The sequence below is a fragment of the Calonectris borealis genome, chromosome 3, assembly GCF_964195595.1.
Source record: "Calonectris borealis chromosome 3, bCalBor7.hap1.2, whole genome shotgun sequence".
Taxonomy (NCBI): Eukaryota; Metazoa; Chordata; class Aves; order Procellariiformes; family Procellariidae; genus Calonectris; species Calonectris borealis.
The window spans coordinates 84,162,980-84,235,068 of NC_134314.1; the positions used below are offsets into that span (position 1 = coordinate 84,162,980).

Consider the following 72,089-nt stretch of genomic DNA (forward strand, 5'->3'; position numbering starts at 1 on the left):
GACGAGACTTTCAAAGTCAAGGGACGGAACCACTTCTTTGGTTTCAGTGGGTGTTGTCCCAGGCTGTTTTCAGAATAAGTTTCTTTTCAATTTTTCCACCTTTGAGTAATCTCTGTAAACCTCTCTTGGCTGCTTCCTGTCCTTTGCATTTTCTTTGTTCATCTATTTTTAAATAACCAGACAGACACACTATTATAGTTCAATTTGTTCTTCAATATTGATTTTTTAAGCTGACATATGATTTGCTCCCATGGCTGTTTGCAATGACAGATCTTTGGAGCCAGGAGTTCTTGATAAAAGAAATTGTGTTGTTTCATCCAGCCGCATTGTCTGGAAGCCAGGAGGGCCAGGCAGGCTGGGTCACCCGAGCTGCTCGCGCTGGAAATGATGGCTCTACTTACATGACAATTTAGTGAAAGTCCACTGTACATGTCCTAATTAGATTTGAAATATCTGAACTCACCATTGTATGGTACAAAATGTGCTAAAATGGGAGATGCTGCCTTACCTACCTCATGTCAAAAATGACAATGTTCTTTTTTCTTTTTACGCCAGAGTTTGAAGTTAACAGTTTAATTAGGTTAAAGTTTCAAGTACAGTCAGAATTCATTTGGGCTGAGGTGTGATTTCTACAGTTCATTCCTTGGCTAACAAGGGGAAGTATTTCTTCTGAAAATCAGAGGTCCTGAAGGGAAAATATTTTCACTGCATTATATTTCAATTGGTTTAAACACAAATCCAGCAGTGGCTGAACACCTGAGAACGAGCAGTACCTGGCACAAGGGGAGGTGCAGCTCTGCTCTTCTCAGGGATGGAGGCACCCACATCTAAAATGCAGGTGGGATGAGCCATCTACATTGCTCTTGTTTACTCTGAACAATGCTGGCTAACGATCTGACCTTGTGCATCTCTACTCGCCATTCCCTCCACTCCCTGTCACTGCTCAGAGACGAATTTGGGGGCATATCTGAGCTGGTCAAATGTTAGAAGTGGACTGGAAGATGAGGAGGAAAGGATCACGGAGGCTTCCCAGCGCTGTGGCTGCTACTACAGGACATCACCAGGACACATGGCAGAGAGCCGAGGCGGCCAGAGGAGCTCCTCGTGTCCCTCCCCTCTCCCTGGCTATCCACCCTGTTCACACACTACGTGCTGCAGGTGTACCCAGGAGGCATTAAAGCACAGCAGTGTCTCGATAACTAGATGAAATATCAATATGATGTCAACAGTTTCTTTAGGAGTCACTTTATACTCTTCAGTTTCTTTTTCAAAAAACAAGCCTCAGTTTGGAAACAGCCATCACAAGTGGACGAGTAGAAAACCTAACCTTATAAGTGATGGCATTATTGTGGTATTACAGACAATGAAAAAACCCAACAACATCTGGTCGGTTAGCATCTTTTCTGCAAAAGCACAGCCATATAAATACCTTTCATACTACTACTTTTTTCTTTATTTATATAGTAAGACCACAGAACGAAAGAAAATATTACAATTGCTGAAATTCCACTACTGTTTATACGGAGTAAATAGCACTTCATATATAGAAGCAACACTTGTAAAATATGACATAGAGACATTTATTGTAAAATTCTGTACTATCCTTAGCTACAGAAGAATCATTTTCCTCCCAAACTTACAGCATGCAACAATACATAGAGAAAAGCAAATGGTAACAAATTATGCTACAGGAATGAGAGGAAACGAGTCAACAATTGCATCAACTATTAGATTATCTTTTACAGCTAATGTAAAGACATGCTCTCCTGAAAGCATGCCACGGGGTCGCAATTTTCATAAGAGGAAGGCTATACTCTGAAACCATATACTTCATAAGAACTACAGTCTGCAGAAATGCTAAAATGCACTGAAAGGAGTGACATTTAAATCTAATTATAGACAGATTTCCAAACTCAGCAGACAATGTAATTTCCTCTGTAGTTTGGTGAAGCTATATTTAAAATAGTTTTCTTGATTATTCTACTTTCATAACCAAAGCCATTTCAATATAAAATGATGAGGTAAAAATTCAGTTTTCTGCTTTAACATCAAACAGAAGAAATATATCTTAGGGAGTTCATTTGGGGGGCTGGAGGGGAGAGCTTTTCCTGCTGCAAAGCATTGTGCCATTTGTCAACAACTTAAGATATAAAAGAAGTACCTTGGGAGCAAAGTCACAAAAGTATATTGCACAATTGTACGTAAAATGCTGTGATATATATTTTTCATAAATATTTAATGCTTTAGGATGGTTACACCCAGCTCTTCTTTCAGTCTGAACTTTCCAGAAGACAGGCAGGATTTATACGGTCCTGTGGTAATAGTACATTTTGTTCTCCCAAAATAACGTCTGTCTATCTATCACACAAAATGAATGGGAATGTCTAAGCAGACAGAAGCCTGTGCCTAAAAATTTCGGCGTGCCTACCTTCAAGTTTCTGAATTGGTGTTTAGGAAACTAACCACAAGCCGCTTGGCTTCCCTGAGGTGCCATGCTGTTACAGGTCCTTCTGCGTAGCGCTCCTTCGGGTCCGTTGGCCCCTTTGCCTGGGGAAGTAGTCATACACGGGCCACATACTGCCGTACGGGAGGAGGCAGCATGCCAGCAGCTGGGGTGCCCCAGCATATGTCGCACATCTCCACCACAGCCTGGACGCCACAATAAATCGCTAAGGCCAGCTCTCCCAGAAGTGTTATGCTGGAAGGTAAGAGCTGCACACCAAAAGGATTTTTCATCTGTTGATACTTACACTGAAAATAAGCGCTATTTCGTAGTGGGGGATAATGGTGGGAGACTGGGGGCTCAGGCGCCACGCTGCGTCATTAGCAAGGAGGGTGTCACGTAGAAAGGGACAATAATACCATATAATAACTTAGATAAATTTGGTGGCTGAATAGATTTGATAATAGCATGAGGATATAATTATGCAATAACATACTGAGGAGAAAGTTCTTTGCAACCCCGAACCTAATTGCTATGGTTTTGTGTAGTAGGAATAACCATCATCATTTTCATCATCAATGTAATCCCTTCCGACCTCAGCCATTCTATGATTCTTGTTGTTATTATTAGCTGACAAGTAGTACTTCTCTTCTAGGTGCCTTAAAAAGATTAAGGCAACTCCACAAGATTCTTTCACTGGTTTTGCATAGGGGAGACTTGTCTTTACTGGTATTCTGACAAGAGAAAATTCAGCCTGTAGCTGCTGGATGTATATTCTTCTTATCTTCTCATGCTTGTTTCCTCTGTGCGACTGGACTGAAAATCCGTTGAGGACCAAGGGGGCTGTTCAGCACTAACCTAAATGCTTAATATCAGTGAAGCTTAATGTTTAATATATATCACCATGCATCATTCTTACAAAAATCTTGCTGAAACTTTCTTTTATTACAGTCTGATTCTTCTCTGTTTTGGCTCCTTGGAACATACTGTGCCTTATGTTTCATTAGTTGTAATCAAAATTCGAATTAACTAAAGAAGAGCATATAGCCCATGAGCTGCTACTTCTATAAACAATACCTTCCCTTTCAATTCAATAATGGATTTTGGATGTACTGAATTTCATCAGCGGATTAACTTTTGCTCACCAACGTTGGTTTGCACCGTCACAGGTAAATTGTACTCTACTGATACAGCTTTTTCAAAAGAAACATTTCATGTGGTGTGGTAGCCACACAGCATATGAAACCCTTTGTATTTTATCGTCAAGCTAGACATGTAGTGAAATAGAAGACATCCGTACAACGTGAAAACAATTTATTTGTCCCTATTGACCAGTAATATTAAAAGTTATTCTATTACCCAGTAATATTAGGGTTTTTTTCTTCCTGTTTCCTTCTCTGTGCACTGCCTAGAAAAATACTTCCCTTTACTTAGTAATAAGAGTAATTGTCCTTGTGGCAATAAATCTGATTAATATTAATTATAACTTTAATATTAATTATTACTATTTTGAGGGTTTTTTAATGTTGCTGAGAGATCTGATGTTGACTTAAAGAGAAAACCAAGGTTCACCTAAAGCATGAAGCCTGTCAGGAAGATTGTTCCTAACACTAAGTTGTATATCTGCTGTCCCGGAATTAATTTCACGCCAAATCAATTTCACTGGAAAACACATGCTAATGGTCAATTCTGCAGCCTGGTTTAAGATTTAATCATTAGTTATTTGCACAGAGGAAATGTTAGGACTTCATTAACAAAAGGACAGCTTGAAAAATGTGCATAGTGTTAATTTTATTTCATTTTCCTATTTATGAAAATATAGTCCTAAATTCACTTTGTGGGGTGTGTAGGAGAAGAGGGCTTTAACTAGGAGTGAGAATGGGCACAGGTACCATTAGTTTAAACAAAGAAATGGGGGAAGTAGAGAAAATCATAATGCAGCCTAAAATCAGAATACATAGTTGGCAATGTTCAAAAGGGTTGCAAATGTTAGTTCCCAGCCTTGTCTTCTCAAAGTATTTTGTAGCTCTGTCTTAAAATCAGGTGTGAGAGATCAGAAGAGAAACAGTGGCACTGTAAAAAATGTGGTTTTTTCCTGGAAATTGTTTTTTTCCGTCTTTTATTCTTTATTCCTGGCAAGGTTAAAGACTTGTTTGAAGGATAGCAGGCTGGATTCTGGGAAAGAGATTTCAAGAGGAAGAAAGGAATGATCTTCTTCTAGCATATGTTGCAATTGTTTCCCATATATGTCTCATGAGCCAGACAGAATAGGATCAGGTCACCGACACTTGTTTTGCTATAACAGTAAGAAAAAACACATTTTGGGGGGGTAGGGTGGAGGGGTTGGGGGTGTTGTTTTTTAATCACTTTACGCATTTCTGAAAGTATGGGGGGAAAAAAACTGTCAGGTTTTTAACTGAGGTTTTTCTGCATAAACTTACATTTTAAGCCATTTCTTTAACAGACTGTAGGCCAGACAGTTTTTATATTTCTTTCTCAGCAAACATGCCCTCATGAACATGTGGTAAAAGTTATGAGAGTGCACAGTGCACTCTGACAGAAGTGGATAAAACGATGATACTATTGTATTCTATTAAAAATTAATCCACCCAATAGCATTAAATCCCCTCATATTAAAGTTTTCTTACTTCACAGAACTTTTTCTATTGTCCTGTGATGTTCTTTCTATCCAAATGTATCTTTTCAGGGGAAAGTGTAGAATTTGGTCTTGCTGAAACTCTAATTTTCTTAAAGCTTAAAATATCTCACCACTTAAGATTTGCAAAGGTATCTTGGGCTGAGTGACAAAATTGTCCTTTTGTACCTCTGATGGGTTTGTTAGGTTGATTGAGAGTCAGTGGGTGAAAATAGGACTCAAATTCAGTTTTGATTGATGAGTCAGATGACACAGTTGAGGAAAAGTAGGACACTGCAGCTTGTGTTCCCTCTAAGTGGATAAAAATAAAGGACTAAATTTTCAAAAGATTCAGGTCACTGAAGTAGGCTTTGGTATTCATTACAGCAGGTGCATGTGGCAATAGTACCCATGGGCTGTTCCAGACGTTGGTTCAGCAAGGCAATGAATTGGCACTTATTAAAATTTAACTCTGCTGAGGCAGAAGGGTTGCCTGGAAAACGAACCTGTCCAAATAGCCTGGCTAGGTGGGAGTATCACAGATTAGATGGTTTTGCTTGTATTTCCTTATCTGTGAATAGTAACTCCTGCTTACTTCATTGTAGTAATGTGGGCCTTCAGCAATGAGGAATAAACGCCATGGCTGAGGGTTTCTGGTACGGTGTGTTGTTTTGTGCTGCACTCCCAGTGCAGAGGTATTAGACCTCAGAGATATCAGGACAGACCACTGGAAGAGATGGATTTGCTCTGCAGGAATGACAAGGGAAGGGTGCCTGCCTCAACACTCACCCCCACCATGTGCGTCTGCAAAGTGTGTGCCTAGGGAAGAGGGTTGCCTGGGTTCTCCATCCCGCTAGGACAGTTGTAGGAAAATATTGGAGCTTGTGCCAGCCTACAGATAAACATGAAGCTCCTTCAGGTTGTAGGATCCATCCAGCTCAGGAAATATCCAAGGTCAGACACAAGGGTTGCTCTCAGGCATAGCTGAGGATCTGGGTTAGAGCGTGTTTTATGTATTAGAGACTGGCAACGATCTGTAAGCTGGGTCTCTCTTTAGAATTTAAATTCTCTAGGAGTCTAGAAAGCCAAGTTGCTGTAGCCAAGCCTGAAAGGCCGAGTTGCTGTACATCCTAGCTATCAGCTATGGCTGCAGCAGGAAAGAGGGATCCTTTCCCAGACCTGCCACCCTACTCCTTCCAGGGTCCCTTACTTCTTGGGCTGCATATAGACAGCATCTGAAAGTCAGTAAGAACCTGCCTTGTGGCCCCTGTATGATCCACACACAGGCAGCCACATCCATTCCCTACTTCAGCAAAGTAACTTGGCCTGGAGGTGATGTGTAGTTACAACAAGGTCTCATAGGAGCCAGGGTGGTTGCAGGCATCCAGAAGTTCACTGTCACAAACAACAACAGCTTCAAAAACCTCTCCAGCCACCTGGGCCCAACTGCCCAACACAGAGTCAAAGAGCGCTTAGTGTCAGGACCAGGCTTCAGCACGCTGACTCCAGTGCATGAAGAAGTCCGAGTGCGCACACTGTTCAGCCTGAGCTAATTACCCAGGTCAGGGGGGCCTTGGAGAGCAGTGCTGTGCTGTGTACACACGCTGGGGCCCGGGAAAACAGAGTCAAATGGAGCTGAAGCTGAAAGCTATTTTGGCAAGTTGATGTGACCTTTCCATGAATGGGCGAGAGGGTGTGTTACTTGTCAGTGAAAATGTCACCACTCCTGGGCCCAGGTTTACTTCTACACATCCCGCTGTAACACAAGTCCAACTCAGCCTGTTGCACAAAATTGATTATACGAGTACACAAACTCTAAGGCAATGCAGACTGGATTAAAACAGGTAAAAGGACCTACCAATACTCCCCAGTGGCAGCACTAAACTAAGAGACTGGGACTGGGCCTCAATTAACCAAAACCAGAAATTGTGGAAATACGGCCTAACTACTACTAAAAAAGTAATTACAGGCAGGCCATTTAGTGCGTAACCCTTTCTGGGGCTGTGTGTTTTGAAAGTGACCGAGAGAAAGCTGTTGGGCTTTGCTGGCACCATCACTTCCTGGGTGCCCAAGAACCAGCACAACATCTCTGAGACAAAACCAAGATCGCTCCTGGAGGCGATAAAATCAGGAGGGAGGCTTGGACACCCACGGCTGTTTGAGTCCACCTCAGCTTCTGCATTCTTTTGTTTCCCTCCATAACCATCTTTAACACCAGGCTGCCAAGAAGAGGGAAGAAGTACTAAAAATTCTACAGAGTAGAAGGAAGAGAAATAAAAGTATTTTCAGTACAAAGCATTAAGTACCTTAACTGGTTTTCCTCTTTTCAGCATCTTGAACAAGAGGTTAAAAAGACTGATTCTGCTGGCTGACTGCCACAGGACTTGGGAGGGCAAGGTCACTTTGTTTAAAACACTGGATTTTATTTAATGTAATGCTCTAATAAGGTCATGTTGACATCCTGAACTCTCTCCTGAGCTATTACATTCCTTCAGCATTAACACAATCTTACAAATCACGGGTAATTACCTTTCTACCAAGATATGGCACAACTTAGAAATTCTAACAGTGAAAAGTTGAGGAAGCACACACTATATATAATTATATACAAACATATATGTATATATATGAATGCATGTATTTATGCACATATATGCAGCCCTCATCCCCATTGGACCTATAACTCTTAGAGTGACCAAGTTCCTTTTTGGATAATGCCATTGGGTAAACCTGATAGCAAATGTACACAAAATAATTACTCTTTTTGTGACATAAAATGGTTATCTTATTAAAACCGTTATCTATCAGTTATTCCATTTGGATAACGAGATCATTGGCTAAATATGAATACTTATTGCAACTCTAAGGAAAATTACTTTTACACTGAACAAGGCATGACTCACTTGAGAAAGCAATTGTGCCTGACCATGCATATAAACTTTCTTGATTCTAAATACTACTACTCCATGACGTAAACCTTCCCCTAAATATAGCTACCAAACCAGGCACTTTCATTCTTTTGCTATCACAGATCAGTGGTCTTAACCTTTGTGGACAGTGTTGTACCATTAAGTTAACGGCATAAAATGATTTTTTTTGAGGAAGCCAGTAAATCTCAAGCCTTCTCCTCTCCCTCTCAAGTAGAATGCAGCCAGGCAGGATATTGGAAATGGCACGGACACAGACTTCGCTGACTCTTTTTCTTCCACGGCAATATTTCTACTGTCACCAGCTTGCTTGGTGATAAATTTTAAAGACCTAAATATGTCTGTACTCTCCCATCGCATCTCCATCGTCCTGCCACATTCAGATGGGAATGAATCCCCTCTTCAAAGACTACTTTTTCCTATAAAGTCAGGCTGTGTTGTTTCAATTTTTATAAGATTCACATGATTTGACCCAAATCTAGATTATTCCCTTCAGCCAAAATAGAACACCTTACCCATCCGAAACAGAACACATGGCAACCCGTCTGACTGCTTCTCAACTTACCTACGTTTGTGTTGGTGCCTCTAAGATGTGATTCTTGTAACTCCACATCCTGCCTGCCCATGGGGGCATGACATTCAGTCAGAGCCACTAGACAACCTCGTATTAACTTTTGCAAAAGCCCACAAATTGTGTGTTCAGAAACAATTGTTCAGATATATTTTCTTCTACAACAGGAAATGTATTATATTCCGGCCTTCATTTAGCAGCAAATTATGAAGGATTCTACTTCTTCTCAGTTTCATTAAAAAAAATATTCATGGGAACAGTTAAATGTGGCACAATCCTTAATGCAAGTGAATTCGTCTTACATTTATGGCTATCTTTCTTCATGTACGCGTAATTTAGGACAGATCGGTCAGACTTTAGACTTGCTATAACTTATAGACTTGCTATGAACTTATACTCATGCCAAATTTGAAGAAAAACCCTGAAGGACAAATCGGTTCCCTATTGCTATTCAGTATTCAGCTGTCAGGGTGACACAGCTTTGATACTATTTCATGTTCTCCGCACGTAACTGTTTACTGGCTCCCAAACTGTCCTGGTTCATCCCACTCTTCCCCACTACCACCACCTCCTCTGTTCACTGTACTGTGAGCTTATGCTATAGGTATGCCAGAGCAGAACAGGTTTGGTAGGACGAGTATTACCTAGTAACTGATTTTACTTAGCCTGCTTCTCAGGACTTAAGGTTCTTCAGTGTGATTATTTATACTTTCTTGAGAGGAAGGACATTTTCTTCTAAGACTGATGTCAAAATGGAGGATTTTGTTTGTGATTTTGCCATGAGACTAGCTCTTTTGAAAAAAAATACCTTTCAGTTAACTTGAAACTCTGTGTATTTGAGTGACCTTCAATTATTTCTTTTTGGTGATGAAAATATTTTGTAGTCTTGATATCAGTAACAGTGCCAGATATGGGTGTTTCCCTTTGTTCAGACTCGTCCCCCTCAGGGCCTAGAGCTCAGTGATCAGAGCAGCAGAGCCCCAGCATCAAATCTCCTCTTTCCCATATGCTGTTCAGTATGGGCCAGTCTCTGGGCACTGGAGCATTCTTGGGAACTATTCTTGCTTTTCACCAAAACTAGTATTTCTGTCTAATATCACAAATTACATTCACTGGACAAGAGACTAGAGTACAGCGGTCCCCTGCTCTGATCATGTCTGCCACCAGGCTGTCATCTCCCTCCAGCCTGCCACCATCTCCTTGTCTTCCAGTGTTCGGAGCACTTCAGCATTTCACTGGAAATGTATCAGTAATGAAAGATTTTTTTAGTTAACCAAACCGCTCAGATAAAAATAGGCTACCATTAACACAAAACATCTTTATTTCCATTTCACCTCTCCTAATAGAAAATGTGATTCACACAGCTCTGAGAGGGCCTTATATTTCTTACGCACGAGAGACGAGTTTCTCAGCCTCTGGACAACGCCAGAGAAGCTGCTAACCCAGTGATGTGATAGAGTTGTCATACCTCCCCAAGCAGCAGAGGTAAACTTTCTGTATGGTTTTCTAGCACCCCAGGACACAAACATGATTTCTATCTCAGTTCTGTGGGTGAATTAGAGTGTCTGTCTTCTCTTCTACCCTTGTAGACAGGCAGCTTGTACTTGCATTTTCTGTACCTCAGAGGGGAGTTTGGTGCGATAGAGAGTGCCAGTATCTACCAATAGTGGGTTTTTTGTCCCTGCTAGCAGCAGGAGACCAGTCATCGCTGAGCATAGCTAGTGGATGAGTGATGTGATGATGTGGTACGCTTTATTAACGGGATTCATGTTTTATTAAGAGGGATGATCACAGTAGAATGAAACTTCTGCTGGAAAAGGACTGTTCAGCCTACTCCTGAATTTCAGTCACTCCTTGCTGAAGCATATTGTGACTTTGTTATAGAGTACATAACACTGAATCTGTGACTAGCTTGATCCTTGACTAGCAAAGCCATGTGAAAATGGACATAGCATACTCTGGAATGAAACTGGAATGAAATAATTGCACTCACATACAGTATTATCATGGTAAATATGATCACTTGAAGTCAGAAAACTGAACATTATGACACCTTTCTGCACATCTATCCCAATTAAATCTGTAATTAAATTATCAGGTATATTAAGGACTTTGAGTTAAAACAATGGTGGCTAAAACTCAGACTGTCCAGATGTTTGCTTTGGAAGCAAGAACGTGAATGCTTCGGTGACACAGCTGTGCTGCTCTGCTGTTGTTTCCCCCGGCCCATGCCTCCGAAAACCTGTGGGTGAAAAATCGAGTTATATGAGCAGTGCAGGTTCTGTTCAGCAGAGTCCTCCTTTTCTCTCGAGCCCAGCAAGCCTCCAAGTGTGAGAGACTTCTAAAAATAGAGAATGAGTGATTCATAAAAATGGAAAACTGAAGGAGGCCAGTAAATAAAACTGTTCAGCTACCCAGCCACAGTTTCCTATCACCACTGAAGAGAGGTGTGTTCTTAGGAAAACATTTTCTAACCTTTAAACAAATATTTGGCTTGAAGGTTGGGAAAATATTGTTTTATAGCGAAGACATGCCCATTCCCTATCACGAATGCAACTGTACCTACCAGATGTTGCCATAAATTAGATCATATTATGAAACCTATTGTATCTGGCAAACCAAGTACACTTGATCAAAATGGAGCCCAGTATGTCACACATATTGTTTTAAATGGCTTTTCTATTATAGATGGAGATACTCAGTCATTTGGAATTTGAGGGGACAAGTGATTAAGTAATTGGATGGAGTTAGCCAAGCATACCAAATTGGTCAATGAGGTTCCTTGACCTCTTTTGCTGTAACGATGCTTAAATGCTTGCTGTCTTAGTGCAATGCAATAAAACATTTGTTTGGAATAGTCCCTTCGAAAGCTTGTCTGCTTTACATCTTTCAGACAGTATCCATTATTAATTGTCATTGCTATTGATTTAGATTGCCTTTTTCCAACACGTCACTGGTTTACAGCAAAAAAATACATTTTAAAGATACACTGATGCTGATGAAAGGTGCTGAAGTGGCAGTGTAGGGACGTGACATCTCTGCCTTTGTCTGTCCGTCAATTAACTTATGGATAGACAGCATAGATTTTCTTCAGTTGCTCATTTCAAACCCCTCCCCTAATTTAATTATGCCGCACCTCTGTCCAGCGCTACAATTTATATATATGAAGAAGGCACTTTGGAAGCATTTACCTTGCAACAGTTCAGGAGTTCAGCCGCGGGGGAAAAGTTTATCTTCCTACCAAAATGCCCAAGTATCCACGGTACCCCCTCCCCGGTCGTATGATCGAACGTGCATGCAAAAGGTGCACATGCACGCACATGACAGACGCACATTTGTAGGCCAGAACACGTGTGCGCTCCTGGCATGGCATCAAGAGTCTGCTTGCGGGGCCTGTCAGGTATGTACCTATCACATCCCCCAAGTGCGCTATTTGACCATGCGTCCAAGCAGCTGCTTTTTGCATGCATGAACACATTTACATTTTGATCATCCAACAAGGAGAGGGGTGTGTTTAAGCCCATGGGACAACTCAGCTGTAGCTGGCAGTGGGAATGGGCCAGGAGCTGGATGAGCCGTTCTGCCAGGCCAGATTCATCCCACAGCCCAGTGTAGCTTTTGTATAAAAGGAAATGTTGACACATCGTTTTAAGTTTCTAGCATGAAAAATTGTTTCGTGCCTTTCATTTTTGTATTCTTTTCCCATTTTACAGCTTAGAGGGGTACCTGCCGGCTCAAGATATGTTGCCGGGTTTGGTATACTCTGTCCGAACTCACTGGCTCAAATCCAGTAAGTTTCTAATTTACAAGCTACAACTTTGTTTCTGTGACTGTACAAGTTTCCATCAGCTGAGACGTGAAAGGGAAGTGGCAGAGCCCTGCAGGATGCAACCAGGGGATCAAACTTCTCTCTCTGGTTTACCAGAAGCTGCCTTTAGTCACCTTAAGGGACACTTTGGGAACCTACAATTGTCACTGCTCCTTTTCATGTGGTGGGGAACTTCTTTGCGGGTTAACTGTATGATTGCTGGCCTGAGTTTGAGATGGATGAAGAAGGAAGCGTTTGAAGTAAAACTTGAGAAGATCACTCGTTCAGACCACACAGAGGGCTGGCTGGACAGTGCATTTGTATTCATCGTCGACACTGCTCTGAGCACTGGCCGCGTACTTCGTATCATTAAAAAGTAAGTATCTCCAGGAGTGCAGCACAGAAGACAAGACTCATTTAGCTTGGATGGGGCTTCTGGAGGTTACCTGGTTCAAACTGCACCCCTGCTGGCCCCATTTTGAAGTTAAGTCCCCGTGGACCTGAGGGAGGACATTAACGCTGCCATCAGGGTTCCTTCTTGAACACACCGCATCCCCGAACCGAAATTCTGCCTCCTGCTTCACACTGCTCCCTCTCTGGCATCACCTTCTTCAGCTTTACCCAGGCCTTTTGAAATACCAAAAAAAAAAAAAACCAACAGTGGAAAGAATTGCTGTTTTGGGGGTTTCTCACTGTAGGGGGCGGGGAGGGGGGGGTGCGCAGCGAGGCGAGGAAACGTCCAGGCACTTTTGTGTGAAAAGGGGAAGGAATCTCGGCGAGGCGCCCGCCGCACGCCGCCCCGCCACAGAGCAGGGGGGGCTCTCGGGGGGCTTCACTGGGCGTTAGCTGTGGCCCCTCGCGCTGGCACGCATTACTCCGTGACGAGGAAGAGAAAGAGCGAAAACGCCGTTTTAACCGGCGGCAGAGGCGTGAAGTGGGCGAGGCGGCGGGGCCGGGCCGGGCCGGGCCGGGCGCGCGGGCGGGCGGTTGGCGGCAGCAGGCCGTCCCTCAGCCGCGGTACCTGCGCCGCGCGGCCACGTGAGCGCCACATCACCGCCGCTCCGCGCCTTCAAAGCCAGCGGCCACAGAGAGGGCAGGCGGCGGCCCCAGCGGTCGCGCTCCCCCGCCTCCCTTCCCCTCAACCCCCGCTCCCCCTCGGCGGCCCGGTCCGGGGCGCAGCCGGCCCCGGCTCGGGAAGATGCTGCAGTCGCTGGCGGGCAGCTCCTGCGTGCGGCTGGTGGAGCAGCACCGCTCCGCTTGGTGCTTCGCCCTGCTGGTGCTGGGTTACCTGCTCTACCTGGTGTTCGGCGCCGTGGTCTTCTCCTCGGTGGAGCTGCCCTACGAGGACCTGCTGCGGCAGGAGCTGAGCAAGCTGAAGCAGCGCTTCCTGGAGGAGCACGCCTGCCTCTCGGAGCAGCAGCTGGAGCAGTTCCTGATGCGGGTGCTGGAGGCCAGCAACTACGGCGTCTCGGTGCTCAGCAACGCCTCGGGCAACTGGAACTGGGACTTCACCTCCTCCCTCTTCTTCGCCAGCACCGTCCTCTCCACCACGGGTAAGGGAACGGCGGCCCACCCGCCTCGGGAGGCCTTCCGGGGAGGCCCGGACCCCCTCAGGGCCGCCCCGGAGGTGGAGGGGTTGGTGTGGGGCCGCCCTTCCCCGCGGCGTGGGGGCAGCCGGGTCTGTGGGCCGGGGGGCCGGGGCCTGCCGCCCCCCCTCCCCCTCCCCCCCTGCCCCCCCCGCGCCCAGGGCCGCGGGGCCGGCCCCGCACCAGCCCGGCGGCCCTGGGCGCGGGGGGGCGGGGGGTGGCGGCGGCGGTTGGGCTCCGGAGTGATCGTTACTTGCCAAACTCTCTTGTCTGAGAGGAATGTTTTATGTAAGATGCAGCACCCATGTTTTAAACCCACCCTGTTTAGCATTAAGAGCCAGATGGCCAACTCACTCCCTCCCCCCTTGAAAATTTTGGTGCTTTTGAAAATCCGGCCAGGTGCCCATCTCTTTCTTTGAACTTTTAAATGCTTTTAGGGGTCTCTCCTTGAGCTCTTGGTCTCCTTTCTTTTAGTCTGAATTGGGGGGGGGGGGGGAGGAGGGAAGCTGCTAACCTGGGTATAATAACGAGATTAAATTTCAGTTTCATATTTTACCATCAATTTCGGTTTAATATTTGCATGTAAAAGACTAAAAGATAATGCTTACTTGCTTTCCAGTAGCAATTTTCATTGGTATTTTGAAAAGCTCAAGGAAAAATTCCTTTGGCCATAGTTTTTATAAGCACTTATTTTTACAACAGTCGTGTTTCACATAAGATTGTAGTGGACATCCTTGTTAAAGGATGAGTGCAGGCATTTGTGCTGGGAAGCTGGGCTGTGGTGATTTGAATGTGGCTCACTGAAATAAATAACAAATCTCGAATTCTCGAATAAGAAAAGCTTAAAAAAAAATCACCCTAAAATTAGTTCTACCAGAGGACTTGGAGTCTTGGCAGTACATTGATACTACTATAAAAGATGCAGTCATTTTCTTCTTTTTTTTTCTTTTTTCCCTTCTCCAAGTGAGCACTCTTTCTATTATGGGAAATATAATCAGCGGATATCAATAATGACATTTAATAATTTACTTACTTGATCTTATTTTGGTGCTTCCTGACTGATTTCAAACAGGCAACGCTTGTCCTAAAAATAGTTGTCATTGAATATACAGATCAGGTTGTCTGCTTGTTATAAGGAGGCTGTTTTGGTTTTTTTCTTTTTCAAAAAGGTAAAACAGGGCTATGGGTGTCCCTGTAACACTTTCTCCCCCCATCTTAATAACTAGAGTTACAGTTTGTAAGAAGAGAGAAAGTGACATGCTTGTGACAATGAAATGCTTTCGGTGAATAAACTTCTAAGTGTTAATCAATGTATAGTAACACTGTTGGTGAGAAAAGCATGGAATTGTGATAGTACTTCAGCACTTAAATTTTTTTTTTTTTTTCCTTTCAATAAAACCATAAAGCACTTTAAATTTAAGGTGGCGAATTGACCTTATGATGCCTGTTTCCATTCCTAATCAATTTCACTTTCTGGTGCTATGAAATGTAAATTATTTTGTCCAAAAGCTATTTTTGTATTCAAATATTCAAATTATTTTTTCTATAAAATAATAACTCACATTTTTAAGAAAAGGATATTAAAAAAAGTCCTACTTTTCTATTTGTTCTTATACAGTGTAATGTATGTAACTTCTCTTTTTTTTTTGATTCAGACAAAAATCTAATCAACAATCCCTGCAGTTTATTACTTTTAAATCTGGTGATACTGATTTCAGAGATGAATCAATCAAAAAATGTTTGCAGTCAGGACAGTGGGGATGGGACTGAGTTGGTAACACTTTAGTACTGCCTGCTAAGACGTAGCTACAGGATGTTTGGATTCGGTAGTACAGTTCAGGCAGAGATATCTCTTTCCCACTGCACATCTGCTTAAGGGCAAGGCATAACCTGGCCCTGCATGTTTAGCTGATTTGATCATACAAGGAAAGTATTGAAAACACAAGGTACCATTGTCCAAATTGAAAACCTTTTAGAAAACTCCACTTAAATGGCATACGCTTAACAAACACAGAAGTCTGAAATCCATGTGTTATCATTATTTCTGTGAATTTCAGAAACTGAAGTTCATCTAGTCCTCATTGATGTAATAGACCAGGCATCAAATGGTGGTACTTCCTACTATGTCCAGTAGTCCTTTGGTTTGGGCTCCTTTTAACAAAATCCATCTGTTCCTTGTTTTATGCAGTGGCCTTTAGCTTCACTTGTTTCCTATTTAATATAAATAAGAACTTTTACAAGTAGACAAGTATAAATCCAGACCAATATAGTATGTCCAACACTTGCTCAAATTCTTCCCAGAGTGCACAGATTTCTGGTGAGGTGCATTTCCCCCCCCCCCACTTGTGCAAGAAATCTTTCAAGTCTTTTGAAATGATTATTAAAATGAAAGACAAGCAAGAAGCAGAACCTGCCTGGTCATCTCAAACGGCTGTTCGGAAGTGTTTGAACATTCAAAAAATGCTGTATTATTACAAACTGTACACCTGAAACGCCCTCTCTTTGCCAAGTACAGTAAGGACAAATGCAGAAAAGAGAACCCTGGTACTGATGGTACGAGCTGAGGGTTGCTTCTGTGCATAAGTGAGACTGCAGGGAGCACTGGGATGTTCCTTATGTTCAGCTGACTGAATTTGTCATTCATCATGTAAATAAATGCACACCTACCCTGTGTACAGAGGACAAGACTTATTTCACAGCCTTTTAGTTTTCTATATAAAGCATGTAGGGAAAGTGTTTAATTTTAGCATCCCCAACTCCACTTCTTGTTTCCTCCCATCTTTATTATATTCTTTGGCTTCTTACTCACTACAGAAAATCCCTGAAGAAAATTATAAAACCAGTTAAGAATTTGGAAAAATTCTTAAATTGACGGAGTTTGCAAAATAAACACACTAAGGCAAATTGTTACTTGAAAGCAATTTATATTGCTGCACACATGGACTGTTACAGGACTGTCACAAGCTGCCTGAAGGAAGGGCAAACGAAGGGCAGTGAAATGGATTGGGGGGTGAGGCTTCAGCAGATTATAGCAGTGACTGGCAGCAGGTTTCTCTTCTAACAACTTTATTCCTCCCTATGCAACTTAAGCAGTCATGCAGAATGCCATATGAGCAGTGTGCAAGAGGAAGCAATTTGGTCATTAATCATTAACAACATAAACACTAAGCATCTGTCTTGGAAACTCTGTAATTATGACCTTATGCACATCTATGGTCATCGCTTGTCTCCGTGCTAGATGTCATGAATGATCTTGCTGAAGCAGTTGTTTCTGGTTGGCTTTGTTGTGGGGCCATCTGTATGAATCTGTTTATTCCTAACAATAAAAATGAAGTAATTATTTGCGCTTGCTCTCCCAGGTAGTGTGTTTTCACTTGGCACGCTGTTAGGCTCTAAGATCTTATCCTTTATTGGTGCAATATGGGAATACTGCACTACATGAATTGTAAACAGAATGGAGTAAAAAAAGAAATTCATAGTGGTTGTGTTGCAAGATACAAAGAGTAAAGTGGCTTCTGTTTGTTGAAGGAAAACAGGGAAGGAAAGGAGATGCCAATTTAGGAACTTAGGACCTGTATTTTTACTTTTATTTTTGGAAAGGGTCTTCTCAGTGTAACGATATTCCACAGCACTTTATGCAAAAGGACCGTAAGTCTTACTTTGACTGTCCAGCTTTGAGCATTTTTTGCCTCCATCACAAACATGACTGTAGGTTTAATTTAAAATTTGGATGCCAAAAGAATGCTGAGAAAGAACTTCTTTGGATCCTTCTCTGTTGTGATGGAGTTGGGAAGGTACACGCTACAAGGAAGCTAGGATAGCCTTATCCTGATCTAGGGATTTGCAGAGGAAGAATGAAGAGAAGTTGCATCTTCTATGATGGCAATGCAAATTTTTTTTTTTTGGTTAGTATCAGGCTGGATTCTCATCTGAGCCACAGGAGTCAAGACGGTAAGGAAAAGAAGGAGAGGGCTGTTAGTATTCAACTGCTTCTGAAGCCTGTGATGTCGTTGTCTGCAAGGTGGTTGGTGCATATCAGCATCTTCTCCAGAACTGAGGCTGTACCGGTTTCAATGTTGGTGCTGAGGATGGGTGTATTATGCTACGTTGCAAGGAATGACACCGAAAATCCATGACGTACTGAATTCGGGTTTTTGCTTGCTGTATTCTGAAGAGAGCAAGGAGTGCAGTAGTTGTAGCTAAATGATAACAGCGGCTGTTACCTTGAAGCTGCTTGGTTGAAGGACTAGTAAAGAAACAGTATGGCTTTCAGGGAAAGTTTTGCATTCAAGTTAAATAGCTTATATGAGTCTTACTGGAAAGCAGTATGAGGAGTTAATATTAATGCATATATCATTTGATTCGTAAGGGCGTTAAGTCTAAGTTTCAAAAGCATTGCTACTTGATGATTTGCAAGAGAAACCAATCTATGCCTTTATGAAAGATAACAGACTGGGAGATTGCGCTGGAGTCAGTGGATGTACTGCAAAAGAAGGTGCAGTCCATATGAAGAGACCAGGGAGAGAAACCTGTCAGTCTCCATCATTTTCTCCACGGTCTTCTGTCAAGAAGTGGTCTTTCTTGCTTTTCTTCCCCCTCAGGGGAACAGACCCTACATCCAGTGCATATTTAGTGTGCAGTACAGATCTTAACAAATCCATGGAAGATTAGGGAATGCCATGAAAGTATCATCATGTCTTCTTTGTAACGCTCCATTGTAAAATTCATAGGCTCTTACAGTAGTGGAAGATGTGAATTTAACTTAATTAGAAAGAGGCTTTAGGGAAGGCAGAATTTTTTTGTCCCATACTTGAATTTAATGTAAAATGCACGTTTTATTTTGCTGGCATCAGAATATGTGGTCTGTATCCCTGAAGATGCCTGTATTAGCTCATTAATACACACCGAATAAATACATCTCATAATTCTTTCCAGATGTATGTCTAGAGACTTGTGATAAGATTCTCTATTGCCTCTTGTATGAAAACATACAAATTTTGTGATGGTTTTAACTCAAATCAGTCTCACTAGTAGTCGCCTCTGACTCCAGCAAAAAACTGAAGTTTCATTGTACTACTGCTCTGACTCATGGATCACTTAAATATGTGTAATAAATTGCAGCTATTCACCAGGGTGGGTATGCCAAACTTTGGGAAGGAACTTTGTTTCTCTTGTAAGAATTGTTTGTTATTTAGCAACGACATCTACAGGAAAAGGTAATTTGCTGGGGATGGTCTAGGAGACAAAGCGAAATTGTGCTGTGCTCTGCAACAGCGTGGTTTTTGTCCTGGAGTGCTTCTAAGAAAAGCAAAGGAAATGAAGAGGTAGGTTGAGAAAGATGCCAGAGGAGAAGGATTACATTCAATAGGCTAACCGTTTGGGCACTGACTTAGGATGTGAGAAACCACATTCTTTTCCCTCCTTTGCTTGGAGGGATTTGAATCCATGCCCCAGAAGAGTGGTTGAATGCTACGGGGTGTTCTGGCACAGGGTAGTCATAGCTACTGTCCCCAGGCCTGTCCCCATCCAGATAGATCAGTAGACTGTCCTGGAACCAGATGTCCCACCTCTCGGATTAAGTAGTAAAAACACAAAGTTAAAGAGTCATTCTGTCTGCCTGTGTGTCTGCTTTCCTCTCACGGAAAATTTCTGTATTTTATACACCATAGAACAGCTCCAAACTTGCTGCTGTCATATTCTAGTCTGGCTCTAGGATTAAGATGCTGTCTCCTGGAACATGGGAGGTTTCAGTTGAGTTCTGCTTAATGCCATTCTCAGGACAAGGATTTGAACTGAGGTTTTCTAGCTGTCTTTAGGAAGAGGAGACAAAAAGACTACCATCTAGGGAAGCTGTAGCAGGAGGTAAGATGAAGATGTATAGACTAGTACTGAGAAAGTAGATCGGATGCGTCTGGTCTCCCTGTCTTACAACACAGAAACATGAGAACATTCAACGTAATTAAAAAAAAAAGTAAATCAAATTTAAAAGAAAAGAAGGGACTTAACAAGTTTTTAAAAAAAAAAAAACAAACAAAACACAAACCAAAAATCTCTTCAATAAATATCTCCAAAATACCTGTATTTGTCAAAATTTATTATCATTAACTTTTTGGGAAGGATATTAGGCTCCGTACTTCAGGATGCAAGCAACTCTTTAGTTACCAGAGATAAAAGTCTCAGCCAACAGACCGCTCACATTATCTCTTGTGTGTCCAGGACAAAAGGACAAAGTTCTTGTTTTCCCTACTGAAGTAGGCAGTAGTGGAGAGGAAATCTGGGTCTGTCCTGTCTTGTGTTCCAGGCAGGGTGGCAGTTCCTGGTTTCTTATGTGAGTACAGTGGTCAACTGTGGCAAACTCCTGCTTGTGCTTGCTGAAACAAAGGGTGGCAAGAGTAGCTCTGATCCAATGTTTATGCTTTACAGGCCAATGAGTAATAAAAACCATCTCCTGGCAGAAATTGGAGAAGCCATGGAGTAGCATGACTCTATTATTGTTTGGAGCGGTGCTGGCTGTTGACGATGGAGTGTCTCTCTTACAAGCTCTGTCCTTGCTTCTGTCTCCTGCTGTTCCACATGCTTTGCTAAATTCCCAGTAATGAGGAGCCAGCCCGGCAGCTCTCCACAGGTGAAGGATTGTAAGTGCTGCCTCCGTAGTCCTTCTATGTCAGGTCTAGGATCATTCTTCCTCTGCTGGGGGGGGAAAAAAAAAAAAAAAAAAAAAAAAAATCACAAAACCAGTCCATTGAACTTAGTATGATACACAGAGTGTAACTGGGGTCAGGACTGAGTTAATGGTGTTCTGCCCTGGGCTTATTAATTGAGTCATTTTTTTTGTAAGTGTTAACTTTGTTATTTCTCTGTTTTTTCCTAATTGACCCACTTCTTGTAAGTGTTAACTTTGCTATTTCTCTGGTTTTTCCTAATTTAGCTATGTTAAAATTATTTGCTGTTTGTCATAGACAGATTACATGGCCTTATGTTACTCTATTATTATTTCTAATTATTAGTCTGTTTGGCTTTATTTTGTTTTGTGGTATTTACGTCTTTATTGAAAGGAAGAGAGTAATCTCTCAAAAAATTGCCTTTCATTAAAAAGTTCCTATTTGTAATCCTTTTGCAAAACTGGAATTTTTATTACCGTTCTATTGACATGTCCAAATCAAATCCTATGTACACTTTCAGAGCAGGACTTCTAAAACTTAATATCAAATCCCACAGTTCCTGACCATTGCTGAGTAAGATTTTCACTTTTATGTGAATATAATTTAAAATAAGTCGTCTTTCAAATCTGTGGTTTCTCCTGTTTTCACTTATTTGTTGGCTGTTTTTTGTTCTTTCTTTGTTTCACTTTGGCCCACTGCATCGTCTTTTTAATAATCTATGGGTTTTTTGGATAGAAGAACATAATAATCTATGGAGAAATGTCTACTTTAGCCACTGCTCCAGGTTAATTATAAAGTAGGCCACAAGCTGCTAAACCATATGAAGACCAGGATATCTCTTGACGTGTGCAGAAGTGGAATTTTAGCAATTTGAAAAAAATTAGGATACCTACAAAAGTTTGATGCCTTCAGGATTAAAGAATAGCAAGAAAAATTTTTTGGGGAATAGCTACCTAAATTCCTACTGTTTCTCTGGATCTGACCCCAGCTGCTTGAAGGTTATGATATTTGTACAAAATTCAACCGAAGTCCCAGAGTAGTTACTGATGGTGACCTAGAAGACCCCAGGAGAAATGTGTCAGTTCACTTCTTCACTTAAGAACCCAGCTGAAACCTTAAACAGTTTCTTATGAGGACAAGAGTGATGTGGTCCTGGTTAAGACCAGGACTGAAAGGAATGAATGGAGCAAAGTGGCTGTGCTTCAGAAAAGTATCAGAGTGGCTTTTGCAAGAACATATGGGTTTTCTCTCCCCTGGAAAGAAGAAGATACACATTCCTCTCTGCAAATGAGTATGAAAACTTCTTTGCAGGAAAAGCACATATGAATCGAAGCGGTGCACCAGCTGTCGTCAGACCCCAGACATTTACTAACTGATCTTCCTAGATATTACTGTAGTCTGTACTCTAAACTGATTCTGTGCCAGTAGCTTAAGCAGCTTCATAAGGTATCACAGCATTTTTGAGAAACTGGGGGAATGCAGATGTGGAAGCAGGGAGATAGCTTAGGCAGTATTCCCTGGCAGCAGCTGAGGAAGGAGGTTGGGCTGGGAAACAGGTTTTGCCAGCGGAACAAGCCAACCCAGTAGTCTTCTGAGTACCGCTCTGCTTGTGTGTGAGAAAGTGAGGCTGTGCCCTCTGACAAAGTTGCATACTATTTACCAGTAGAAACTTTAACATCAATTTTCCATCTGTCTACTGAAAATCGTGAGTCCAGAGTGGTGTTATGCTAACAGGGAGTAGAGGCTTTCTGCATCTTCTTACTGTCCTCTATTACAACGTGAAAATTTCTGGACTAACCAGAAATTCTATACAGAATGTTTTCAACCATAATGTGATACCATTGCAAATGCAGCTTTTGAAAGAACTGGTACCATGAGAATGGGGTTTTGTAATCTCTTTTGCTCCTTGTGCATTTCATGTTCCACACACTGAATGTATTTTCTGAAGATGTTAAAAATAACTCCAGAAGTTAAAATGGAAAGGTTAAAATGTACCTCTGAATTTCATCCTACATGTAGTATCTGAGTACCTCTTTCTGTGTCTTTCATTTAAAGATTATTTAAATCAATCAGCTAAATAACCTTAAATTCTTTAACGGTAGGTACTTCACAAATAGTTTCTAGGAGTAGAAATATGAGTTGGTTTAAGGCAGGGAGACATGACGAACCAGAATTAGATACTGAAATGATAGGGTTAAGACATACATTGTACCATACTTTACTTTTTTTTTTAATAAGCAGAAGCTTAATTCTAATGATAGATGAATCTAGCTTCAGAATTCTGGCTTTTGCAAAAGAAAATTCATTTCAGGCAGCCTTAGATTTTGGGACTTAGTTGCTTTGTTGTACTGGCTGTATGATATTGCTAGTTGTAGTATGCTGAAATGACTGTAAAAGGAATCCTTTTCCCAACTTTACTGAAAGTATTTTATTTAGAGGTTAAATATTCTTCATTCAGTGTTTACAGTACAGGCACTGCATTCAGTTGATATGACTGTATGCCATTAAAATAGCAAGTAAGTTACATATTTGCTTTAGCGTGTTTCCTGCAATGTTGGTAAAAGCTGTATACCAGGTGTTTCATATAGAAACATGCAGTGAGACTAAAAGTATGAACACATGGTCTGTTGGGGAAAGGAAAATAGTCTGCCCTAATTATACAATAACAAAGTTATACAAGTACTAAGCTGCTGGGTATTCTGTGATGAATGCACATCTGCTTTTGCATCTTCTTTTCTGTTGCAATATGCCTAAAGGTGACACATGAGTATCCTGAAGCTAAGCTAAATACAGAATAGCAGGGAAAAGGTCTCCTGCATCAAGGAAAAAGGAGGCAGCCAGCTCAACAAGGATTGTAAAATTTACTGTTGTTTCAGAAAGTTCTTCTCCCTTTTTGTTACACACAAGGGTTAAATACATACTAAAGCTATGATTATTTTAAAATCTGAGAAGATTTCTCAGCATTAAGAGGCAGAAGTGATCCTCCAGAAGACCTCAAAGGATGGTAGCACTCTCTGGAATGGGGCATATGCATGTTTTTATTTTAAAGCCTGTACTGAATTGTCTCTTACGTGACATTTGGTCTTTTACTTTCCTTGTTATTTTAAACCTACATGGCACACTATGAACACATATTTTGCTTGGTCGAGCTTTTAAAATGTGATTGGCAGGCTTAGACATTGCAACATGCAGTAGTAGTGCCAAAGTCCAGAGGCAAGCTAGGGTAGGTAGCCTCCTTTGTTTACGATATAGTTTGAAAAGGGGTTTGTTACTTCAGAGTCACCAAATGCAAAGGCAAAGCAAAGATTCTGACTTCACCTCCTTCCCAATAGGCTGGGATCATACTATACATGGCTTTAAAGAAAGCTGTAGTGAAAAAAACCCCAACATGTTCAGAGATCTGCTAAAAAATTAAGTAGCTTGGATGTTTAGCTCTTGGGGACTTCGTTGTACAATCCTATACATCTTACTTCATAAAAGGGGAAAAAGAGCCCTAGAAATTGCTTGTTGTATTTAAGATTAATGCGAGAAGGCCATGAAATCTCTACTCTGTATATTATTAAAGTAGCTATTTACCCAACTGCATGGTGTACAAGAATGGCATAGACCTTTCCCTTTGAAGCCTACAGCCTAAAGGAAATGAGAAAACCCTAAAGCAAACCGGAAGACTTCCATCTCTTGTAGAGTTTTGGAAGCGCTAGGCTGTATGATTTACTAATGGGCAATTAAATTTTAAACACTTCACAGAATGTCTTGTTACTTATTGTCATGGCTATATTTTATTTAGTATTGGAATGCTGACTCAGCAGTGTAGCAAAAATTACTTAAGGCTCAAAGGCATATCATTGTGTTACTATTTGAAAGTCCTAGCTACTGTAAACTGTAAAAGCGATGCACGGAAATGAATGTAAGATGCTGTAAATCATTTGAATGGTTAATAGTTGGCAATGAATCTCTCTTATGTGAGGGTAAGAGATTATTTAATTTACCTATGTGCGTTTGCATGTCTGTTGAGAAATCCAGGCCCCCAACCTGGCTTCTGGTCCACTGCTGCAACTCCAGCTGGGCAAGCAAAGAACCATGAACACTACGTGATGTTGCATTGCATGAATCAATAATTCACGTTGATAAGAAAAGAGTAAATCTAAGGGCAAGCTCCTGCCTTAGTTAATTTTTGGAGTTGTTATGCATTTACATTCTGCCTCTCTATAGTGCAAAGTTAAATCTTTATCTTTCAGTCATATCTCTTAGTGTAGCTATTTGTACTAAGTGAAGCCAGCTGAATGTTCAGGTCATGCTTTCTGGGGGAAATTGCCACCTGACAGAATTTTGTATGCTGCTTTGAGGAAAATGTCACTTACACTAGAAGTTATTATTAGCCATGAATCTCAACCAGAGCAAAAGATACAAACTCTCTCAATATCTCAAACAGAAGTTTGAGTTCCAGGTTTTAGCCTTGCTTTATACCATGTCCTTAGATGCCATGAGGGAGATGGTGATAATCTTTCACATTTCTGAACCACCTTTTATCAGTAGATCCTGAAGCATGCGCATTCCGGGAACTGCTTTACTGATTAAAGCACTTTTATTATGTTCTGCATTTTGTGAGATTAGAGTGATATTTCTGTATGTATTTTGCAAAAGGATGAACTAAGACAAAGAGGAAAAACAGTTGTGAAAGAGCCATTGGAAAGCTCGAGAATAGGAGCCTGTGATTTTTGTCTTGCAGTTCTCTGCTCCCGCTGCTAGGCTGTGTTCCCATACAGTAAGCTGATTTCCCATCCTGTGGACGCACTTCAGGATGCTTTCATCTTCTTGCATTGGCTATTCTTTTTTCTTTTCCTTTAGTAATAGTTTTTCTGCTCAGTAATATTAGAGGAAATTAAAGGTACTTGAATAGGGACTTACAGAAGCCATATCGAACTGTGCAATACACATTTCTGTATCTTTCTTTCAGCGGAGACTCCAGAAATATTGCCACTCCCTTCTGAGAAATTGTTCAGTTGTGTACTCTGTGTAGAAAACAAACTAAGCGTCAGTTAATACAGCCACATAATTTATCAAATGCGTGAGTAGCCTTTGTGGGAAGAAGGCAGCGTTTGCTCTGCCTTAGCATGCTGGTTGCCCCTCCTTATGCATACTAAAATGTTTGCTCAAGGTGATGTAAAACAAAATGGCCTGAGCCTACCTGTCACCTCTGTCAGTGGAAGGAAGATGTCTTGGACTCCCGATTCCCACCCTATGGTCCAACCTTATTCCCTGTGCTAGGACTGTTGCCTACTGGACCAGTAAGCCAAGTCAGTTTATCAGACTAGAAGAGAAGTATTCACTTTCTGCTGGGTTAGTTCGCTCTGAGTTATTGCAGTCAGGTAAACTACAACCAATGCAAGGTGGGGGTAGACCCACATAGAGAAAATGATCTCCTTTCTCAGCAGTAACTCTGGGATTAGATTAGACATTTCATGTAACAACTTGGTGAAAGCATGGAAAGAATCAAAAATGCATGGCCAAATTAACAACAGATGTAAGAAAGGAGCTGGCAACCTAAGAACACGTTTCCTGTAATGATAACGTATCTGACAATGCTGTCTGCCCCTTGTAAAGGAGCATTATTTCAAGCAGGATTAAAATGACAGCTAGCAAAGCTGAAAGAACTTCACAGGACTCCTCTTCGTTAATACAGATGCCACCACTAAAATATTTCTATCCAGCATACCTCAGGTACATGCATCTCAAGGGGAACTTTATTTTTTCCCACTGGGTAACTAGTGTTATGTGATAAACTGCATCATCTTTGCAACTAGTAAGGAAGTAATGCATTCATACTGTTGTGTTTAGTTACTGTAACTAGTTTACAAATTCTGATCATTGACAACTACAAGAAACTGGATGTGTTCATAGGGCCAGACACTTGCAAAGAAATTCCTCCCTTGAAAAGACGCGTTAACTATCAGTTTACACGTTGCTGCCCAGGCTTTTCTATGCTAGGCTTTTATTTTGGAATTACCAACCATTTTACATTCCCCCTCCCTTTATATTGAGGTCTGAGAGATGCTACTTAGAGCATCCCGCTTTCCTTAGAGAGTCACAGGCTGCATCGATCCAGCCTTTTTCATGTTGGCCACGGTTTGCAGATGCAAGCACTGGCAGGAGGGTGCTGAACATAAGAAACCTTACTATGATTCAGTCTTCAGCCTGGATGATTTGCTAAGCGTCTCCATATGTGTGCTATCTTAACGTAATGGGATTTAAGGAGACGGGACTCAAAATCATTGGTCAGTGTTGACAGTCTTTGACTGATATGGAGAGTCCAGAATTGCGATTGGGCAGTTGGAGCATTTTTGGTGAATTGTCCTACTGATTTAATGTTGCCCGCTTTCATTATATGCAGGGCTAACTTATTCCATCCCCGAGTGGTTAGAATGATATATTTTCACGAGGAAAAACATCCTATAGTTGTAAGAATTTCTGGAAACATCAAATATCCCACCAAGAGACATTTCTTTAACAAACTGAAGAGAGGTTCACTATTTTAAAATAAATTGCCATTAATCTAAACAGACAATATAATGTTTGAAAACCACACAGCATTTAAGTTGCTCTGCCTGTATCTTTACATTGCTGGCTAAATGCCTTGTACCTGTAGATTGCCTTTCTAAATGCTACATCACTATTTATTTCTAAATAACTTCTTCTAGATAAGAAAAACCATCTATATTTCATCCTTTTATGAACAGAAATAGTATGTGCAACTACAGTGCTGTTCTTTTCTTTTCCTTTCCCTTTATTTATTGGTAGGACATACAGTTGTGATTATCCTGGGTATCCTGATACCAGTGTAACTAATCAAATTTATGGTTCCCACAATTAGTGTTTGCTGTGCAGGATGTCCTAAACATGTGAATGATTCAATAGGACTATATCTATAAAATTTGCTTATGGTTCAGTAAGCTAGTTCTCACAACAATTGAAGTATTTGCCCATTGGGCCTTGCAAATTAATGTTCTATTTTGAGCGTGAAACCATGAGTATATTCAACTAGACTATATTCAGATGGCAGAGCACCATCAAGCATCGTATTTAGGACTGTGATTGAGAGTTTAGCATAAGCCGTATAATCTGAAAAAGTACCTCACTTTGGCCCTTGGGTAAATATTGTCTCTTAATTTCTCTTAATTATTATTTTTAAGTTAGAAATTAATATTCCAGATGAAATATGCCGCATGTAAAAGTGGAGACTCATGCACTTCAGTTCTGTGTGGTTTTATTAGCTGCTTTAGTGATTTTTTGCTATTTGTGTTAAATTGATTTGCTTCTAATTTGCTTTATGTGCTGTTGAATTCATGTTTTTGAGAAATAGCTAATTAAAACAGAAGGCAGAAATAGGATATATTTGTATGCAAATGCATTATGATGTCTGACTGATTTACGTATGAAATATTTAAGTATCTTACAAAGATAGGTAAGGACTATGTGTCTTCCTCTGCCAAACAAAGGAGCTGATGCTAATAATTTCCTCGAGTTCCACATGTTAAATCGATAACAAGATTAGGAGTATAAATTCCTATTCCCCTGCTGTATCTAGTAGATAACACTTTCTTCCATGTGAGGTTGCATTTTAATGCAAAGATGCTGCTTACAGATTTGATTTTAACTCCACAGCATGAAATGGTCTGATTTTTTAATGTTGCGTGATAATTTCTTACTGCCCACAATACCAGTTTCATTCAGTGTTTTCATGTTCTGTTCTTTCTGATGGTGCAATAAAGCAATTTTTGTTTCAGAAGCGGAGGTGGGAAGCATGCTAATTTGCAGCTGGTTCCTTTTATTCCCAGATGATAGGAAGAACAACTGTGTCTCATTTTAGTGCAAGAAATGGTAACTTAGCAAGACTAGATAGGTATTCCTCACTAATTGGATACGTGATTAAAGCACTGCAGTAAGTGCCACTGCAACATATTCAAAGTTTTTGACACATCCCAAAGTGCATTTGAGATGGTACAAATTATCAATTTTTAGAAACCTCTTTCCAGTAAACTGCACCAGGCTTCAAGCAGAGTACCACGCTGCACAGGTGCTGGGCTCAGCAGCGGCAGCTGGCACATCCCTGTGGTACACCGTGCATAAACAAGGTCCTTCAAGTGGTGGAAGGCTGAAGTAATTGATAAAACTTTAAAACCTGTTACAGGAAAATTAGAGGAGGTGGGGAAAGAGAAAGTTGCAGCATGAAATGAAACCATGGTTCCAGACTTTTTCCCTCTTCTGCCAGTTCCAGAAAGCATGTAGCCTCTTAGCTTCACTGCCCGTTAGATGCTAAATGTGTCTTAGCTGCTAAAATGAGTTTTTCCATAGGTGCAGACTGCCATATCTACAGACAAAATCTGGAAGTATTACTGTTGTGTAAGACGTATCACCTTTATGTTGCAGTCAAGGTGAAAGTCTCACTGTGCTTTTTACCAAATTAACACGAGAAATGAAAAGATCACTATGATGGACAAGCTACTGGCTAAATTTAGTCAATAATGTCATTTTCTCTTTCCTGGTCTCTCTGCCAAAACATTGTCCATGTGAAGATTTTTTTTTTCCTACTTTGAATATTTAAGAATGTGAATCCCAGGAAGAACTGCAGAAAGGCTTGTACCCCTTTCAATACCTTGAAGCCGTTGTTGAAGTTCTTAAGAAGGTTTTTAATGAACCTGTTTCTTTGATTGCATGTTAATCTTGGTGATCAGTGGCTTTAAAAATCAATTATTGTGGGAATGCTGCTGCACACGTGTTGCTAAACATTAAGAGTGCAAAAACCCTTAACAAAAGACCAGCACAAAACCTCGTCTTGTGTTCTAACGTTTCTGAGGACTACAAGTAAAACTTTCCTGATAAAACTCATTCGTATTTCTCTTCTATCAAATTTAAGTTTCTGAGACTTACAGAGTTTGTTCTATCAGGAAACATTCAAAATAAAGTAGTCTCTTGGTGGGGCCCCTGCTTTGATACAGAATTTTGACCGTCTGTTGTCTTGCGGGCAGGTAAACCAATAAAAAAATAATTGGAAATTTCCTGGCTGAATTCTCAGAGAAGCCCTCAGGAAGTCTCACCTTGCTTTTGATCTGTTGGTTGGGTTTTATTCAGCAGACTTTTGTCATTTTTGGTCCCCCCCCCCCCCCCCCCCATTGGAAAATGAATCTGAGATAGTAGGGAAAATAACTGTTGAAACAAGATACAGGTTTCTTTACTTATGCTAAATCTTTGCTAGAGGCAGATCTAAAGATGTGATGTTCATGTTTTGGATAGGTATTTCTAGAAATGTGCTGTTATTGAGAAATCTGTGGGGGGAAAAAAATCCCAACACCAGATGGGTCCTGGTTTGATTGCAGTTTAACCCTCATAGGGTCTTAAATCAAGGAAACACTAAGAAGAACCAATTTCTAGTGTAAAGACTTCAGGTTAAAAAAAAAAAAGTGCTGTTAACTTTAAACAACAACAACAACAACAAAAACCCAAACAGCAAACCCAGAAATGCATGTATATCTCTTGACTATCATCTGTGATAGAAGTAAAGCCTGAACGCTTTGCCACAGAGGTTTAGCAAACCTTTGTCTGCTGAACGCGCTCTCATATTTAGTCTTTGCTCCTGCCTTGAGCACTGTGTGAAGCACATGGAGAGCATGAAGTCTTTAATGACAAGTTGCTTCAAAAAACGTGACTGATGTTGTCAGGACTCTTTGGGACAACAGGTCCAGCCCACATGAACCTCATGTCAGGCTGAAGGTTTAGCATGTCACAACAAAAAGGAGTTTCTCAATGGACAGTTTGATAGGAGCTGTGTAGCTCACAGCTAGGGTTTGAAAAATCTGCTCTCGCAGGGTAAGTGGGAAAGTTTTGCCAGCTGAGTATGTGGAGAACCCAAGCTCTTCCTGCAGAGAGCATGTCCTTTCTAAAGGCATGTTTACTAGCCCTGGAATGGAGTATGTGCCTCACCTGGAGTCCTGCCACCCTTCTCTCACACGTGGTAGGTCCCTTTTTGGTGGCGAGCAATGTGTGCTTTTGTGTAGACTGTGCTGGAAAGGTCTAACAGTTCCCTTGGGTTGACAATGTCTTCTTTACTCATACATAATGTATCCAGCCAGGATTAGCAAGATCTGGTGTCGGATGGTGGCATGAAAGAATGCTATCATTTTCCACTTAAAGTTATTATCTTTTGAGTTGTATTTCTCTCTGATACTTTTGTTGAGATGAGATAGTATTGCACCAAACACTCACTAATAATCATTTCAGATGTGGGAGGGACATACTAATTTCTGTACTTACTTTTTCGTCTGCATTTGGTTCCTGTGCAGTGGATTCCATCTACCGTTGTGCTGCTCTAGTACAACACATCCTTCTACTCTGCACTATCTGTACTGAGCACTTCCTTAATAACCCCCCCATATGGATCTTAACTGCTGGTATGGGAATGACTTCATTATTAGCATCACTGCTATATGGTTGTAATGTTTTTCACTTACTTCATTAAATAGTAACTATGGGTAAATACTGTCTAAAACAGCAGTCACTGTAAATGGTCAAAATGGTACTGCTTGCTAGCCATTCAGTATGCCCATCAGACTGTCATCTTTGCATCTGGCATGCGTTGCCTTGCATGGTGGTGTGAGCAAGGCGTGGATGAACTTTCTGATGAAAGGAAGCGTAGAATATCTGGGTCAGAATTAGAAAATACTAGCATTTGTTTGGTTTGGCCCAGAGTTATATCTCGTTTCCCTTCACTTCTTGGAGCACCCTTGTATGTTCTTGACTGACCTGTGGTTCCGGTAGCCTCACAGACTGTTAATACTGTCATCGTTCATCTTATTGAGTCATAATGGCAATTCAGAAACTATAAGTGAAAGTCTTTCCTACAAAAAATCTGGAGCCTGTCAGAGAAATGGAAACACTTCACATATGGGGAACTGTGCTTTTAAGGCACTCTGGCATAGCCCTGCTGAACACAAGTGCAGGAGCTGATGCTAGAGGAGTGCTGTTAACTTCAATTTCAAACTCTGAAGGCAGCTGAAGTCTGCCAGATTCCTTGGCCCTGCAGTAGTGTTTTGGTTCAGATCAAGAGTGGACTGCTGAAACAAATCTCCAGATCATTCCCACCTCCCATTTTTGGTTCACACTTGTGGAGCAGTTTTGGAGTGTGCAGGCTGGACTTCTTTTCAATTAACAACCTGAAACAGGCACTCTTAGAGAGCAGTGAAGCTCACCTCAGCTGTTACTGGGCATCTAGTCTTTGTGAACAGAGTAAAGCAAATCTGAAGTAAACTCTGGCTTTCCTAAATATAATGATGAATTTAGGGCCGTGCTACCAAGTATTCCACTCTACAGATCCACATTTACTGTGCTGTAATACTAACGTAAACAAGGTGACTATGCAATTCTTTTTTTTTTTTTCTTTTTTCCTCCATTTATTTTTTCTGTTGCTATACTTTACATTCCAATAGTGAAAATAATTGGATCTGGGCAGGAATTGGCAGGTACTTGATCCTTTGAGTAATATGATCAAACATTGCTTTTTTTCGTTACATTCAGGTGAGATTTTTAGAGAAAGATCTCAGCTCCTGTTGCAACCAAACTATTTTCATGTTTTAAAGAATTAGTTTTGCTGACAAGCCCAACAACACAAAGCATTTTCTTCATCATGACATCTTGTAATTTCTCTTACTGCCTTTGTGGGACGTGAAGAGTATAAAAAATGATCACATTTTTTAAATGGAAAATTACCATCTAGAAAGTATATAATTTCCAGGGGTCCCCCTGCACTGACTGCAGCTGTCTCTTGCTGATTGAAATGACAACAGGGTACTTGTACTGCTTTATGTTTTGTCACTTGAATTTGATTGAAAAATATTTTTAATATGCATTTTTATATTATGTTTGTGGATCACGAGAGCAGCTAACTCACAGGTGGAGCAAAGCAAAGCCTTTTTTCATCAGTCTTTAAGAACGTGTTTTTTTCCTAGTTTGAAAAGACATGTCTATATTTTAATCTCTGCATGAGAAAATATTTATAATAAATCATATGGAAGTATGTCAGAATTTGAAGAAAGAAATAAAAGGTTATTTGTGCCTTATTGTCATTTGTCCTGAATATTTAAGGTGACAACAGATCCTCCTGCTGCATAATTGGTACAGAAAAAAAATTGAATTGGAAAGACATGCCCAGGCCACAATGTCAATATTCCCACCTCCTATATCTCACGTTTATATGTAGAGGTGTACAGCAACCTTAATATAATACAGGGTATAGAAATTTCTCCTTGAACAGACAATTCTCCAGCATCGGCACCTAGGTTGGAACAAAGGCAACAACCATCTTAATGCATTTCCTAGCTGGAAAGAAAAAGAATATTCCTTCGAGATCATAAAAATAGGTTAATGGTAAACATGAATAATATAAGGATTTCCGTGCTGTAATTTTGGAATTATAAAATGTTTTTTGGAACTTGGGAGTTCCCAGGATTGCTAAGGTGCAGAAGGGGAGAGCATGTATCACTCTTAAGTGGACTTATAAAAAAGATACAGGAGTTCTTGTTATAAACAAATGGTACTGTAATTTTTCTATAGTTAAGAAAATAAATAGATACACAATGTATGGTTTTATTCTGGTCCCAATTGTTAAGCTCATCTGAAAAGGCCTAATGCACTTTCAGTTTTCCTTGCATAATTAATGGCCGAAGGAGAGCCAGCAACATGCCCCGGTGGCAAAGGCAGCTAATGGTATCCTGGGCTGCATTAGGAGTGTTGCCAGCAGGTGGAGGGATCCTTCCCCTCTACTCAGCACAGGTGAGGCCACACCTGGAGTGCTGGGTTCAGTTCTGGGCTCCCCAGTTCAAAAAAGATATAGAGCTACTGGAGAGAGTCCAGCGAAGGGCCACTAAGATGACGAAGGGACTGGAGCATCTCTCCTGTGAGGGGTGGGAGAGACTGGGCCTGTTCAGCCTGGAGAAGAGAGGCTCAGGGGGGAGCTCATCAATGTATATAAATTCCTGAAGGGGTAGGTTAAGTGGTGGTGATGCAGGTGGCATATGGATCCTATTGTGTCGCACACTGCCCAGTATCATCTCATTCTTTTCCACCTTTCCGTGTTCACTGGCTGCATAATAAATATTTTTATTCTGTTTTGGTAGCACAATAAGTATACAATAACTGAAGAGAATATAAACAGTAGTGATACTTATTGTGGGATATATGAAATACTTCTATACGAGTTTTAGTTTAGCTTTAAATATTTATTTATGTATTAAGTTCTAAATGCTTATTACATTTATTTAAAAATAATATTATATACACAAATTATTTGTTAAATACTGAATTTTTAATGTATTTTTATATGGGTAATTATTTATTTTATTTCTATAGAAGTAATTTTTCCACCAGAAGTGCCACCTTGTGCATAGGTCCAGGTCAGTAAGAGCTTTTGCTGTCTCTTCATGTGGGACTCCCAGAGAAGGCATGGAGTTGGGATTGGGCAGGAAGGGGGATAACTTTTCAGAGGGCTGAGAACATACTCAGTAGGAAATTGGAATCATTACTCCTTCTGCTCCCGGCATGAGATGTTGTGTTTGTCTGTTTATTTATTTTTGATTAACAGTCACCATGCTTTCTGAATGTGGATGTGTTACATGCCAATATGTAGCTATATCCACTGTCACACTGGTTATTTAGGCTGACCCAGATTGTATTAGTCAGAACAGGAACTGAACATCAGTGTTTTGCCAGCACTGGTACAAATCCTTGGGCAGTTTAAACAATACCAAATATAAGACCATAAAGCAAGCAGTTTATCTCAATGTATTCACATAAATAGTGTGGAAATATCCCTTGTCCTCATACAAACATTTTCCCCAGTTTCATTCATCAGCGTCCCCTTTTCCCAGCATCTGTGGATACAGTTTCTAGCTCGGTTTCTTTGGGCAGGTGAAATATTGCTTCCTGTGCGGGAACAGATGTGGCAGACTTTATATGCTTTGCAAGGTACAAATGTTCTGACATACAGCTGTTCTGGTAGAAATTGGTTTTGAAACTGGCTTTGAACATAGAAGCCAATATATCCGTGCCATTGGCTTGTTTCTTGGGTTCAGATGTTGCTGACAGCCAGCAAATTACTCATACAACCTTATTACTAAACTGACTATGTTCAAAGTCGTTGCAGCCTTTCTTGGTGCAGCAGGTGACATTTGTGAGCTGATTATATGACTGTGGTCCTTTCCAAGGCAACTCCAAACCTAGCTAGCAGGACATTGATTCTGAGGAATTAGCAGTCTTCAGCTTTGATAACTAATGGCAGCAAAGGACAGTCTCAGAAGTAATGGAAACCATGTACCATTAGTAGATACATGCCAATCAGTGTGTTGGAATCTCTCTCTCTGTTTGGTTTTTTGGGTTTGTTTTTTTTTTTGGAAGAAGTCCCTTGGCACTAGAAATTGGCAAAACAAAGCAATTCTATTCTGAGAAGTGGTTAGTTGAGAAATCATTGTGGAGAAGATCTAATCCTCATGGTTAATTTAATTGTTTAAATTTGTTTTTACCACTTTTATTCTAGTGAGGTTTGAGGGATATATTATTATTGAAGGGAGCTGGAATAGCACCATACTAAATCACCTCAACTGGAAGTTTAAATCATCTCAACTGGAAGTTAAAATGACCCCTACTGGTGCTGTGTTAAGATGAACCTAGTGAGTGTTTTCTTCAGCGGCAAAACTGGTTTAAGACGTTTCTGCCACACCCTTCATCACCTCCCTAATTATGCCAATGCAACTCTTTCAGGGCTGTGCTGTAAGCTTTTATTAGTGAAATGAACTAGATTTCAAACAAATCTCCTCCTCCTCACTTTCCTTTTTTTTTTTTTAAACCCAGATAATTTCATCAATTCCGTTTACAGCACCTCTTCCTCCTCCAATGGACATGAAACTAGTTCTATTAGCTCAATTGAGGAGGTAGCAAAATGGAACATCCAAATGGATTTCCTCTGCTTAAAAATGCCTATCACAGTGGAATTTTTCTTCCTCCTTTCTGCCATATAGGGTAGCTTATCTCAGCCTGGCTGGAAATCAAAGTTTTCAGGTTTGTTTAACAAAACTGTGTTGGTGAACTTTTAATTTTTACCCCTTTTTAACATATAACTCTGTTTTAGTATCTTGTTTTAATGATATTGCTGAGTCTCAAACCTCTAATTAAGAGTTCTAAAAAGTCTCTTCTAGCAGCACAGTGCTACTGTTTTGCACATTTTTAGTTATGGACCAGTTTTCATGCCTGTTTACAGTCCTTTACATTCTTTTTTCTATCTGTATTGCAGGGACAAAAGGCTTATGTGCAATGCTGTGCTAAAAGGCTGGTTAACTACCTGCCTGTCAGCCATCTTTAAAGCTGGTCCCTCCCAGTGCACACCCTATAGAAGTAGAAAAAGCAAAATACCTTTTCTGAAAGAATTTGATTCTGAGCAGATGCTTTGGCACGTGTAGATATCCTGCATAATATAGCATATCTTTTTCTAATCTCTTTTGTTCTGTATGGTAGGTGACGTTTTGCCTGCAAATTTATGGCCCAGTTAGCTGCTGTACTTTACATAAACTTCCTAATCAGCTACTTCAATCCTAATGTTGTTGATTTGAGCTCTGTAGGGCAAGTTTCTGATCACTTTGGTTGCTGCTGTGCTCTTCCTTGCAATAGAAAAAATACTTGAGACTTACTTGTGATCTCTCTTACCACACAGATCTACCGTCACCTGGCATTTCCTTTTTATCTTAGAAGATAATAGACGAGTTACGAAGCAGGAAGTATTTCACTGTTAAACACAGTGGAAAATGTCAAAGGTGTCAAAGGTATAAAAAGAACAGTGTAGAAATTATGTAAATATTATCATTGACCTTCATCATCATCATATTCCAGTGAGTCATGTTATGCCTGGGATGAATGAAAGATTTTTGCATAACTTTAATACATAGCACATGATTCACTTCATCTATTGGGCATTTTGAGATTATGAGCAGACTTCAAGGGCTGGCTTCTCTTCAGGGACACTGACTCAAACCAGCAAAGGGATAAGCACGCTTGTCGTGTTGTGCTGCCGCATTGGGGTTGGGTGTTATGACTCTGCCATCTGAATGGGTGTGTTGGGGAGGACACTGGCTGTGCTGAAGATAACCCCCTCTCCGCCCTGAGAGGCTCGGTGGTGCCACATAGGGCTGGTGGTGTCGCAACAGGTCACCTGGGGCTAGGGCGACCTGAGGGAGCAGTGGCTTGACAAAACCTGTGGTAGGAAAGGGGGAGAAGAGCACCTGGCAGAAGAAAACAGATGACACAAAACCATGGACTGTTTAATTCATGAAGGGAGAAGAGTGAGCTTTAATGCTGTGGATGATGGTCCCCATTCGTGGGACCAGCCCATGAGAGCAATCGTGGGCAGCCGATGCCCTGGGAGTGTAACAGAGGGACAAGAGAAAGAGCCGGTGCTGCAGCCTCCTTTAGGGACTGAACTATGAAGAGACAAAGCAGTGACAATACAGAACTGCTTACATTGGTCGAAGCAATATCTGAGAAGGATGAAAGGAGAAATCACCCAGTGCGAACAAGTGCCGAGCTAGTACAGGATGGAAGAGTAGTGTGAAATGCTCGTACGCAATGCTGGGTTTGACATAGGCTGTTATGAGTTGGACGTTGCTGTAAGCTACCTAGAGACTCTGGAAAACAAACTGTGATGGTATATAAAAATGGAGGGAGAAAATATATCTTACCTGGAATACAATGATCAATTCTGCGTATTTCTCCAAAAAGTGATCTAACAGGAACAATTAGACACAGGTAAGACAGAAGAGAAAATAACTAAAAGAGGAACTTGCACAAAAGGGATACAAACCACTGAAAAGTATAGAAAAGTCATGACCAAGCCTTTTTAGAAAGATCTAAGAGCAAGAGACTAACTTGAAAGACAACAAATGGAAGAGTAAATATTTTATTAAACACATAATTGACCTGTATAACTCACAGCACCAAGATCAATGTAGAAAGATTTAAGCATTTTAAATTATTTTTAAAAAGAAACACTTTTGTAGACTATGATGACATTCCAAATTACATCAGAACAGATAAAGACATTTTGTATATTTATGTAAACTTGTAACAGTAGAAGTCCTCCAAGTCATAAGAGAGTAAATGACTTTAAAGGAGAAAATCCCCATATGTGAACAGAACTGAAACCCAACTGTCTACATCTTGTGGGGTTTTGCTTTTTGTGTGATCAAACAAATATGGTCTGTCTCAAGACACTGAGCTAGATGGAGAGTTGATCTTATTTAATTTGGCAAATCCTGCTGGTCTTGCATGCAGTTTTTTTCTGTGAGCTTTTTTGAAGGAACGGTACCTCTAAGCTATGAATAGACAGTAGAAGGGATTATATGAGTAATATCCTTTTATCTCTGGTGTCACTTTGCTTCTGAGTTTGGGCACGTTATCCGAGGGTTTGGTTTTTCAAAGGTCAGTACTTTTAAAGGGGTGATTGTTATCTGATATTTGCATTATACATATGAAAATACAGCATTCAGTAAATCTTGTCTGTCTTCATAATCAGTAATACAGTTATCAGATATGCTACATGCGCAATTTAATTCTAGTCAGCCATAGCAAGTGTCCTTGATAGAATAAAGAAATGTCTTCATAAGTAGTCCCCTTTTTGTGAGCATCCTTTTCTCATAACAAAAAAGAATATCTTAGGATTGCAGTTGTAATGCTTCTGAACGTGGTCGTTTCCACTGAAAAAGGCAAATCGGCATACATTTTATTATCTATTATTTACGTAGAACGAGCATGTGCTAGGCACTTTATGGAGAGATTATAGAAGGGAATTTCCCTGAAGAGGTTACAGTACAAAGCAGGTACAAACAGGTGCAGGAACAGACATGGGAGGCAATAGAGCGCAAGTGTCTGAAAGCAGACATGGAATGTCTCCTGCCTTGGATCTGTAATTTCCTCTCTTTTAATCATAGAATCATTGTGTATGGCTGTGTTGCGTTTTTTTAACGACTTTTGTACAGTGATGACTTAAGATTATAGGCAATTGTTAGGAAAAGTCACATAAAAGCAATTTCATACTGGGAAGAAATACGGATCTTTTTCCTCCCCACTTGTCATAGCCTCATAAATTGTGACTGGTTTAGTTCAAGCTTTTCAGTATACTCATTCCCAAGCAGTGACTTTGTATCTTGAGTAGCAAGCAAACATCGATCACTCATCTGTTGCTTTTGGAAGGTGTCATCCTCTTACTGCTGCTGGTTGAGTGGAGCATATATTCTCTCCTCAGTCTGAAACTGTCAATGCTCTTTAGTATTACAGTTCCTGTAATTGTTAGCAGCTGAGGAGCAGATACACAATCCCCGCAGCTATCCTTTAAGTGATGTGACAACCTCACCAGAACGGCAGAGCAGACGTTAGAAGGTAGCATCTGCTTCAGGCACCTCAACCAATTCTATGAATTGGGAAAATTTCTGTAAGGGTTAACCAGGCAGGCTAGTCTGAGCACCCAGTTTAATATAACCTTGTTGTAAACTTTCCTGTAGTAAAGTCTTTCTCATTCTACACTTTCCTCTAAGTCTGGGTGCATACTGTGTAGCACCTGGAAGGATAATGTCTGTCGTTCAGAAGGAATTATGAGAGAAGTATTGGAGAGATAACAGAACCCTTCCTTACCAAGAAATGAGCTTTGCTGCCTGGGTCAGTGCAGGGGCTGGATTTAAATCACCATCAACCTGCTCTCTGCATAATAATAAACCGACAAACGTGTCAGAGATTTTTTCTTTTTTTGTATGCATGATACAGATGTTTGGGTTCAAATTAGTGAAAGCTTGGATTAATTGTACAGTGCAAACATATGTTAAATTTAGGAGCCTGGAGCTTGCAAGGGACTTTCTAGGTCTGCAAGCCTCTAGGTCTGCAAGCACCATCCATAAAGTTACCAAGCTTCATCAGGCTCCATTTTAAACATACCTGGGTTCTTTCCCCAATACTGAAAGTGGATGGCTGTTCCAAAACTCTTCTCTGAAACTTAAAAACCTTTTTCTAATTTCTAGACTAAATTTATTTATGCTACATCAAAGCTATTTGTTTGTGTGGCAATATTATTCTTCATCTAAAGCATTTCTTTTCCCTTGGTAGTACTTGTATGCTGATGCATTAACAGGAATATACTGTATCACTTTTCAGCCTCCACTCAGCTGTGCCGAGGAAGCCAACCACTTTTATCTTCCTCTCATAAAATAGTCTCTATTCCCCTGATGGTTTCTCTGCTCTTCTTCCAGTGTGAATTCATTCTTCAAGCGTGGATATACAGAATGAGGTAGATAGTCCAGATGAGGTCTGATGTGCATCTTACTCAAATAACACACCTGTAGTTCTGCTTTACTGAAGACACTTTGATATGATGGAGCATTGCAGTTGCCTTTTTTGTGTTTATGTCACATGGGTCAGTTTTAAATACCCTATGATCCACTCAAAACACACATCATCTCTTCCAAACTTGGAGTTGATTGTCTGTCACGAGATGCTTTCAGGGAAACTAAGCAACTGGGGATGGTCCTCATATGGATGTGAGATAGGGAGAGATAGAAAACGGAATAGGAGAAAACAGTTAGTTCTTGAAGTAGGGGAATGTCATGAGGGTTGTTCCTTGGAGGCCTGTGTTGGGGCTTGTGCTGTTCAACATATTCATAAATGAGCTGGAAGAGGGAGGTAACAGAGTTTACTAAAGACACAAAATTATTTAAGGCAGTAAGGACGATGGAAGAGCCGTAGGGCAACTGGGCAATAAAATGGCACTTGAAAATGAGCGTGGATAAAATGTTAAGGCATGCACACAGCAAAACCTGTCATAGTTTCACATACGAAGTGGTGGGATCTGCACTGGTGGATCCTTGGATACCTGTGAGGGGCAAGATCCTGGGGTTCTGTTGGACAGGGCCAAGAAAGTGTCAGCTCAGTGGTAGTCAGAAATGCCAGTCAAACGTCCAGCGTTATTAGGGACGGAGTAGAACACAAGGTGAGAAACCTTCTCTGCAACTTCACAAATCTGATTCAGCTGCGTCTGGCGTGCTCTGTGCAGTTCTGGTTCTCTTCTCCTAAAGCAGGTAAAGCAAACAGTAGGTGAGCAAGAAAAAAAGCCATTAATTAATACGATTTTCTGGGGTTCAAAAGACTGAGCTTGGGTAAATTATTCATAATGTCATTAAAATTCGAATACAACTGAAGTTTCCTGTCGGGTTAGCTAACATGGAGAAACTACACCTCATGCATTTCTTCTCTAAGACTTTGTACATTGTAATGATAAGATGTTTTGCCCGTCTTTCATTGTCTGGAAGGGTCTCTTTGAATCTTAAATAAAAAGAACATTTCCTTTTCTTACTCTGCTGGAAAACTTAAAAGAGCAGTGCTTCTACTATTAAATTCATTAATGTAGAAGAGAAATCTCTCATGTTCATATAAAACCTGAAGGGTCTTGCAGAGCAGCCAATTTCACAGGGGAGCAGGCAGGGGTTCCCAGGAGCCCTCGGGGGATGTCTGCCCGGTCCAGTGCCGAGTGAGCCAGTTCAGAGATCAGAAGCAGCATAACCCTGTACGCACTGGGCTCTGCCTGGGCTCCTCAAGATAGCTAGTTACAGTAGCTCTGGAAAATGCCTCGTTGTACAGCACTAACATAACTCGAATGAGCTGGCAGATTTGGGGCTGCAGAATTACTAGGGCCTGCCTGCACTTGCTTGGTTTGATACCAGTGTAAAGACCGCCCAAACTAGATTTCAAGAGACTTCCTCTTCCTTGCTGCAATGAAAAAAAAATACTCATTTTTTTGGTTGGCAAACAGAAGAAAGCATTCCTGGTTTATGCTGGATTTACTGTTCTTTTCTGTGCCTATGATTTACATTTAGAACCAGAACCAGACTGTCTGGCAGAGTGTGCTTTGGCAGCGTAGCTGCTTGTGCTGGGTACAAGTGTAATTGCACGCATTTGTGGAATTGAGATTGCTGGCCATGTACACCAGTGGATACATTCCTGCACTCTGAACAGATCACCATTGATATTTCTAGTGTGTAAATAACTAGGCAAAAATCCAGCCACAGTGGTTAGATCCCAGGAGTTTTGCTGTGAAAATCTTTGTTCTGCTTTTGGAGATCTTTGATGGATTATCATCTAAACGCCTTGCGGAAGCATGGAAGTATATAGCATGGAATGCTGATTATAATACTTCCATATAATTTAAAAGATTTTCACAAAAGGTCTTAGAGTGTTTTACTACAAAGTAGATGTAGGAACATTTTTCTGAAGTATGGATTATTCCACTTGACAAGGTGGGTAAAAGAAGTTACATCACTTTGTAGAACTAAACAAAAAGGTCAGCAGGAGAACCTAGAATAAAACACAGATTTCCTGGCATAGGGTCCCACTCCTGACTAGGCATTACTTCCTTCTCCAAAATAAGCATTTATACAATTATGTTCCCAATTTTGAAATATAAAAATATTTTTTTATTTTTACTTGCTTATTGCTAGTACTTAGGCTTTGTTTGCCTGCTTAAAACAGACCTTTGAACAGCTTTTGTCAAAATAGCAGAATTCAGAATTAGCAGTAGTGAAGTGTTTTTTTTTTTTCCTCACACAATACAGCCAATATCAAATTGGTACGTGAGTTCCCAGCTTTAGTTCAACCTATGCCTCCTCTGCTTTGTTCCAGGTTATGGACACACAGTGCCTTTATCTGATGGAGGAAAGGCCTTCTGCGTCATCTACTCAGTCATTGGGATCCCGTTTACACTGCTTTTCCTGACAGCAGTGGTACAGCGCATCATTGTGTATGTCACCAGGCGGCCTGTACTGTATTTCCACATTCGCTGGGGCTTCTCCAAGCAGGTTGTTGCAATCATCCATGCTATAGTCCTTGGGTTCATCACTGTCTCGTTGTTCTTCTTAATCCCAGCAGCAATATTTTCTGTTCTGGAAGATAACTGGAATTTTTTGGAATCTTTTTACTTTTGTTTCATTTCCCTGAGTACCATTGGCCTCGGAGACTATGTGCCAGGAGAAGGCTACAATCAAAAATTCCGAGAGCTGTATAAAATTGGAATTACATGTAAGTGTCAAACTAACCAGCTAAATAAAAGGCATTTTATTAAAAAAACACAACCAAACAAACAGACTTTACCTCTCCATTCTGTGGATAGTGATTGTTTTGCAAGCTGTCAGCTAGCAAACTGGGCATTGTAGGTAGCTGTGCAAAGAAGAAACCTTTAAATAAAGTCAGTTTTCTTAGTTAAGAAAGAAAAAGCTAAAGCCAGAATTCCATTGTGCTAAACCATAGCCTCTTACTTTCTTACTTAATAGTAGAAAAAAATGCTCACATTACTGTTATAAAAATGGTTATGAGCATCTTAGGCTAAGATTTCAGTGCATCACAGAGCCAGGAAGATGATCCTTGTAACCTGAGGTCATCTCATAAGGTGAGATGACAGGTGGACAGAGACGAATCGAGGAGCAACGGGGAAGCGAGGCAGAACAGCTACCTGTAACAGAAGGTAGCTGAAGCTGGCACTGGTACATACCGGCTGTCAAAGAGAGACAAGTAGGCTGAGATGATAGCAAAGCAAGACCATGAATGTTAAATTTAAATTGTTCAATTATGTTTGGCACGGAGGAGAGGCACAGTGATCAGTGATTTGATCAAAGTAGAGCTAAGAAAATTATCTTTGTGTTGGCATTCTGAATGAATGAATATACATATACATTCTGAATGAATATACACTGAGGGCAATATTCTCCAGTGACAGTGTTTTGAAGCATCTCAGTTTCCGATATGGCTTCAGTCTGCGCAGTCCTGGGTTATCACATGCACCGGATAAAGGATCTGAATGGCCAAAACAAACCTTTCCTGTCAGGTCCATTTCTTAGGTTGGTAGCATTTGTCTGTGCTCCTGTGCATGATCCAGCAACCTTAATGTAGGCAAAATGTCCGTTAACTTGGTTTTGTGTTTTACCTGAAAGATTGGGCCTTGAATTTTCATTCCTTGAAGCGGGGCCTTGAATTAGCCAACAGAACACTTTATTTTATTCTGCTGCCAGGCCTGTTGTCATTGCAGGAGATTGCCCCCTCTACCCATCGTGTTTATCTTACCAGCAGTAGCTTTTAATTATTACCCTGCTGATTTGCAGAGTTGATTTGGGGATGCTAAATGATGAAGTGAATAGAGAAAGTCACGCAGAGTAAAGGTCTTGTAAAAACTCTAGCTGTTCTGAAAACTCAAAATCAGAAGATGACATTATGGCTCAGATTATCCTTTTTCGAACTTCAGAACACTTAGGAAATAAATTGCAGGAAACACTAAAAGGAAAAAGTAGCTTTTAAGCAAAGTTACGACCTTAGAATATTTAATTTCAACAGTTTTTAAGGTCATAACTTTTAAATTATTCTTTTTCCTTTCATGTGAACAATTCAAGGAACCAAACAGGATGTATAAAATGTTTTCTCTTGCTGAACCTAAATTTTCTTCAAGAAAAGTTTTGGAGTTCTACATCAGAAAATGCTTAATAAGTGCTACAGGCTTTTCAAGAATTTTTAGGAGAACACCAGTCCTGTTCTAAATCAAGTGGTGATCAGCTGGATTGAGTTTCAGAGATAATTATAAAATTCTCAGTGCAGATTTATACATGCCTTTTAATTGGCATAGCTTTTTCACTTCTTCCTTGTGTTAATGCATAGCTCCCATTTGATGTCATGAGATAAAGCTTAAAAACAATAAATTTCAGCTGTAGTGCTGATTTAGGTCAGTACCTGGTATTGCAATATTGATTTAATAGTGCTCCTAGAAGGAAAAGGAGGGTTGTTATTGCCAGTGAATAATCTGTAACTACAGGTGAAATATTTATGCCTTTAGGTAACAGAACAGTGACCATATGTAGATTATAATAATTAATCTGTGTTGATCTTTCAGCACATTTCATGTTCAGCCTTTGGGTGAGCATGTTGTACTAATAATTATACAGTTAGCTTCTGCTTGATTTACTAATTGAACTGATAAAATATTCAAGTAGTCATGCTTCTCATTAAATTGTAATGATCAGTAGCAGGGATCTAATGAAATATTGAGATTAAGAAATGCTCATTTTAACAACTTTCCTCAAATTCTAGATGCGTATGTTTGGAGAGGAAAAAAAAAAAAAACCACAGTGGGCTGTTAACCATACGAAGCTCCATTTCCAAAAGTCTCAGTCTGTGAGAGCTGACGATTACCTTTAAAAACCAGAGTCAGTACACCACCAAAGTCATCAGTAATATCATTTAAGTAACACTTCCAAGTTTGGATAGTTTACCTATGTTAGTAAAACATTGCAAATAATCTTCAAGGTGTCATCAGATATAGCAACTTTGTCAGGTTTTTAAAATATCAGCAGTAATTTTACAGAAATCTTTCATTTTGATTTTATTGGTTTTGTACGCATTTCTAGTTGCCTTGTTTTTCCACTCATTTCAGGGTGTTGGATATCTTTTTTTTTTAATTTTAAAGGAAAGTAATTTAAAAGTTTTCTTGAAATGTAAGTGAATTGTCCTGCTAAACTAGTACAAACAAGAAATAACCATAATTAGCTGCCGTATTTTTGCTTCTATTTGTAACATGTAGGAATATTAAGGGAGAAAAATCTTTTGAAGAGCAGTTAATCATGAAGGTTGTAAGTAAGTGGGGGAGTGTGCGTGTGGTAAATTTTAGTATTCTGTTTCATTTAATGCCTTTACATATTTTTCTCTTGTACAGTTGTAACAGAATTAAAGCCACTGGCATTACTTTTTTTGATTATGCGGGGTCTTGTTGATTGTAGAATGAAAAAGGAAAAAAGGATTTGACAGTCCAAAGTGGGTTACAGAGCTCTGAAACTGGGTCATAAAGAAAATTAACATACTATTCAGAGATGACAGGGGTGGGAAAAGTTACAGGATTAAAACTGTTCCAACCCCACTTAATTTTCTAAAAATTAAAACACTTTTTTTTTTTGTACCCAGGTTATCTGTTGCTGGGCCTTATCGCAATGTTGGTGGTTCTCGAGACTTTCTGTGAACTCCATGAGCTCAAAAAGTTTAGGAAGTTGTTTTATGTGAAGAAGGACAAGGAAGAAGACCAAGTGCATATAATGGAACATGACCAGCTCTCTTTCTCTTCCATCTCAGACCAAGCAGCCTCCATGAAGGACGATCAGAAGGCAAATGAGCCTTTTGTGACTTCCCAGTCCCCAACTTCCAATGACAGCTCTCTAAACAATTAATACAGGGGTATCCATACCATTGTTTTGGTGCGTTTATGCTACTTACCATAAGAAATAGAATGCCTCATATTTTTTTTATAAAAATATAAAAGCTGGAAGACTGTGCTACTTTAACAAGGATTCATCACTTCTGACATAGAAAAGACTTCTGCGAAAAATGTGGGAGCTACCCTGGGAATAGGGAAAAGAATGTAGGATGTGGCTGGGAACATTAGGCCATTTTGCTTGAGTGATAAGGAGTGATAAGGTGTCCCACTTTCAGAGGTGCCAGAGAGAAAGGCTTGCACAAGCAACTTCATCCAACACCTGTAGGAGAGTAGGCCTTCACTGACATCCAACTCATTTAGTTGCACACCTCATCTTGCAACTGCGTGACATAGCAAATTTTGGGATGTGCACTTTTGATTGTCAGAACTGTAGTCACAGATTTAATCCAAACACACCAAATAACTTAATCTGGAAAACATTTCCAGAGCAATATCTATAGATTTGCTGGAGTGGGGAGTATCTAGATCATCCCTCTATTACCCAGTAATTGGCAGGTGCAAATAATAATTCTAGGAATGAAAAAACAAGGCTCCGGTCTCTCCTTTGCCCATGCCATTTACATTCAAATTTCCTACTTCCATAAAAGGTACCCTAATAATAAGAGAAATGTTGTCCTGAAGAGAGTGTGCCTTGAGTCTTCCATGCTGTTTATCTTTGTATGAAATACTTTTGTAAACTCTCAGAGATAGCAAGACCAATTCAAAATGCTGGGTGAGATGGGGTTGTAGGGAAGGGACACAGCTGCATTTCAGTCCTCTGCCCTCTGAAATGGGCAGGAGTGGGTTTTTAGCTATGTGGAATGGAAGAAGAGTCAATATATGCCACGACTGGCATATAAGTCAAGTGCTTACGGCGTTCTCCTAGTATATGGTTGAAATCTGTTCAGCAGGAGGACTCAACGCTGTTTCTTCCACAGTCCAACCCAGTGTGTGCTCTCTGCTGAGCTGATAGGTAAGTGTAGGAACAGAAATAGTGTCATCTTTGAACGTAGACCCTTTCTTTTTTTTGCTTTTCTAACTAGTACTCAGAGCACTTTGGAGGAGAAGGGAATGTTTCAGGGCAAAACAATTTTTCAGTTTTTCATATGGCAAGAAAAAAGGAAAAATGTCACATTTGGTTCGGATGGAACCGAAATTTTTTCCCCTTGGGAAAAGTCACTAAAAAGTCAAGATCTCGCTCAACTTCTGAAGCTGGAACCTCTTTGACTGTACAGGAGAGGTGTTTTAGTCCAGCTACCAGTCACTGTGCTGAATGCAGGGACCTCGGAGTGAAATTCAGTGAGCAGGAGATGAGACTTAAGTGGTTGTAGTACTCTCTCTTCTGGCCTTAAGAATCTACAATATGGGAATCTTGATAATGCTTTGCAATGAACAAAAGATCTGGAGCACAAATAGCCATATTAGGACAGCCTCCCACATAGGAATAGCGTAGAGGAGAGCCTTTTCCCTGCAGTGCAAGCATGCCAGATTGCCTGTAATTTGGCTTTTAGTGTTTAGAGCTGAATAATATTTTACTGTAAAAGAAAAAAATGCAGTGTGTCTAGATTTAGCGCACGTGGGAAAAATACTTGAAAGTAAATAACCCAAAATATACTGTGTTTGAGCTTAATTCTAGCTAGCATCAAACAGATTTTATATCTTTACTGGAAAAACTTACTTTATGGTTAAATCAGCTGAAAGTCTTCAATTAAAATTTATATTTATAGAAAACCAGAGCTAAAGGTTTTGGTTGGTTTGGGTTTTATAGATTAGGTGAGAGCATACTGTGTTTGCATGTTCCCAGGAAAATGGCTATTTTTATACTGCTTAAGTTAACACAGTTCTATTTATAATGAATGTTAACCAATATATATGTACATATATACATAAATATATTTATATACTGTACATATATCATAAACCACCAGAGTTTAACAGACTTGGGAATGGCATTTTAGATAATTTTTTTTCCCTAGGCTTCTCTTTGTACAGTGAACAATTAAAAACTACAGCATTAAAATGACACTGACATAAAATGAAGAGTACTGTACTACAAGAAACATTTATACTGTTTTTTTCAGTGTAATTTTATTGATTGTTTTCAGTACCTTAAAATTCAAGATTTCTTTTCATTTCAGTGTAACATTAAGTTCTAAAGGATATGCACAGATGCTAAATGATATATAAAGTTAATTTTGCAGCGTGTACACAATTGCAAAATGTAGACACGTGAAATGAAAGCACAGAATTCAAAGCAGAAGCGATAAACTAAGCAGTATACTGTGATGTAGGTGAGTATTTTTTATTTTAAACTTAAATAAAAAGTATGGCTTTTGCCTGCCTGCACTATGAAGTGGGGAGTATTTTCTTTAGTGGTGTGTGTGTGTGCGTGCACGTATTGTGCAAAAATCCTGTCTGCATTTGTCAAGATTGTGCATCCTTTAGTTAGCCTTCCTCAACTCAAGGAGGGACTGTTAATGCCAGAGTGTGTTACCTAACCTTGATATTAATTGTAGCTTCGTGTTGTGTTGATTATTCTTATAGGAAAAAAGCATTCTGAAGTGTGTTTGGTTTTGTTTCAGATTCTGACTGATTATAGCAAATAAAAAATAGTGGCATAACATTTATCTTGTCTTTATAACCTAACTACTCCAATATTTGAGGAAATCTGAAAAACTGTTATTGCAGGTTATCAGTAGCACTGATGAAAATAATGGCCTTCATTTCCTACAGCTTTTACATCTTCATGTGAAGCTAACACGCAGATCAGAATAGTTAAAACTAGAATCTAGATTAGAAGGAGAAAGATTATCGTGCAAGAACCTTAGTGTAAAGTACTCTAAGTGGGTTCATGTAAACTGGAATGGAGAGCATGGGTCATAAAACAACAGTGCTGAAACAAAAGTTGCAAGAGGGAGTTAGAAATGTGAGCAAATGACTTGTACGCAGAAGAGAATTGCCTGGGTCCTAACCTCACTCTCCTGTCTTCAGTTGATCCAGGCATATATCCCATTAATAGCTTTATTCCCATGCTACAGTTGACATTTGCCATCTTCTCTTTGTCTTTCAGTCATTAAATATAAATGTGTTTTATTATTATTTCAAGGGAAGGAACTGGCAGGCCATTCTGTTCTGTTGGGGAGAAAGAAAATGGAAGAACCCACTTGAGTTTTGATCTTGGAGCTGAGCAACAGCCACGTTTGTCCCTTTGAGAACATGTCCTCTTCCCTAAGAGTTTCTTCCCAAGGCTCACCAATTGCACCTAGTGCCAGTGAATACAAGACTTGCTGAAGGTTGAAATGAGTAATTTTCTAAGTAGGTAGCTTCAGAGACTTGGGTGGTTTGCAGCTTTAGTGCCAGCACTACAAAAGTTACCTAGATGGGTGTTTAGAGTAATTGCACAAGAGCAGCGGTTCTGGATTACACTAAATGTTTGTCGAGCCCAGTATTTTGTCTCTGGCAATGACCAAGAGCAGACATGTGTGTACCTGTGTAAGGAGAGGGCAACATGTAACAACAGTTCCCCAGAATATTCTCCTAGCTCCCACCAATGTGCAGCTCTGGATCTATGATAGTATCTAGGAGGTATGGAAAGTCAGTGTAGGTATGCTGTGTAGATGATGTGCTACACTGATGTGCGTGCTCTTTGTTTTGGTCGGTAGGAGACTGTCCCGCACAGGATCAAATGAAGATTACCTCCTACTTTCCCACAAAGCAGTCTCAAGTTAAGTGCTTTGCAGTAACCAGGTGGGGTAGCACTAACACTGTGACTGCACAGGATGGTCTCTTGAAAAAGGGAAGAAAAGCAGGGGAAGGCCTTTTACATGCTGTTACTTGGACATTGCTGTCCTCTGGGTGGATAGGAACATACACAGAACCTGTTTGCTGATGCTAAATCTTGCAACTCCACATCACTTTGTAAATAGTAGTCAGAAATATATTGAGATGAACCGTAAGTTGCTAAAAACATTACTGCCCTAATGCTATTCCATTATTATTTGTTCTTCTAGATTCTGCTTTCTGCTGAAGCAAAAGAAAGTTACCATAGCTGGAAGCGGTGTTATTCCAGGTGTGCATCAGTACAAAAGAACAAGGTTTCTGCTCTCTGCAGAGAGTTCCACTAGTAACCAGCATTATCATAATAGGCATCAAGAAGCTCCTAGATAGGCAAAAAAGCACGTATCTTCATGTTGCTTGTTTCAATTCAGTAATTTTTGAAATCACCGTGACTAGCTCTGCAAATTCACACGCTCGCTAATGCATATTAGGCACTTGCTGTGTGTCATTTTTAATGCCTACAGTGTTAGTCTCATCACTTTCTAAGTTACCATCCTACTTGTTTTTTACCATGGGTTTCTTGTCCTAATTATCTTCAAAGGTCATTGCGTTGCCACTGATTATGAGTGCTGTGATGCACAGTTATTTTGCTGGTGATGATGCCAGTCTGTGAGAGCCATTGCCTTAGCTGACAACGAGACTACCTCACGTGTGACAGTTGGGACCAAATGGCAGGTTTAGGTAATGAGGAGGGACAGTGTGGCTGGGAGCAGGTGCATGGGCTGACAGCCAGCGTCAGGACAAAATCATCCCGGCAGACTGCTAAGTGACCACATAGTTTTCATCAGGCTTCGCTGCCTGTCGCTAGGAGTAAGAGGAAAATGCTTCTAGAGGAAGGAAGGAGGAAGGAGATTGCCAGAAGTCTCTGAAACGAAGTTCAATGGAATTATGCTTTTTCACAATTTGTCTATAATCTGTGGCTCTCTGTTACTTCAGTTGCACTGTGAATCAGCAAAACAGTTTGGCATTTCCTGAGTGTAGATGGTCCCTGTGCTCCCTGAAGGAAGTTATACTTGTTATCATAACAACTTTTTCTCTATTAAGGTCACTAAGTGTTCAGACCCGTGAGCGGGAGTGTAAGTCAGCATCACTGGTGAAACTTTCCAGGAGCAAATGTGGCTCAGGGCACTGCCTGGCGCTGCCTCCCTTTTTGAAGACCAGGCTGTCTAGAAAGAGAAAAGTGAAATATCTACCTTAAAAAGTGAGAAACCCACCCTCCTGGGAGGCTCAAAGCTCCCCAAACCCATTTGTGCTAGTCCCAGAGGTCCTGTAGTCTTGAGCATATAGTATATATGTGCAAGTATCCAGAGTAGCACATAGAACTGGGACTCAGTTTCTTTATGCCTAATTTTTTGAGACTGGTCAACGCACTCAACCTTCTGAATTTATCTTCCCCATTTAAGAATGTGACTCACAATATTCACTGACCGTCCCTTCAGCAGGTGGTGAGGTGAGATTAAGAGAACAGAAGGGTCTCGTATACCATCTGCCCTAAGGAGGAGCGGTGATGGGAATAGGTGAGGGGACAGCTAGTCACTGGGAAAGCCCCATCCCTGCCCATGAGTATACGTTAACTTCAGCTGCAGCCACCACTAGGTGTACCGGTTTATATCTAAAACTTGTTCCAGCATCTGGCATTTAAGGACTGTACGATTCACCCAGCTGCACTCTTTGTACGTCAGCCAAAGGTCATGCTGCTAGTAACATAATGACTATAAAAACTAATAGCTCATCTAGAAAAATCAAATTATTTTATTTTTCTTTTTAAGTGCATCGCTGCTGTGCTTCTGGACGTTATTTAGACTCTAATTTTATTCTGCCCTGCAATGCCACGTTATCCTACAACTGTAAAGCTTTTTTCTCAGCCACGGGGCAAAAATTAATTAGCATGCTTGTATAAACAGAAGGCAGCAAACTGTAATATCAGTTTAAAAGGGAATTAGCAAATCCTAATTTTGCCTTCCTGGGCTGGTTTCCTGATTATGGGCAAAGACCTGTTAAATTTGTTTAGCGATTGGCAGCTGTGATTTGAGGCATGCTTTCTGAACAGAGATGCAAAAAATATTGATGTCCAGTAATAAAGTACAATATCACCTCTGGAATTAAGTCCCCCAAATGTTTAGTTACCTGCTTTTGAAGATTAATCCTATTTGCGTGGGGTAATAAGGCCTTGTTTGAAATTTATCATGCAAAAATTAAAATCCATGCTCCACTTAACTCAAATTCCTACTGCATGTTCAGAGAAAGGAAAAAATCAATACGAAAGAAGATTACCTTCTTCATACCCCACCTCCCAGGGAGCTTGACCTGATACTGCTGAACCATGCTCAGAGCTGAGAATATCCCCTGGCTGTCCAGGCCCGTGCGGAGCACGGAGGCAGGGGGTCTTTGCTCTGGGAAGGCCTGCAAGCAACATTCCCGGCCTCGAGAAGACGGGGCTGCCCAGGGGAGTGGCGAGGCGAGAGCGGCCTCCCTGGGATGTAAGAGGAGAGACCACAGCTGCTGTGAGGCTGAAGGTAAATAGCAAAGATGGCCAGTAAAGGAGGGGACACGGTGGGACTTGGAGGTGTAGGGCTAGACAGCCTGCTCCAGCCCCTGGGGAAGGACCTGCGCCTGCTGCAGTGTGAAGAAAGGAGTGAAATGATTTGGTATCAGGATTATCAAAGGGGGTGGGGGGCTGTCGCTTTTTGAAGTTACTTAACTTTTAATCTATGCTGAGTTGTGGAGGGCTTTGAAATGTAGTGCGTAGAAACACAGAGAAGTAGAAACTAGTGAAACTGTAAAAATTAGGAGGTGTTGAGAGAAAAGATGCATTTCTGTCTTTTAAAGGCAGAAATGACCCTTGTGATGTTCTTCCCTGACTTCCTACAGGACCCAAGACACATCAGCAGTAGCTGTATTAGGACAGATCAGATTTCCAAGTCTGACAAAGACTCTACCCCAGCTCTCATCCCCTGTCCCAGACACTAATTACCTTCTCTGTTAAAAATTTTTTCCCTTGTCTGGCTGCACAATTTCTAATGAATTGTTCCAAAACCAGCATTTCTATAAGGTTTTGTTATGTTTTTGTCTGCTAGGTGACAGACCACATTACATTAGCTATCAGCTTGCCCTGATGTCGTGGTTTAACCCGGCAGGCAGCTGAACACCACACAGCCGTTCGCTCACTCCCCCCGACCAGTGGGATGGGGGAGAGAATCGGGGGGGAAAACAAAAAAGTACGATTCGTGGGTTGAGATAGACAGTTTAATAGGACAGAAAAGGAAGGGAAAATAATAATAATAATGATAAAAGAATATGCAAAATAAGTGATGCACAATCCAATTGCTCACCACCCACCGACCGATGCCCAGCCAGTTCCCGAGCAGCGGCCCCCCAGACAGCTTTCCCCTAGTTTATATACTGAGCATGACGTCATATGGTATGGAATATCCCTTTGGCCAGGTCAGCTGTCCTGGCTGTGCCCCCTCCCAGCTTCTTGTGCATCTCCAGCCTTCTCAGTCAGTAGAGCATATGAAGCCGAAAAGTCCTTGACCAGTGTAAGAACTACTTAGCAACAACTAAAACATCAGCGTGTCATCAACGTTATTCTCATACTAAATCCAAAACACAGCACTATACCAGCTACTAGGAAGAAAATTAACTCTATCCAGCCGAAACCAGGACACCTGAAAAGATGAGCATCCTTCAATGTCCTCTTTAATAGGCAAAGCAGGCTGAGCTCCTCTGGGTGCTGAATGCAAGCATCTTGTCAAAAGCTCAGCTCATTCCTGGTTCAGTTTTTCAACCCGCATTTTTCAGCCCAGGCACAGAAACCAGGATGCCATGCTCCTGCCAGTACCCAGGGTGGTACCTCTGCAGAGGCGCTGGGCTCTGGCCATGGAGCAGAAAGGGGAGATGGCATTAGCCACCATGCCCCCACCACCCTACTTTCCGTCTGCCTGCGGACCCCCAGGTTTCCCTTCATCTCTCTCCTCACCCAGCCCCACGGGGCACAGCTGGTGCCACAGCTGGGGCTGCAGTGCAGGAGGTACTTGTCCCTACCCCTGCTAACCCTGGGGCAGATGTATGGGGATAGGGAAGAGGCTGTGGCAGCACCAAGTCCTCTCTGCCCCAGATGGTCCTAAGTGTCTGAAACAGACACACTGATTTTAAACACGATCTGCTGCGCTCTACGAGGGCCAGGAGCTTTGTAACCCCCTTCCAGCCCATCTGCCCAGCCTGCTGGGCAGGAGCTGTTTGTATCTTGTGTTGACCCTCAGGATGCGAGAGGTTGTCAGAGCTCAGAGAAACACGGGCTGACCCGCCGCAAGGGAGAATTACACATTTACTTCAGGCAATCTCAGAGCACTAATTCTAGGCAAAAGGGGTAACTCATCAGTTCTGCCCTCCTGGCAGCACCTTAGGCACCAACAAGGTGCTGAGCACACGTCTGAGAGTATAAATGCACCCTTGGTAGGGAGTGAAGCACCTTGCAGGGAGGGCATTGCAGAGAGAGGGGAGATGTATTTTTATTAACTTCAGGGTACAGCTCAAAAAAATAATATCTGTTGCATTCACTGGAGCTGCTCTAGGGCTGTACCGTCCCCCTGTGACAGACGGTGCCCCGGTGATGCGCACTGGGGACACTCGTGCTGCGACTCCCTTAGTGAGGTCTGGCTTTGATTAAAATGCAGCTGAGGCTGCAATTTCCTTTTAGAGATGAGGCAAGAGCCCTAACTCCAGGATACTGAGGTGGGTAAGCCAATGTCCTCGGTTAGGCACTAAGGACCCACATCTAAACTATCCAAAAACCTGTGAGTATCTGCCAAGTTACTGATTGTTTTGCACTAATGGTGCAATTATTGCTATCTCATCTTCTCACAAAGGAGGCTAATAAGTTTTAAGGTTTTTTTTTCTTTGCATGTTATGCATTGAAACAAAAACTAATCTCAAAATGTTAATAGTTTTTCCAATGGTTTTAGTCCTGAATGCCCTTACATGTGTGTTTGGTGACTAAACAGAATTATGTATTGATCTGTACACAGGCAGGAGACTGACACTGAATGCTAGATCCACTGGTTAAATAGTACCTGGGGCTTTCTTCCCTAGCTGCAAAAGCTAAGCCTGGGGGAAACTCCCAGAGATGATAGCCGGAGCAGAGAAGCAGGAATAAATGGAAAGCACACACAAAAAGTTCAGCAAGACCCAGGAAGGTCATTTCGCTGCATCCCAAGAAACAAGAGGATGCGTATGCATCAAACCCACTGAGCAGGATAGTTAACACTGTCAGCCACAACTGTTTGTTTCCGCTATTTTCCTACTTTTTTATCGCTGTTACACTTTGCAGTCATCCTGTAATCTAGGGGGTACCACCCTGCTGGAATGCAATCCAAGCTTATTTTTAAATGATTTTTAGAGGCATTGCATCAGCAACATGATGATGTACTAAGGCCATCATGTTGGCAGCTCCATGAGGCATTCCCTGAAGCCGCATGGTCAACCTGGCGTTTTAATAACCCCTCGCATCTTGTGAGGTGCGAGATATAAAATCAGTAGAAAACCCATGTGTTGAATAATACAAGGAATTACTGCTCCAATTTCAGCCAGTAGTTTTGCATTCTCTCAAAAGGAATCGAGTTTATCATCTTCTTTATTGATTTTATAAACGCTGCTGCTGATAGATCCTGGCTCTATCACACTCTAGAAATGCAGCCAGATTCTGTCCCCTTCATATTTGTGCTACTATTTTACCAGAGATGAAAGTATTGACACACAGAGTTTATCCAGTAATGAGAAGCATGTACGAGACCTGGGACTTCTCCCTCAATCCCAAGAGCCCAAGTTCATCTCCTTAATGACAAATTGGTCTCTGGAGGACTGTGAGGAAGCAAGAACAGGCATAGAGCTGGCATGTGAATTTCTGTTCCTCTCTTGCTTAGATTCAATTCATATTCTCGCCCCCACGCAGCAGCCACGGTACACGCTCCCACGGGAGCTTAGCAATTTTAACATAAATTTGGCCTATTTCGCATCCAAACTTTAATGCTGGGCAGAAGCCATAGCATTAACAGCTCTTCTTCTATATGATACTGTTTAATCTGAAAGCCCAGCTAAATGGATTACAGCAATATATTTGTAACAGGCTGGGAGGTGCTGGATAAATATTTATCATCTAGAGGGACAAACTCAAAACAAATAGAGACTTAGGCTTCATGTCGGCTCTAGGTACGTATTAAAGCCATGGCAGAGTTGTATATGTTTTTAACAGGCTTAAGTCTTATTCAGTTATCGGTCCTCTGAGAGATGTTGCTGTCAAATGGTTTAGTCTAAATACCTCCAGTGTGTTTAATGGCTGGGCAAGACTGGTTCCGAAGGAGGATTTGGGTAAACAGCACTCCTGCTGAGGAAAAAAACTTCATGCCCATTTATACTGCAGATTAGCGGCTGGGAAATATTCCTGGGTAAAAAATGTGCACTTTAAATAACAGTTCCTTTGGTTATGTTTAAATGGGTTGTTACCTTTCTGGGTATTTATATGCAATGTTTTCTCTTTGTTATCACTTAATAGGATTTGGTTTTCCTGTTCTGATAAAATAAGAAAGCCTGGATGAACATTCAGCTCGGGAAGGGTACAGGCTGAAAGCCCCACTTTACAAATACTCGTGGCTTCTGTAGGTAAATTTCCCCTGAAATCAGAGGGTCTCTCCCAAACCAGATGTACGGACCTGTGGAAATGTTTGCAGGACTGGACTCAGTCCAGGTCAGAGGAAGAAGTCCATCAGTGGCGAGGACTTCTCAATTGCAGATGGCAATGGCTTTCTTCATCATGCTGTCAGCTGCCAAACATGAGTCGCCCCCCATCACATCTAAGATAACTTAAAATTTCATGGAAAAGGGCAAGCAAAATGGTCATGTAGTCTTAGCTGACCTGGGCCACTCTGGGATTGGGGGGGACACAAACCGGTCGGGTGCCTAAAAGTGGTGTCTGTGCCACTGAGGCATCCACACACCTGGAGCAACACCCTGTTGCTGCCTGCAATGGCTCTCATGCCCTAGAGAAGAGTAAAAACCAAAATCAAAATGAACAGCGTCAAGAAAGTAAGAGAAAATCTGTCCTGGAGCCTGGGGATAACCAGGAAACCGGCCCAGCATGGGATTGAACCGCTAAATCTAGTGTCACAAATGCATGTGACTAAGTCTCCTTTCAACTGGAACGCTGAATAATACTGAAGGAATTGAAACCCCATATCTTGCACCATCATTTCTAAAACCGAGAACCATCCCCGTGTTCACACAATCTCTTCCGTAAACTAATCCGACGTTATCTTGTAACAGGCAGATACCTTCTCCCAGCATCCCTGTTCAAAGGCTGCTCTGGCGCTTTATTTCTTAAAGTTAAATATCTTCTTCCCAACCCAAATTCTTTCAGGGTCACTGTACACCTGCTCAATCTTGTAGCAGCTTTTATCTGAACAGAAATAATTCCTCTTTCTTCCTGTATTTATTGCTCTAATGTAATCCAACCCTTTTCAGTCTTCTGTTAACACAGCTATGCAAGACAGGTTATTTAATCCACCCTTAAGAAACAGAGAGAATCATCTCTTGTTTCCGAGAAGCCCTTTTCCCATTTGACTGTTTAAATCTTCTTAAAAGGCAGGTGACAAGAAGTGCACGCTGACAGCTCAATGAGGCTGTTGCGGTGCCTTAGCCAGTGCCAGGGTCCTTCCCTGCCACCGTGGAAAACATTTCACCTGACACCTCCTGGATCTGCTGTCACGTCTTCCCCGGCTGTCGAGCGCAGGAGGCTGAGCAGCAGCCTATTGTTTTGCAGTGCACCCAGATCACCCTTGGTAACATCTCAGCATGTGGCAAAATACCTTTTCTTTGACCCCAGGTGAATTATGCCACACTTTTTTTCCATCATATTTCATACTTTTACTAGCCCCAGGGCTACCTAATTCTTCCTATAAAATAATCCAGTCATCCATAAACATAGGCCTTGTCTCACCCCGTAGGCATGAAGGGAAATGGACTAATTTGGGATTTGAGATACCTCTATGTGCTGGTAACACCCCTACCAATTAATCTTCTTATACTGTCCTTTTCACCCAAGTCCTTATGCTGTTTATAATTCTTGCAGTACATCCCATCTTTACAAATAAATCCTTGCGAGTCACTGTACCAAATTCTTCTGTAGAGATGAGGGCGACCAATCTATGCCATTGACTGGAATAACCTTTTTCGCAGCACTCGCCGTCTGTATGCATTTGTACATAATAACCAGCTCTTTCTATGATCACATTTTCTAATTCTTTTCAGTGAACATGATGGTTTTTGTTATCTGCCTAACTTCACCCTTGCTCATTGATAAAATGTAACAAAGGAAACAAAAAATACTTGCCGTGTGTGCTTGAAGGAAAAGGAAATGGCTTGATGGATGCAGAAGCACTGCCTTTATGTAGCACGAAATACAAGATCTGACATGGTTTAACCTAATGGGTGTTTCTTCTTGTTATCCTCCCCTTTCTCCTGGCCAGAGGTGGTCACACAGAGCCTGGACATGCCGCTCCCCAGGCGAACAGTGCCTTTTGTTCGCACAACAACTTCCAGCAGATCCCCAAATCCAAATGCCAGTGCTCAAGAGTTAAATGAGACCCCCTGCATAAGGGAAGTGCGGAGGAGCGGGGCTCACCTTCCCTTGCCCATGAGAGGGGACGCTGTCCTGAGGCAGGGCTGGCCGGTGGCCGCCTGCCTTACCATCCCTTGGCAGGCAGGATCTCAGATGGTCCGGAACTCAAACCTCCTTCCACGCCGGCCCATCTCCCTGCCATGGTCATTAATAAAAGCACTTATGCCAGTTTTCTCATAACGGTCAAACACGTGCTGGCTAAAGGCTAACACCGATTCATTTTCCCCCAGTAATTTGAAGTTGCCATTTGCTGGCTTTCCAGGTCTGCCAGCTCACTGCAGAATTTGCTTCCCGCAGAAGGCGGCTGCAGCTCCGTGTTCGTGCCGCTTTAATCATTTCCTCCTTGCGGGGGGGTTGTTTGTTTGTTTGTTTGATCATCTCCTGCTCTGTTGTGCCGAGCTCTTTCTCAGTGCCTTGCACTCCCCCACTCTGTTCCCGTGCCTGCTGTTATTCTTGGCATCCAAATCAATGCTAACTGGCATGTAATCAGCCTGTGTTTTACCGACCAACATTTGTTCCACTGTCAGCTTTCATTTCAGCTTCTGCTCTGATGCCCGTTGCTGTTCTGCTCTCTGGTGTGGAGCTCTGATTGCTTTGCTGGGTGCTGTACACCAGTCTTTGGGCCTCTTCTAATTATTTCCACGTTGGTATCAGTGCAGCTTGTTGCCCAGTGTCACATCCTCACTTCTTGCTAATCCGTATACTTGGTTCGCTTCTACTCTGTATCTGCATGTCCTGGCTTTTACCTACCCTCTTGTATTTGCAGGTCCATGTGATTGTAATTCTGTACAGAATATTTCTTAATTTTAAGCTTAATATGATTAAACATTAAATAAATGGCTCCTGACAGGCACATTCACACATTATAAGATGCCGGTTTGAGTGTTTTGGCATAGAGCTACTTCATTACATTCTGCCTGTGATAATCCAAATGCTAAAAACCTATTTCACTCAATCCCCTTGTTTCCAAATTTGTATTTTATTGATCACTAGAAGCATGTGTTGTGCTGAACAAATAGAGGTGTAGCTACCTGCATTTATCTCCATATTGTCCATGCTATGGTGGGACTAGATTGTGTAGATCAGGCTTTGATTTTTGTGAATAAGAAGCCACAATTAAAATAATCTTGAAGAAAAGCTGGTTTCTACATGTCACAATTCCTCTTCCACCACTCAGAGCCCTGCCAGTCACCTGTTTAGACCACCTGCCTGTTCTCTAAAGAAGCCTACATGCAAAAGTCACCTTTGAAAATGGCCCTCACACCTCACAGACAGCTCCACGAGGTGCAGGAGCTTTTTCCTCTCCCAGGCTGCAGTTGCGACAAGTGAGTGGCTGCTGGTGCTGGGTGGCCATAACGCAGCGACCACATGGGACCCACCCTGTCACAGATGGGGACAGTAGGTGAAAGCCTTGGAGATCTAAGAATATTCAGATGCCGAGGGGCTGGGAAGACTTCTATGGACATGTCACACTTATTAAACATCTAAAAAAGATCCTCAGTCCCTTCATGCCACTCACAGCAGGAGTTCTTAAAATTTTATCCTAAATGCCACTCCCTTTGGCATTTGTCCCAACTCCCCAGACCACATCCAAGCCCTGTGACAGTGATGTACACTGATGGGTACATGCATGTACCCTGCTAGGCGTATTCGCTCCCTCTTGCAGAGCAGGGTGCACCTGAGCAAATACTGTATTCCTTTGGGATAAAGTATAGCCTGGAGACTGCAAACTCCATGCATGAATTTATTGTGCCTAGATAGGTAGCAGTTATTAACAACACCAACGGTGTCAAGCAGGGTGGAAAGAGCCATGGTGTTTGGGCTGGCAGGGAGGGGTACGCTGGTCACGATGTTAGACCTGTGCTTAATGTGGCAGGAGAAGTGGAGTAAAGCCGACAGAGCAGGTGGGTTCTTGTATCGCCTATTCTAGTCTTTAGGAGTCCTTCTTCGAAACGTCACGGAGCCGATACGTTCCAGGCAAACTGGACGACGTGGGGTTTCATCATCCAGCATACAAGAAAAGTCTGCTGGAAAGAGCTGAGCAGCCGGGAAGAACGCTCACACCGGAGAACCAGAATAGGAAGCCTGAATATAAATGGGTTTTTTTGAAGTTTCCCCAATTTAAGAAGCAATGAGCTAAAACACTAATAATCAAAGAAGAAGAATCACAATTCTTTCCTTTTAATGTTGTGAATAAGGAAGAGATACAAGAATGAAGAGAGGATAAAATATTCTAAAAGAGATAAGATGTGGCAGTTTGTTTAAAAATAATTAAAGGCGACAGTCTGGATCCCAAGATAAGGAAAACGAGGATACAAAAGGAATCATCAGCTCAGTAAGAATCTGGCAGCTCTTTTGTGTGGCCTGATGTGTTTTCAAAACTATAGACAATATTGCCTGTTGGGCAAATACCAATGGAGAGTAAATATAGCTGTATTTTTTTTGCAACAGATAAAATAGGTATTACCTTAAAGGGGGAGTTATTATTCCTCAATGGACCAAACCCTGCCCCCAAAACACACTCAATGCTATCTTTAAGTTGTTGTCATTTTCTTTTAGCTAAACATGTTTGCTAACTTTAGTGGATTAAATGTGAGCGAACAGGCACAGAGTGATCTGCTGAGCTCCTTAAAGAAAAAAGTGTATCCTCTGGGGTTCAGGCAGCTCTCCCTTTAACCGAGGCCAGGCAGCTGGGGTAGGAAACGGCAATCAGTGGCTGGGCTGGGCAAGGTCTGTGGTGTGAAGGGCAAGAGGTTCTCCTCTCAGAAGGTAGGGCTAGCTAAAAAGGAATATTGCAAAAATCTAAGCAATGTGCACAGGAAAAACACCTGGCAAAACAAGCCCTGGCAGCTTTAGCTACGGAGTGAGGACTTGCAGCAGAGAGTGATGGTGGCTTTTATCGGTGTTGGCGGGTACAGGAGGTGTTAGCAGCCTTGCAGGCAGCCTATCTAGGTCAGTGCATCCATGGATGCGCAACAGCTCTGGCCTCGCTCCCAGAGAAAGGTAAGACCCAAACGTGCGTCTCCTGCTCACTGCACCTTTCCGCAGCCCAGGGCCAGAGCCGTGGAGCATCCTGGGCTGATCTGGGGGTGCGGGGGCTGGTAAGGGCGTGTAACTGATGCCTCGGTGGGTGCAGCTGTAAGGACTGAGGGTAATGCTGGGGAGCAAGAAGCTGAGACTAGAGAGAAATCAGAGGGCTGTGCTGGGGGGCAAGTGTAACTCAGGAGATCAGTTTTCTTTTTAGACTCTCACAAGTGCTGTTTGGAGACCTGGAGAAAAAGGCTGAACTGCCCTGGGACTAAAGGATAAGTTTCCTATCTGAGGGGAAATAGTAAGGCAAGGATAAACCCCTTGTCACGAGAATAGCCAAATATATTCCTTTGATCTAGCTGGGTTTAAACCTCATCCGTATGTTTATTAGCCTCCTCTTATCTGAGCCATATGCCTTCTTGCAGCTGCATTTCCCTTATCACACAGCAGCGGAAAAGGCTCAAAATGCCTAAAAACTGTGTCATTCTCATATGCTTCATAAAATCCCAGCTGTCACCCATATCACTGCTGTAAGTCCATAACTGCCATAAGTCCTCCTTACTTTTCACTTGATTGCCCACTCCTTCCTCTTCTCAGTCTTTCCTTCACCCTTGCCCTCCCTCTCCCCTGACCACCTCCTGCTGCACCATCCCCTTCTGGGGACCCCTGGGCTCTTGTTTCCTCTCTCCCTGCTCAGTTCATCAAGTGAATGGCTGCTTTAAAACCCATTGGCATGCAAAAGTGTCTTCATGGTGAGTCTCTGGCACCTTTAGAAACCCAGCTGCTTGGGACACTTCTCAGGGGAAGGTATCACCCCGTTGTGATGCCAAGCAAATGCGGAACAGCTGACTGCTGCCAGGTGTCAAAGGTTAGGGATGAATGCTGATGAAGTTCAAAAAATGAAGCAACCTTCAGTAAAATGTAGGCTGTCAGAGACTGGAAATCTGGTATGACCCTACTATGCTTATTTGGAAGAGATTTTTGTATGGGGACATCCCCTCATGCCTGTGGGGAGGTGGAGGTATATGTTGATGCCCTAAAACATACCTGTAATGATATGATCTCCATTTGATCTCTTTGTAAGGCCAGTGCTTGGCTCGATTTAGGTCGAGTTAAATCTGACATAGCAAATGTATTTCCTGCATGCGACAATGCAAATCCATTTTCTGCTTGGTGCTAACCCATAAAAGTAGGACACGAGAAACCATGATACGTGTGCAGAGCCTGTGAAAAGAAGGTGATCGTTTATGGATGAGGCATAGGAGCGTACAAAAGAGCAGACACCCCGGCCCAGCTGAGTCTGAGCTGGTATGAATTAGCAGGGTGACCCATGGGCCTAAGTGGAGACTGATCGTTGCCTGCACCCCAGGAGTTCTCTATATTGCTGAAGTTTCATTTCTGGTCTGCTAACTAGGGACAGTATTTGACAGGGAATAACGTGGAGAGGAGCACACGAATGTGGAAAGAGGATAAGGGCACAGACACAAGACAGACTGACATAAGCTTCTGTGTACCGCTTTACTGAGGGGAAACAACTCCAGAAAGTGCCCAGTTTTGACAAGTCCCTCAACCTTCCCTGAGCAGCACAGTAATGAAGGAAAACAAGTGGGACAGGGTATGGTGGAGCATGGACATCGCCCTGGTGGCTACGCTCAGCAAAGGGCTGCTACAAAGGACAAGGCGTCAGAAGAGTGTAAACAGGCTTAGACCAATAGTCTGCAATAACTACTTCTAAACACTTCTTCTTGCACTAAATCTTTATTTTATTTATTTTCATTTTCATGAAGCTGGGTGGATATTAGGAAGATTGATTAGGACCACTGATGTTAAAGAGGTGTTCAGTCCGTCTTCCAGCCCCTTCCACCCTGGCACCCTCCGGACCCCTCTGAGACGGGAAGCAGGCCCAGATGCACACGCTGTGGTTATAAACACAGGTTGATTGTCCTGCTCCAGGCCATGTTGATCAGTTGCATGGATGTTTGACAGGTAACCCACAGAGCCCCAATCACATGAGTTGTTTTACCTAGCAATGCCTTTTCACAGCTTTTTCTTTCCCAAATAAATGACCTGCCTTTATTTAATCTTTCCCCATGGCTCCCAGCCTTGCTGATTTGGCCTCAGTGACAGCCAATAAACCAGCACCTCCCTATCTCTTGAGGTTTCACCTAAGGGGAGTTCCCAATGCTCCTATTTCACTCTCTGAAATGCCTGGTACTTTTTTCCAGTTCCTGTTTGATCAGGGCCGTCCCAGGTGTGGCTGGCCAGCTGCTTCCCCCTTCCATCCTCTGCAATGCTTGGCTCTCTTCCACATTGTTCTCCTGTTAGCTGAGCCGTAGGGCTGGCCACCTGTATGCAGACCTTAACAGCCGATACTTCTTTCTAAAGGCTGCAGAGTATAAACCCTTTATGGCTGTATTCAGGTTTGTTGCTTTCAAAAATGGTGCTTTCCATTCTCTGTTCTACCAAAAAGTAAGGCTGTATGAAAGAACACATCCAGAGGAGAGCAACAAAGCTGGTGAAAGGGCTCCTCCTATGAGGAGCGGCTAAGGACTTGTCTAGTTTGGAGAGGAGGAGGCTGAGGGGAGACCCCATTGCTCTCTACAGCTTCCTGAGGAGGGGACGTGGAGAGGGAGGTGCTGAGCTCTTCTCCCTGGGGTCCAGTGATGGGACGTGTGGGAATGGTTCAAAGCTGCGCCAGGGGAGGTTTGGACTGGACATTAGGAAGCATTTCTTTACCGGGAGGGTGGTCAAACACTGGAACAGGCTTCCTAGAGAGGTGGTCGATGCCCCAAGCGTGTCAGTGCTTAAGAGGCATTTGGACAATGCCCTTAAGACCATGCTTTAACTTGGTCAGCTCTGAATTGGTCAGGCAGTTGGACTAGATGATCATTGTTGGTCCCTTCCAACTGAAATACTTATTCTCTTCTAAAGGAAAAAAGGCAAAGAAATACTGATCTGAATCCTCTGAATTTCACGTGTATAATGCCAGTCTCTCCCAAGCTGTTCAGCTGGCATGAACAGTACACCCAGTTTCAAGGTTTCACACATTTGTAATTTTTTTTGGCTAAAAAATACTTGCCTTCAAACCCAGATCACACTTCATAATAAATATTTGGTGTTCATTGGAAGAAGTAAGGCTTTTCCAGGCACTATCAGCTGTAAGTTTTCATCACGTCAGCAGCTGGGCTATTTGCTTTTTGTGCCCTGTGTGGCCCCACTTACTCTCTGTGCCCTGTGTTTGCTGTGGGACTAATTGCACCTCACCTTATCGGAGAAATCGCCAGGGCTCTCAGGCGCTGTTCGCAGCAGAATCAAGTGATTTGATTTTTTATTTTGGAGTCAGTAAGAGAGAAACCGCTCTCTCTTGATTTTCTGTCCAAGCCTGTAGCAACGTGAAATGTTGATTTACTTTCTAATGTGTTTGGGCACAAGCTTTGCACGAAGTGTTGGCAGAGCCGGGGTGAGGTCCTGCAGGAGCATCCAGCAGAGCAGGAGCCTTCAAACGCTGAGTATACGGCCGAGGGAAGCAGGAGAGAGATGTAGGATGGGACAGGATGAGGTACCAAGGGAAGAAAGACTAGAGACAGGGACCATGCCAACAGGGGCCACCAAGGAGAAGTAAGACACGTAGAGAAGGGGCATTGATTTGACCTTTTGTAACTGATAGGGAGAAAAAGACTTTCATCCTCTACAATTTACTGCTGCCAGTGACAGCTTCTGGAAGAAAAGCCCATAAATCACGTTGCTTTTTTTAGTGGGAAGATGCAGTTTTGAGGGGGAAATCTCACAAAACCCATGTTCTAAGCCTCTGTGAGAGGGAGCTCTGTGGCAATGAAACACTGACGTCAGGCAAGCAGCTGCCTCCACGCACTGAGCTCCCACCTGAATCTCTGCTTTGAGACCGTGCCTGCTCTTAGGAGCTGACAAAGAGGGACCTCATTTTAGGATTGCCATGCATAACCACTTGGTAAATGTGGTGTATTTGCTCCTGCGAGCCATACAGAGAACCATAAATAAAAAGCTTTGCCTGCGTGTGTGGGCCGTAACTAGTGAGCATCCACAGTCACCTGGGTCCTTCCGCGGGTGACATATTGCAAAGCCTACTTGAGTCTCCTTCACCCATGGCATTAGCCGTACTAGCTCGTTTGTGCAAAAGTTGACACGCATTGTTTTGCTGTGCAGACAAATCCTTTTATACCCTATTTAATTTATACCTTATACTATTTTCTGATGTAAGACTTACAAAAGCACTTAACACTCAAACACACCACTTTTAAATAGCTAGGAACTGGGCTTCAAAGCTAGAGGTCGTGCCTAGATGATGTGGCACTGGGCTATGAGAGGGAGGGCGCTCACTTGCATAATGCAAATACCGCAATCCTTTGTGGCTCTCCCAGCACTACTGGTTTGCCTAGAATATCTGAATCAGTTCAAGTGTCACCATGTCCCCAGTACATCTGTTGTTACAGAACTATATAATCATCATGTATTACAAGTTTGTATAATAAAAGTGCTCTAAAAGGAGAAATCCTACCTGTCTGAAGCTGACCATGCAATGAATGGATGGTCTGACATTTCAATTTCTCTTGATCCTCCACCTGTAAAAAGGGAGAGAAAGTGAAAGTCCCCCAATATCAGATTGCTATGACAGTAAATGTACGCTTATTTATTATGTATTCAGTCATTATAGAGTGAGGTGCAGAAAAGTTCAGAAGAAGCAACAATTCTCCTGTCACAAAAGAACAGAAATACCCTGTGGTTAGACAAGACAATGAAGGTGAGACAAAACACTGAAGAGCTGTATTAAGCGAGCTCCTACTTTGCTTGGTGTACAAATGGGTCCTGCAGAGAAAAGTAAAACAAAAAGCAAAAAGGATCTTGTAATCCAATACATTGTTTGAACAAACGACCTCAGTTGCAATGTCTCCTAGCATCCGAATAGTTCAACCAATATTACAAGACCATTAACGTCATAGGGTGTGTTTTATTATACTCATAACGCAAGAAAAGGGAAGAAGGAAAGAGATTTGTCACAGGCGTGTTCAGTAGAAATTCTCTACAAAGGTAGATGGCTGACATGCCAGGAGATGGTCTGTCTTAAATTTATGGCACTCCTCCTAGGACTGTAGGACCAAATAGTGTCCGCCCTGCCAATGCTGTGCAGTATGCTACAAATTGGGCATGATGGTTAAAAAGAAGGCTGTAAATAAAAATGATACAGCTGAAGCAACAGCTAAACAGCATTTTGGAAACCGCTTTCGGTGTGAGAAAGCATATAATTTGAATGACAGGACCTGATCGACAGAAGGGGTATGGGAAGAGGCAAGGAAGAGTTGGATGTGGGTCTGGTTTGTCTATTCATCACTTGCCTCCTCTGTACAGTCAGCATCGCACAAGGCAGACTCTCTCACACAATGGGTCATCATCTGCTTCCTACCGACTGGGTGGAATTGGTAATGGACTGGGGGTTCTTCCTCCTGGTTTGTTGACTGAACAAAAAAAAAAAAAAGAAAAAAGTACTTGAATCTGAAAGGAAAAATTCAGCTTTGTGGGTTCTTGACAAGACTGTTTGGTATGAAAAGTAATCCTGCTATAAGGGGGAGCTCGTAGTCACCTTTTTCTTTATTGAGTGTTATCACATATTAGAACAGTTACAAATTTCATCTTTTAAAATTAATTGAAGGTTTTTCAAATAAATACACATTTAAAAAGTAGCCATTTCTGAAACAAGATCATGTTCTTAATCCTATTTATGTTTTTTTCAATGTGTCCAAAACTAGCTACTGAATTCGACCAAAATTCATAGATGAAGTTCTCCTAGAGGGAGGGATATGGGAGATATCAAACAGCAGCTGCAGCCTCCATTCCTATGGTATTAGCCCCATCTGACTCAAAAAATGAGTATGAGTGCCTCTTCCCTGGATACAGAGAATTCTTTTTCCATCTTTGCAATATGAGCAAGGAAGCACATTAATCGGGCTTGGCCATGCTCCTGAGGGAGGGTGGTGTTACCATTCTCATTTCTTCTTCCACAGTGCTTTCTGCTGCACCAATGTTAGCAGATATCGCCTGTGGCTCACCTGATCACCTTGGGCACTTTGCTGTTCCCTGCCCTTGTCTTCAAAAGGTGACTCGTGCAGTGGGTAAGGGCTTGTTTCTGCATCTTACCTGAATGCTTCCATTCTCCAGCAGGACCTCAGTACTAGTCTGGGACCAGTGCCTTCACACCTTGACTTCTCTCAATTAGTTGAGCATACGTAATGCCATAACTTGCTTCCCAAGCAGACGTTTTTACTTATGAAAGAAAATAGTTATGCTGTCCTCATGACTCTGGAGGGAAGATGTGTGTTCATCTTCACTTAGCCCAAATGTTGTACACATTTTCTTACATAAATGTGTTTTTCTCTTCAAGTAATTGGTAGGCTGAAGTTTTGATACTCTTATCCTATTGCTCTTCACCAGTCAAGTATGTTCCCTTTTAGTTTAAACTTCAGAAGGATGATTCCTATCAAAATGATGGTTGTCTGTTCACTGATAGCCCTAAAAATCACTGGAAGATCATCCCCCGGCCAGCTCTGTCCTGGTTTCACCATCACAGGCCTCCTGTCCTTCTGCTGCTCGGGTCATGCACCTTAGTGCTCCTTTTCAGTTTTATCAGGATTGTGCGTTCAGTTTGACCTGCTAGCAGATATTCCCATCCTAGTCACAGCTAAGAGACTCTCCTTCTCAGGCTGAGACTTTCTGGCACACACACAAAGCCACCACCACCAGCAGTTGCTTATAGACAGGCTGAGCAGCCACCTTCATTTTCTTCTTCCAGAAGAGTACGGCTCAAAGTCTGTGGAATATGGAAGTCCTGTAAGGCACTAGATTTGATAGAGACCAGTGGAAGTCATATATTATCTCTACTTGTTTTCTGCCTTACTTGCTACTCATATACGCATCCACTTAATAAGCACAGAGAAGTTCTCTTACTGGGGGGAAAAAAAATGGAGGTGAAAACATACAGTTGAGGTAAAAAGCTGGAAATAAATAGCCAGAAACTCTGCTCATGTGTATCTGGTGTGTAAAAGTGTTATGTGAAAATAGGATTTATAAATCCCATTAACTCTTGAAAGGAAGACCTGGGATTGCAGTTTCCATTGCAAACTTCATTATTATATAAAATTATATAAATATAAGTTTTCAAGTGCCTCAAGTGAGAAAGTAGCCCGAGGTTCAAAAGTTGCAGACCACTTGGGGTTTTCAGCAGTCTAAATTAGCTCTTGAGTGCCTAATGAAGATTTTGAATAACAAACTCTGATAGACAAGTTGCTCTGTATAATAGTATGTGGAAACTCGTTCATAAGTCTCCCTTTCAGTGATATAGAAAAAGAAATCCAGTAAAAATTGCATGCAAATAGTTTCCATAAAGTCATAACATGCTGGGATATCATCTTCAGTTTGACCTAAATCTGGATCTATTAATGTGTTGGAATTTCTTTTTTTCTAATACAGTCTCTCCAAGCTAAAAAGGAAAAAAATGGGCCTCCAGTGAACCACTGACTGGTGAAAGGCAGAAGGGACCGGCTCTTTGCACGAGGTGTGACATTATCTGCTGTAATTATTGACAAATTGAAAGGGGAGGCGTAGAGCACCCCTGGTTCAGCGATGGGACTTGCTGCCAGGGGCTCTGCAAGGGTTCCCAAATCGAGGGAAGGACCTAGATAAGCAGCTCCTTCATATGCAGAAAGGATCTGCATTATAATGGGTAATTTAAAGTCTAAAGACACGTACCATAGGGCTATCCCTGCCAATGACAAAATACCTATCAAGTCTCTAAATACGATTTTTCCAAACAAGGTATTGCCATCAGCTCAGGATTATTCTGTGTCTGCTAGATAGAATTATCTCTAAAAAATGTTTCTAGTTTAATGATTAATTCCTACAGCTACTATGAGCAAGGCGTGATCACAGTACAGCTTCATGGAGGAAAAGAATGTGGTTCTGGAACAAATAAGAAAAGCTCAGGGGTAGTGCTCAAAAGGCAAACGTGCTTCAGGGAAACTGAGCAGGGAAGGATTATGTCACAAAATATTTATGTTGATAAAGATTTTTAAAATCATTCTTTTGATATCTAAAAAGTGTAATTGTTTCACATTGATGTTATGCCTACAAGTACATATTTAACATATATTAATATACCTATTAACATACCTGTTAACATACATATTTTATATATGTGTATGAATATATATGTCATTGCTATTTTTTACTTCCATTTTAAAGACATTTGCATAATGGAAGCATGAACAGAGGGAGTATTTAGTCAAGACATTAAACTGACAGGTACAGGTACGGACCTGTCTCGTATTCTGTAAACAGCATTTAATTTTAAAAAAACAACAACAACACTCTGTGGTCAACCAATATTAAAGACAAAGAGAGGGATTGAAATCTGATTAATTAATGGATTTGTGTTTTGCCTCCTGAGCGAAAGGGAATCACGCAGTACGCTGCTCTGATGTGCACTGTAGCACTATTCTAATACCTACTTGTGACCATAAAGAATCTGCCTGGCACTGTGTCAAAGGATATATAAGCAAGGGAATATCACATGAGCAGAAAAAGTACGTTGTTTCTGTACATGATAATAATACCACCGCCGCAGGAATATAACGACCTGCTCTAGGGCTAATGGTCTTTCTTAACATGCTTTGTGCAAAAGGGTTCAGGAAAGATTTTAAAACGGGAGGAAAAGGATGTAAAATTTCTCTATTCGCTTACTGCAGTTGAAGGTCAAGAGGTGACTTGATCATGGCCAACATGTATGTGAATAAGAGAGGGATTTGAATGTTTAGGGAGAAAAGCACAAACAAAGAAATCTTCAGTGCTATTGTATCTCTATATTCCCTGATCAGTTTGAATTCAGAGAACTTCTGCAACTTAGCCTCTAATCTTAGCCACTAATACAGATGTGAAGCAATTCTGAAATCCTCTTCTCATCTCATAATTGTTCAAAGAAATATTAAGCTGTTAAACTAAGGACATCATGAATTAGGTAAACAGAAGCATGCAAGTATAAAAACAATTTATCTGTCCAGTTTAGAGCAAAGACCGTGCTTTAATTCTTGGTCTTGTTCAAGCATCATAAATCAGGTTCAGTTCTGGCCGTAGCTAAGGTGTCATCCCCCTGGCTGAAGTGTTTCCCTGTACTCTTAAAAGTTCTGTTTCAGGGATTTATGAGAAATAGCTGAGGCAGGGGGAGATGCTGGTATAGAAAAGGTGCAAGTAAATTTGTAAACGCCATCAACAAGTAGGATTTTCAGAAATCTCTTTGGGTCCCTAAGAGCTCTTGTTTAAAATCTGTTTTGGAGTTGTGTAGGAAAATGAAAAACATACATACAGATGAAAATCTGGATTTTTTTATTGCCCTCTTCTATGGTGAACTATTGAGTCTTGCTCCCTGTAGAATCAATGTTTGCAGTGTGGAACAAAGAAAAAGATTAGGGTAAAATAAGAAAAGCATAATAATAGGAAACATTCTTTTTAAACACTCTGGTACTTTTTTCTGTCTAATTCTTTAAATAAGCTCTTACAGGACTGTGGAAGGAAGAAGCAGTGTTCAGAGCTACGCTCTGCTGTGCTGGGTGAAGAAGCATACTGGTGAATGAAGGATTCTTCCCCATGATGGTAGTGAAAAAATAGCAGATTGATCTGTGAGCAAACTGGATGACCAGTGATAGATTTGGCTGAGCTCTGGTTGTCCCGGCTGTGCAGCAGGAACCGCAACAACGTGGGGAAAGCAAGGAAGGGGGAGGCATTGTAGGAAATACTCTTCTGGCAAATACTGAAACCATGACAGAGCAAGACAGGTAACTCAGCAGCGCTCTCAAAGAAGAGCAAGAACCTGCGAGTTAAGGAGGCCTCAAATTTTTATTTACTGTAAACATACGCTTGCCCAGGACTGGGCTCACTCTGCAGAGCAGGTCTGCAGAGACAGCTTGGAGGAGCAGGGGATGGCTGGGTCCTCGTAAAATATTATCCCCAGAGCAGTAATTAGCAGGAATCTGCAAATGGAAGACTTTTCTGAGGAAAAGAGGGAGAAACTTGAAAGCAGTAATTAACTCGAGAGGGAATGGTTATTAAAGATGGGTCCGTGTGGCCAGGCCTGCAGGCTGGAGGCTGAAGAGAAGTCCCTAGAGACATGCTGGTAGATTCTGTGACATCTGGATGATGAAGTAATGCAAATGTGTTCCCCAATTGGTGTCTCATTTGTCTGGGATTATTTATATACATTTAACTCTCCCTGACACCACCAGCTTCCTATAATTCACTCTCTTTTCAGTGATCTTGGTGCAAAAATTCAAGTAACTTTAAAACCCATAGAAGTTAATACAGCTCTGCAAAATTATCCCCAAAATGTACCAGTCTAGATCCTAAACATGACACATCCTTCATCTTAGTCAGATGCAAGGAAAATAAATCCAAGCAACTCAAAAGATTGCTGTAGGTTGTTTTCATTAAAGGAAAAGTGTACACCTCTTCTGTGGCTGAGTCTGGCAGAAAGTTCTCTTTTCTGATGTACA

General features: G+C 41.6%; 1 protein-coding gene and 1 long non-coding RNA gene across 2 annotated transcripts; one reads left to right on the forward strand and one right to left on the reverse strand.

Annotated features, from left to right (window-relative positions):
* Positions 1-7,487: 7,487 nt before the first annotated feature.
* On the reverse strand, positions 7,488-14,081 carry LOC142080661 (uncharacterized). Its single transcript, XR_012673080.1, has 3 exons — positions 13,682-14,081; positions 12,831-13,011; positions 7,488-10,818 (listed from the first exon to the last, which is right to left on the reverse strand). It is a non-coding gene; the product is annotated as an uncharacterized LOC142080661 (long non-coding RNA).
* KCNK1 (potassium two pore domain channel subfamily K member 1) lies at positions 13,435-47,094 on the forward strand. The gene is made up of 3 exons (XM_075146459.1): positions 13,435-13,937; positions 42,383-42,778; positions 45,698-47,094. Exons 1-3 carry the CDS (start codon positions 13,583-13,585, stop codon positions 45,955-45,957), a joined length of 1,011 nt encoding a protein of 336 aa, XP_075002560.1. The 5' UTR covers positions 13,435-13,582; the 3' UTR covers positions 45,958-47,094.
* Positions 47,095-72,089: the final 24,995 nt, after the last annotated feature.

Excerpts from the sequence above, each read along its gene's own strand:
- KCNK1 (XM_075146459.1), top strand. The coding sequence starts at position 13,583 with ATGCTGCAGTCGCTGGCGGGCAGCTCCTGCGTGCGGCTGGTGGAGCAG. Across the intron at positions 13,938-42,382 it reads CACCGTCCTCTCCACCACGG|GTTATGGACACACAGTGCCT; the intron begins GTAAGGGAACGG and ends GCTTTGTTCCAG. Across the intron at positions 42,779-45,697 it reads GTATAAAATTGGAATTACAT|GTTATCTGTTGCTGGGCCTT; the intron begins GTAAGTGTCAAA and ends TTTTGTACCCAG.